General features: G+C 44.5%; 3 protein-coding genes and 1 long non-coding RNA gene across 5 annotated transcripts; 1 reads left to right on the forward strand and 3 right to left on the reverse strand.

Annotated features, from left to right (window-relative positions):
• Nucleotides 1–1193: 1193 nt before the first annotated feature.
• MRPL50 (mitochondrial ribosomal protein L50) lies at nucleotides 1194–3077 on the reverse strand. The gene is made up of 2 exons (XM_084834728.1): nucleotides 2960–3077; nucleotides 1194–2212 (listed from the first exon to the last, which is right to left on the reverse strand). The coding sequence occupies exons 1-2, from the start codon at nucleotides 3046–3048 to the stop codon at nucleotides 1822–1824; spliced, it is 480 nt and encodes a 159-aa protein (XP_084690854.1). The 5' UTR covers nucleotides 3049–3077; the 3' UTR covers nucleotides 1194–1821.
• Nucleotides 3078–4577: 1500 nt separating this feature from the next.
• ALDOB (aldolase, fructose-bisphosphate B) lies at nucleotides 4578–23977 on the reverse strand. Its single transcript, XM_084834729.1, has 9 exons — nucleotides 23912–23977; nucleotides 13338–13454; nucleotides 12475–12686; nucleotides 11007–11061; nucleotides 10379–10539; nucleotides 10124–10207; nucleotides 8674–8848; nucleotides 7305–7504; nucleotides 4578–7078 (listed from the first exon to the last, which is right to left on the reverse strand). The coding sequence occupies exons 2-9, from the start codon at nucleotides 13447–13449 to the stop codon at nucleotides 6983–6985; spliced, it is 1095 nt and encodes a 364-aa protein (XP_084690855.1). The 5' UTR covers nucleotides 13450–13454; nucleotides 23912–23977; the 3' UTR covers nucleotides 4578–6982.
• Nucleotides 17062–29766, forward strand: LOC146352724 (uncharacterized). Of its 2 annotated transcripts, XR_014787823.1 has the most exons (6): nucleotides 17077–17204; nucleotides 17288–17480; nucleotides 25779–25944; nucleotides 27226–27351; nucleotides 28110–28197; nucleotides 29348–29766. It is a non-coding gene; the product is annotated as an uncharacterized LOC146352724 (long non-coding RNA). The 2 variants fall into 2 exon arrangements; XR_014787822.1 differs by lacking the exon at nucleotides 17288–17480 and having other exon boundaries at nucleotides 17062–17204.
• A 6006-nt stretch (nucleotides 29767–35772) lies between these two features.
• On the reverse strand, nucleotides 35773–58484 carry PGAP4 (post-GPI attachment to proteins GalNAc transferase 4). The gene is made up of 2 exons (XM_084832162.1): nucleotides 58176–58484; nucleotides 35773–38628 (listed from the first exon to the last, which is right to left on the reverse strand). Exon 2 carries the CDS (start codon nucleotides 38503–38505, stop codon nucleotides 37318–37320), a length of 1188 nt encoding a protein of 395 aa, XP_084688288.1. The 5' UTR covers nucleotides 38506–38628; nucleotides 58176–58484; the 3' UTR covers nucleotides 35773–37317.
• Between the last annotated feature and the right edge of the window lie 1584 nt (nucleotides 58485–60068).

Below are 60068 nucleotides of genomic sequence, written 5' to 3' on the forward strand. Positions count from 1 at the left end.
AAATATTTTCTAATGAATGAGCATTAAAGTTACAGATTGCTTTCACAGTACAGTTCAAACATTCCTCATGTGATGGGTGGAGGTGGGGGGACAGTAAGCATTATGAAACACAGTGCTGTTGTTGCTTAACAAATTCTGTAACTAAACATTGATGGGCCACTCACAGTCCCAACTAACTTAAATCGGAGAACACTTTTACAAATAAATGTTTCCACCTGCCTATGGAAAATAGGCAAGGAGGTGGCCAGAGAGATCCATGTTATTTTTATTATTATCATCAAGATTTCAGAGGGTGCAACCTATGGGGATAGTGGGCCGCCTCCGAACTCTGAGACGACTGACTATTCAATGCAGGGCAGGCAGAGCACGGAGGGGATCTTCTCATCCGCACTCTGGCCACCCTGCATTTGCAGCTAGAAGGCTGATCTCGGCTGTCTAGCCAGGGCGCCTCAGAGCAGGGAGGCCAGATGGTGCATAGGAAGCGTCCTAATGGTGCTTCTGCCGTCCCCTCCCCTAGGAATGCCCCCTTTCCCCCTGCTCCACACTGCTCTTATGAGCATGGAGCCGGGGATGAACAGTGCCACCTACAAGGCGGGGGGGGGGGGGGGGGGCGGCAAGTAGATTTTAAGGGAACCTACCTCGGAGTGCTGGCTTCAAGTTCAGTTCCCAGAAAATGAAAAATCCTATGGCCATCTAGAATACATAAGGCTGGCAAGATTTGTTAGCAGCTTATGTACAGTTCACAAAAACATGAAAGAAAAATTTTTAAGCACACAGCCCTGATGAGACCAAAAATCCACTTAGCTCTGGTTTAAAATGTAGGAACCACCCTGCTGGACTGGACCAAAGGACTATATCCAGGGTGGGGAACCTTTGGCTCTCCAGATGATGTTGAACTACAACTCCACCATCCCAGTTCATTGGCCATGCTGGCTGGGGTGATGGGAGTTGGGAGTCTAACAACATCTGGAGGGCACCAGGTTCCCCACCTCTAGCCTATCTAGTCCAGTATGCTGTTTCCCACAGAGGTTTCCCAACCAGATGCCTATGGGAAGTCCACAAGCAAAAAGTGAAGGCAATAGCCCTCTCCCATTATTGTCCCCCCTCCCCCAATACACACACTGCAACAGGCAGTCAAAATTTTCTTCAATGGATACACCACACACAGTAATACCTATATATGTACACCAAGATTGGTTGCTATATTTTTTTTATTTTCTTACAAAAGATTTCCAGTATTTTCTTGAGTTAGCTACACACTAGGTGTGGCAAACAAAAAATATGTTAACAAAAGGGCTTTGCATACACAACTGTTTGAAGTGGAGGTGGGGACATATATTTCTCCATCTTGCTTCCAAATAAGACAAGGTTGCCACTTCAGACAGGAGTCCAGTGTTTAATAGATCCAATAACACACCATGTGGTTTTGACTAGCCCAAATGTTGCCTTAACAGTACTTTATATGGCTGATATTTATGAGCGAGATTCCTTTACATAAGCAAAGGTAGCAGAGTCAGCAAGGGCAGAAAGAAAACGGTGGGGGGAATCAAAGCTCATTCGTGTTCTTGTGTTTCATTTCAGTGGCTACCATTTCCTTCAACAACGACTGGTCCAAAGAAGTGACTGTCCCCCACAAATTAAGAATCTTGAATTACACCCCCTCAGGGAATCCCACAGTGCCACTACCGCTATTTAACATTTGAAGAGGCACTATGAGTACTCTGGAAATCTTGGAAATACAAGTAATATCTGCGCTATTTTGATGCAGTTACATAGGTAAGAGTTCACCATGGTACTTCCATCCTGACTCTCCATAAAGGCTCAGTACTGCCAGCGGATCCTCAAGTTTGGCGGCAGCTCCTGTGTGCTTAACTCATCAAACTTGGAGATGTCTTTCACAGGTATGCTGTAGAAAGCCAAGACATCTCTGGCACTCTTCATTTGATGGAGTTGGGAATTGGGGACAGCATGGCCCAGATCCGCTGCCAGCTGAGCCAACAGGCGATACTTTAGACTGCTGTCTCCCAGCGATGCCTTTTGCCAGTCTGCAGAGACTGAGGATCCAAGGATCTCTCTGACACGAGACTCTAGTTGACTCTGGAGATCTTCTGGAGGAAGGTATTTTTTGCTTCGAAGTGGAGGGCAAACCATAACTGGTTCCTCTTTCACTGAAACAGCTGGATCTACTGTCTCTGGGTCACTTTCCTTCTTCCTATTGGAAGAAATTAGAAGACAACGTTTTTCTATAACATTAAATGTTTATATCCTCTTTTGTATCACCAAGGGGCTTACAATATATTCCTGTCTCTACTGGATCCTCACACCACCCTTATCAAGGACCTTTCTCAGCCTAAGAATATCCAACTGCACAGCTATGAATGTGAAGCCAGAATTTCCACACCCAGTCCCCACACCACTGTAAGTAGGCTTGACCGCCTTCTTTGAACATGCTACGCTTATAGGTTTCCAAAGAACTTAAAGCTTCCCATTGTTAAAGACCCAGTCTGAGCCTTTACACCAGGGGTGGGCAGCTTGTGGCCCTCCAGAGGCTGTCAGACTACAACTCCCATCTGCCCTAGCAAGGGCAGCCAGTGGTGACAGGTGGTGGGAGTTGTAGTCCAGCAACATCTAGAAGGTCACATGGTGCCCACCGCCGACCGTATTCGCACAGGGAAGGAAGTCTGAAAACGAGGAATCCTGAAAGTTGCCTACTGTCACGCATAGACGTTGAGCTGCTGACATGCACTGAGGTTAAGCCAAAAGCAATGAAACAAGCACACAACTGAAGGTGAAAGCCGACAATGCCAGGAGCCTGGAACCTCGTTAACAAAACCGCAGGTTCTCAGGCCTCCCTCCCTCCCCGTCTCTCTCCCCCCCCCTCCTGGCCACGACCCCCCTCTCCATTCCTCCCCCTCCCAAGGCGATGACCCTCCTTCAGCGCCGACCACAGTGATCTTACCTCTGCCCTCCCCAGAACGCCCTGCGCGCAGGGACCCCCAAACTCAGACGACGTCTCCACCCCCTGAGGAGCCCCGTGGAGGCCGCCATCTTGGGACACGCACGGAGAACTCCGCCCCTCGACGGGCAAGGAAGCCGCGCCCATGAGAAGGGCGGAGAACGAATGGGCTTCCCGGAGCATCATGGGATTAGGAGGGAGAGCGGTCCCCCTTCGCTTAGGCTGGCGGGATTTGTAGTTGGTAGGGGGAAGGAGGCAGGCGCGAATCTCTGGTGCGAGATATGATTGGCTTGGCGGGCTTCGGTTACCGTAGCAACCGGAGCGGTCTCTCTGGCTCGCGCGCTCTCTCTCCCCTGCTGTGGAGGAAGAGGACATGGAGCTAGAGAGCGAAAACCAGCCCCGTGCCAGTCCTTATTGCTAATTCTGGAATAAAATTGAATTGGGTTTCCACCCGGACTTGAAATGCAAACTATATAATCCTCACACGACAGAGATGCCAAGCGACGGAGCGGTGCCGCTCTTTGTCCGTACACAATCACGACCCATGACGACTTCTAATGTTCATCAGACAGTCAGGCTGTGTGCCGCGCTAACCTTTTTCTAGCTCTATGGGATACGAGTCCGGCGCGCGGCGACCTAGAGCCTATAACATTTGATTGACAGTCACAGCGTCTAATTGGACGTGCCTAGTTTGATGGCGACCAATGTCTGGCCGACAGGGGTTGTTCCACTGATATCTGGGAGGAAGACCATCCCCATCATTGGCTCGCCGCTCAAATAGCTTCCAAACGAGGACTGGAAACGGGGGACGCGTGAGCTCTATGGCTAGAAGGAGGGTGGTCGGTGAGTGCTGGTAGACTAGTTATTTAATTTATTGTTTTATTTTCTGTCGGGAAAGACTTTTGCACCGAGTCATTTTGGCTAGTGGTATCCCTGAGTTTTTTGTCCTCCCCTGTGGCGTGCGGCGTGGCTCACTTTTTTGAGCCATCTGTGGAGTAGTTTTATTATTGCTATGCTTTGCCTGAGGGCAGCCCTGGCAAGGAGAGTCTCGCTTACGGTTGGGCATATCGATGGCAGACCCGTTCTTAACAGGGCTGCCCTGCCACAGTTTGATGCTCAAAAATGCTGGCACTTCAAGCTCAGTGCCTTTGAGGATGTGCAGAGTGCTTTTGCCAGTGAGGAGAATGAACTCATCCCCCAGCCAAAGAATCTAAGAGCAAAGTGTCTGAGTGCCTGAAACCTGATGTTTCTTTTTGAAGAGAACCAGCTTCCCTATATAAAAATGAGTAAAAATGAGCCCCCTAAGGACACCGTGCCTGTGTAGAATGCATCTGCCATCCCCCTCCCCGCCGCCCCTCTGCACACACAAACTCCTTCCTTTCTTTAATAAACACATTCAGTAGAAAGTAGGATACCCCACCCAACCCCACTCCCACTGTTCTGACAGAAGGCAGAATAATGAAATTATGGCTGGACAATAACTTCGTTTCAACTTGTCAGTTTCCTCAAATGATCTTGGACTAGCGGGGATATTTAGAATTCCGTTAGCGACTGCAAGCAGAATATAACTTTGTGTGCTCTGCAGAAGTGGATGAGGCAAGGCCTTCTGTGCCAGGCCTTTAGATCAGGGTACTGTTTTTATTTTTCATTGACATTTTATTAAATGTTAAACAGTGCATAAAATATATTTTAAATATTACTTTTTATATAGTATGTTTGCTTGTTGTGTTACAGGCTGCTACGTTTTTAACAGATTTGAATTAAAGCAACCAGTTGCACATGCTGATTAATTTAGGCAGTGGCAGATTTGAAATGTCCACCAGCACATACCAAGGTTAAGCAAAAATAAATAGCTGGGAAACAAAACCATTCCTGTGGCTGTATAATCTGCTAAATTAAGAAAAATTAAGAGGGGTGGGGATCCCACCAGGTATTACTTTTCATATCATGGTCCCGTTGCATGCAGCATTCCAGACACAATGTGTGTGTACATGGTTATGTTTTGCAGCATACTGTTCTTTCTCCTTCTCCGGATATTTATTTATTCTTAACATTTATATACCGCCTTATCTACCAAAACCCCATCAAGGCAATGTACAGCCATTTAACATGTAGAAAATCATGGATTCAGATTATGTTTAAGGCCAATAGCTCACTCCTCTGAGTGATTGTGCCTTAGATGTTATGTTGACAGCAAAATAGATGCAAGTTTACAGATGATGTTTAATTGTGACCACAAATATGGTTTGTTAACGCACAGTAGTGAAAACTCCATGCACATCAGTGAGCGTTCAAATTGAATAGCTCACCGAGATCTTATTTAGCTATCCCACGTGATTTAGTGCCAAACCTTAGAAGGATGCTTTCAGCTCGGTTTTAATCTTGTTACGCTTGCCCAGGAATGCCCCATTGATTTCAATGGGTCTTACTTCTAAGTACTTAGTACTGCAGCCTCTGTTAAAAGTTCCGCCACACATTAGCAGTGCCTATGGCTTTTAGACCTGCACTTGTAACCCTGCCAAGATGAATGGAGCCCACTAACTATGGCTGTATTGTGACCTATCATATACTTGACAGGGTTATTTTTCCAGTCCCAGGCAGGTTTATCAAGCCTCCAATTACGGTGAAGCACCATACATAGCTAGTCAACTGTACCCTGGAAAGAAACTCAAGGCCACTCACAAGTTTAATGGCCATAGGTACGTAGGAAGCAGCCTTATCCTGAGTCAAGCTGTAGGTCCATCTAGCCCAGTGTTGCTGGCAGCGGCTCTCCAGGCAGGGGTTTTTCCTGCCTGGACAGGAGATGCCAGGGATTGAACCTGGAACCTTCTGCATGCAAAGCAGGTGCTCTGCAACATAGCTATGGCCCTTTCCATGCAAGGGAAAACTAGGGGCTGCAGCATGTGGAATAGGGAGTTAATCCTTTCTTTCCCAGCTACAATCCCTTTGAAAATTCCCCCCTGCTAAGAACCCCCCCCCCCCACATCCCATCAGTACCAATGGACACTCTTGGCCCTGGGAAATGAATTCAGGGCTGGGGACCCATGGGCCCAGGCCTAACAACCTGCAAGCCACTGTCTCTCAGCCTAACAGGGGGAATTGTTACCATCAAATAGATAAGCCCCTTTTATGCTGGCCTAGGCTTGTTGGAAGGGTGGATACAAATGGGGTAAGTAAAAAGATAATTCTTAGTTTTGCTTCCTTTAAAAAAAAAAACAATACTGCTGGGGTACTTGGCCCTGAAAACATTGTTGGCAGGATATATAACGATGAGATATTTGTGCTGTTCCTGGCGTAATGTTTTAGGGCCAAAGCTTACATATGCAAAAAGAGGGAAGGGATAATGGCTCATCCATTGGGCCAGTCAAACCATGCTAGCCCCATTTTCATCCACTTTGGGGTCAGGGACCTGCCATGCCTCCCAGCTCACTGCACTTAAGGCTGGCTGGCTCCCTGGGAAAACACACACACACACCCCTCCAAGAACGCTCCAATAAAAGGAATAGTTGAGGATCAAAGACAAATATACCATGAGACAGGAAATGAGTGTCAGCTATACATGTGGGTAACGTTGCATACACATTTAATCTTTCCACGGTGGCAGGAAATGTATTCACAGTTTATGGACTGAAAACATCATGGAATGAAAAAGGTATTTCATGTTGCCTGTTGTTCTATGTTAGCTGGTAATTTTATTCATTGATAACACTGTAGGGGCTGAAGTTATCCAGATCGCCAGTTAGCTATGGAAGCCAGCTAAAAAAAACCAGCAGTCCAAATAAGAGTATTAAAGGCAGTGAGTGAAGGATCTCCAATGTCCATAAAACTGTCCAATTCCTTTGGAATGTGTAGGTGCAGTGACGTTATTTTACCACTGTGCTGAAGGATTACAAGTGTGCAGTGTGGTGCCTATTATCCCAATCCCTTTATTTGCAGCTTCCTCATGGGATGTAGTGGGCAATGTCTTTCCTTTTCGGTCTCCTGCCAGCTGCAAGGAGGGGCAAGCTAGCGGCATGGTTTTGTGAACTAGTATGTGTAACTGGCAGTAAAAAGTGATTCAGTGGCTGCTGTGCTGGTCTTGCCAGAAGTGGTATATTGGCCTTTGCTAGCTAAACCATTAATCTGAAAAAGAAAAGAGAAAGAACAGCTAGTCAGTTTTAGAAAACAAAGAACCGGCAAGAAGCAAAGTACCAAAACAGTGCGTGTGTTCTCCAGTATGGTCTTAACACTGCAGTAGTTTACTACAGCAGCAAAGTACTTAACTTCTGTATCGTTCTCACTGCCAATTCAGTTGAGAACCAAACTTCTCCCGTTCATTTCTGGTTCTTTTGCCAAGACACTGGCTTACCTTTGCCCGTTTGCAGAAGGCCTCTTGGGCAGCCTTCTTGTTCTCAGGTTTGCCACCCCACGCGGCGAGTGCCGAAGCTTGCAGGGCCCGTCCATATGAGAAAGTCAACTTCCAAGGTTTAGGCAGAGGGCACAGATTGATGGCATTGAGGTTGATGGAAGCCTCCTCTTCGCTTTGGCCCCCAGAAAGGAAGCAGATGCCTGCAGTTTGAATCAGAACACAAGATCACAGACCGAAGTGTCAAAGGGATGAGAGAGGGCTGGAGGGACAGCTGGATTGATCATGATGCTGTCTACGTCACAGCGTAGGGCCTAGCCCAACGGGAGGCTCTACCCCGCTAGCTGTCATGCCTTGCATATATTGATGGTAGGGCTGAGTGATTATTTAAAATATTATACCTCTTTCCAAGACACAAGCCTTCTCAAGGCAGTTTATAAGTATAAACCCATAAAACAATAAATAAAAATAAAAATGCAACTAACTAAATCATAAATATTCAATTTCAAGACAGGCTAAAGGTAAAAATATCAGCAAGAGTTAAAACTACAGCTTATAATATATAAACCAGCATCATTAATACAACTAAAAGTGGACCAAAACATACCATTCTTTAAGGCCCATTTAAAAATAATTATAAAGGGAGCCAGGTGCACCAAAGGACATTCCGTAAAGTTGGGGCCACAACAGAAAAGGCCTTGTCTCTTGAGCCCACCAATCTGATGGACTGTAGTGAATCGCCCTTGAGCAGGACCTCTGCAGCTGATCTTAGGGGCTCTGGGCAGGTTAATTTAGGTGCAGGCAGTCCTTCAAATAAGCTGATTTAGGGCTTTAAAGCTGATCACCCGCACTTAAATTGAGCCCATAAATGGACTGGCAACCAGTGTAACTTGTTCAAAATTGGTATTATATGATCTGATCGCCTAGCCTCCACAAGCAGGTGCATTCTGCACTAGCTGAAGTTTCTGAACAGTCAATATCATCTGAAGCACTATATTTTTCAGTGCAGGCTCTTCACCCATCAGCTGACTGGCAGCAAGAAATGTGACATCAAACATTTACTGACAAAACAAATATAATGGCCTTAGAGCGGATCAGAGTGCTGAAATACATCCTTCAATAAAATTTCCCTGAACTAGATGAAACTGAGCCGTGGACATCTGGACGGAGCACTGTAAATGCAGGGGAAGCAGCACACGGTACTGTATAGCAGCCTTTCCCAACATGGTGCCCACCAAATGTTTTGGACTACAAATCCCAGCATTCGTGCCCATTGGCCATGCTGGCTGGGGCTGATGGGAATTGAAGTCCAGCACTCCTGTAGGGCACCAGGTTGAGGAAGGCTGCTAGATAGTAAGGAATGAAAAATTACCAGGCACAGAGGCAGGGACAGTGCGACGGAGAGCTGTAACTGTTGCCATGGCCACCTCTTCGGCGGTGTACTTCTTGGCGCAAGCATGCCCGGCAGTCACCATGTTGGGCTTCAGCAGTGTTCCCTCCAGATAGACATGGTGATCATTCAGGGCCTTGTAAACAGCAGCCAGCACCTGGAACACAATAAGAGGGTTTTTAGTATATGGGGTTTTGTTGTTGTAATTTGCCTTGGGAGGACTCCTGCCCCAAAAGGCAACCTAACAATATTTTAAACGATAAATAAAGTGGAAGTGAAGTACCGACAGTGGAGTCCTAGCCGTGTTTACTCAAAAATAAATCCAGTGGGGCTTACTCCCAGGTAAGTGCTCAGGACTGCATCCTTACATAAGATTGCTTGCTGTATGCATGGTCTTTGCTTCCTTTCATGAGCCCAGGGCTATACAGTATGGCTTAGGCCAGCTACAGAGACACATATTACACTGGAGGAGAGATGAAAATTCTCTCTTGCAGAGGTTCATCTAGCCCCCCAGGGGAGGCCTTTAGCAGGCTGTCAAGACTGCTATCATGGAGGAGAAGGCTATCAAAGTCATGATGGTTATATATTGCCTCCAGCATCAGAGATGCTGTGTGCCAGTTGCTGGGGAATATGGGCGGGAGGGCACTATTGCGCTCATGTCTTTCTGTGGGCTTCCCAGAGGCATCTGGTTGGCTACTGTGGAAACAGGGTACTGGACTAGATGGGCCTTGGGTCTGATCCAGCAGGGCTCTTCTTATGTTCTTATTTTGCCAAACCTTTGAACCAATATGATTGTTGTTGCCCTAGTGTTTTTAACTGGGGTTGGGGGTTGGTGTTTTGTTTTGTTTTTTGCTGCTGCTGCTGTATTTTAATTACAAATTATAGTGTTATCTGTTAGCTGCCTTTGGGGAGAAAGGCAGCCTGTACATTTTCGAACTAACAGATAAAAATCCACCCTCCATGTTTACTCCTTTCACTACAAAAATGGCTTGCGTAGAGCCTCTCGGTTTTGATTCCTATATGCAATATGGTCCTGAAAGGTGAGTAAACTTCCACCTTCCTTGGATTCACCTCTTGGACCCTACCAAGTCTTGCGTTGAAAATGGAAAGTGCATTTTAAACAAGCCCCTCCTAAACCTAGTCTGGCAGAAAGAGGTACTGGCCTGAGAGACAGCAGAGACACTGTTTACATTGCAAGCAAGGACAATTATTTAAATGGCCTTGAGACGTGGAGGAGCAGGGCAATGTGTTTCTAAAATAAATGAAACAAGCAGCATGGGCTTAAACTTCATTGTGCTTGAACTTCCTTCCTTCTGGACAACTTGGGATAGATTTTTGCTAAAGTGCCTTGACGTTTAGAAATGATTTTTCATGGAAGAGTTTATGCTTATTGTGGTGCAGGAACATGGTTCACTTCTGGTAACATTCTTACTTTTTCTGTCACATACTGGCACCGCTGGAGGTCATGGTCTCCATCAGGTAGGATCTCAGGTTCCACAATGGGGACTAGTCCATGCTGAAGATTAAAAGAGAAAGAGAAGATTAAAAGAGAGAGAGAGAGAGAACAAGAGAGAGACACACACTATGTTTGTCATTAGTGAATCATCAAGGAAAGATGGTAACAGGCCCCAGCCCTCTACCACACCCCCAGTCAAACTATTGCAAACACACTGAACCCAGTTTATACCTGTTGGCAGATACTGGCATAGCGTGCCAATGTGTTAGCATTCTCCTGGATGGCAAGAGCAGAAGGAGTTGTATCTGTGATTTTCAGCACAGCACGCCACTTGCCAAAATCAGCTCCATCTTTCTTATACTGGGCACAACGTTCACCAAGGCCATCCAGACCTTTAAGGCAAACATAGAGGAAAAGGTATCTTAATGTATTCTAGAAGCTTTGCATTCCAAGGGTAGGAGGTGGAATTTGAAGTAGTTCTGCAGAAGCTTTAGGCATTTTACTGCTTTATAGAAATGCCTGTCAGTATTGCCTCTGTCCTACACCCCTGCTTCTGGGGCTGGTGACTGTCACCTTCCTTGCTACCCTAAGTTCTTTTTTTCCCTGATTGTGTTTCTACATACTCTAGTTTCCTCACTCCTTGAGTTTTCTGGACTAAAAAAGTCACCTGCCTCCACTGTTCCATTCCCCCCAGTATCAAGGTCTTTCTTTTTACCTCTAGTGCCTGTGTGAAGTTCTCCCCCACAACCTAAAAGACTACAGAAACAGCTATGCTGATTAGCACCATTCTGTGACTGACCCTTCCACTTCAGTCATTAAAATGTTTATGAACATCCTGTGATACCCACAAATAGCTCACCTTGAATGGTGGTTTCTCCATTTGTTCCTGCCAATGGGGCTGTGCCTTTATCCAGCTGTGAATATTTAACACAAGCGTTAGCTGAAGGCTGGCAAAAGGACTATATTGGGAAGACCAAGGTCATTGCATATAAATTGTGGATTGGTTGAACGTTGACCTCACTGATGCATGCTTGATCTATGTGAACTGCATCACTTCAGGTTGGCTGCACATTACCCATGTTCTGCTGTGCAATGGAACCAAACGGCCCCTAGGATGTCAGCACCAAGGCCCCATGTACACAGAGATGGTTTCTGAAGCAATTCTGTTTAAATCCAGATTTTCATGAATTCAGGTTTGCTCCTCCGGCGGCACGCGTAGCCAGTAAAGCAATGTATACATTTGTTTAAAATACCACTTTCACGGGGCAAATGGCATCTGAAACCACATTAATTTAGGGGTGGGTGGGTGGAGTCCCACAAGTAGAACTGAACATCATCAGCTGCGTAGGTGTGGGGCAGCAATTGAGAAGAGGCTTGCTGCCTGCCCCTCTCCTCGCTCCTGTGTTCAGTGAAGTGCAATGGAAGACAGTGAGTTACTTCTGAGTAGACATGTTTAGCCAACACCTCTCCTCATGTCCACCCTTTCTCGGCAGGAATAAGGGACATTGGGGGGCTATCACCTTTAAAAATAAAGTTATGCGGACCTTCGCTGTTCCTTAAGAGCGGAGATTTAAAACAATAGGCTTGCTCCCCACCCCTCTCTTCTCTTGCGTGCTCACTGTAGTTCAGTGGAAGACAATGAGATACTTCTGAGTAGACCCGTTTAGCCAATACCTGTCCTCATGTCCACTCTTTCATGATGCAACGTTCCCTTCTGCCTACCAGTGCTGCTACCCCCAGCCCGTGCCAAAGCCAGTTGAGGTCACACAGACTCCCAAACCACACTGAATCCACCACAATGGGAAAATCCGGCACAAAACGACTCTGCGAAAAAAGAGGCTTTCTGGGTGGAAAACCCTGCGCTTGTTGCGGAGTGGGGGTAACATCATCTGCCACAATTGTCTGTGAGGCGCAGTAGAACCAGAATAAATCCCCCATGTAGATGGGGCCCAAGTCTTCCCATTCCACACGATCCCTGCTTTCATAAGTATCATGTGGCTGCAACCCTTCCTTTGCAATGTCAAAGCTACAGAGGGAGAGTCAGACATAGGGTGCTTCCAGACAGAGAGCTCCTACCACTACCAATCAAAAGCCACTGTGCAGCTGTTCCATCTTTTTCTTCTTAACTGATGTTTTTGTGGTTAGAAAAAAGATGGAAGAAACAGTGGGAAAACACAAGAAAGTTGCAAATGGAAGACATTATCATCTGGACCCTGGTGCAAAATTCTGCAATTGCACAGTAATAACCTCATCTAGATGCATCCATAAGCTGGCTGTTTCTGCTTTTCTACAGTTAACTCTAGAAAAGGATCTTGAAGATGATTTACCTTGATTCCAACCACTATGCCCTTGTCCTTGATGACTGCTGGGAAGAGCTTTCCTGTGTTGTCCTTCTGATAGAGGGTCTCGTGGAAAAAAATGACTCCCCCAATCTGCTGATTGATCGAGGCATCTGAAGAGAAGAGGATATCACGGAAGGCACGGCGATTCTCTTCAGTGTTCTCCACTTTGATGCGCTGCAGCCTATTACCCATAGTACCTATGAAGAGCCATCAAATGTCAGCGATTGTGTTGGTTGCACTTCAGAAGGCACACAATTTATAACAACTTTACCTGACCCCACACACCACACACTTTTATATCAGGTTCAATGAACTCAGCGTGAGAGTATTGGGGGCATATATTCAAGCCTCATGCTCAGTTGTTTCTCCATTTCTAATAGCTGCGGTACATGTTCAGAATGACCAAGTGGTATAGTCCTTCCTGGGCTGTACCACTTCAGATTGCATTGTGGGAATTCATGCTAAAATGCCTTCTCATGTAACAAAAATACTCCCAGCTCATAGAAAACTGACTGACCTCCCAATGTGATAGTTTTCTATGCGCAGATAGTTTTTGATGTGGAGCGTTCAAGTTTGCTATCCCTTGCCTGCAATCCAAAGCGTACAGCCCAGGAAGGGCTGTGCCATGTGATCAGAGCTGAATGTGTAGCTAGCCTCTAAATTTCCTTCTTTGGCTGTGGATGGCAATTCTGAACATAGTTGTCATCCCTACAGTGAATGGAGCATCTTCTTGAATAAATATTGAAATAAGTTGTATTTGGCTTTATTTCCCTCATCATCTCAAAGGGACAGGGTGGGGAGCTTGAGAAGGCATAATAACATATTGATGATCATTCAATAAAACTCACCCACAGATTCATCTGCAGCCAGGATTCCTTTGCCTGAAGCCACGATCTTCTGAGCAATGTCAGAGAGGGCTTTCTTCTGCTCTGGAGAGAGCACTGGAAACTGGTGGGTCATGATGGCTGAAAGCAAAATCACAGTTCCAAACTTTAATAAATTATATCCAATTTTTGAACTATTTGAGGTTTTCTTTTGCATTCCAGCAGCAACAAAATATAATAAGACAATAATAAATATGTAAAAAAAACAACAATGAAGAGGACATATTGTAACACACACACACACACACACACACACAATATAACCAATTTAACAAAAAATAGGGTCTAGACAAATAGTCTTCATGTAGCCAAAATATAAAATGTTCTGTAAATCACGCACCATGTACATCTGGGCAGACTGACTTTAGTCTTGGGCAATTTACTTGCTGCTGCTGCTTTTTCTTAGAATCCCCATCATCCATCAGTGTATTCGAAATGTATAAAGCAAGTATACATACTTATTATTATTTAACAATTAAGGCTTGACTAAATTGTGATCCTGAGTGTGCACTCTTGCTTAGCATAAGTAGTGCCTTGTGGGATTGGACCAAAGTCTGCCTAGTCTAGCATTCTTTGAAAGAATGCCAGAAAACAGCAAATGCCAAGTTCTCTGGGAATTGGCTAAGAGTTCGTGGCTTCCCTTCCATCCCTCCCCAATATAGTATGTGGACATCTGAGAATTAAAAAAACTGAAAAAACATTATAAAGTGATTTCATTCTCATACATTACCTAGCCAAATTACTTCATTGCTCAATAGAGAAATATAATCAGACACACACAAGATAAAATGACAACCAGTATTTACTTGTGTTGGATCCTTGATACGCTAGAATTGGCACTCAAACTTTTCAGCTTGTCCTGCTTTTGAGACGCAAGGTTACAGCTGCAGAGGTGGCTTTTGCTTTCAGTGCCTTATAAGGGTGGATGGTGAAAAGAATGCTTGTTGCTGAGGCGATGAGAAGAGTTTTTTTCCCCTAATTCAAATCGAGTCAACCTGTGCACAGTGGCTTGAAAAAAATTATATTAGAGGCATTAAGCCTTGTGAGGGTGTCTTTTGAGCCATCTTTAGATAGAGGTCTCCACAGCTATGTAGTAGCATTTCTAGTTCCTAGTAAATAACAGTACTTCTGCAGAGGCAGATTTGTGGTTCTGTACATGCCAGGTGGGCATGTACAGAACCACATGCCCACCTGGGGCCCCAATCTAGTCTTCCAGGGTTGCCCCTGCGTCCCACCCACCTCTAAGGATTAGCCTTCTTAAGCCTTAGGAATAAAGCTAAAGGCACAGGGCCAAAAATACCAGCATTTTGTATCTTCAAGGTCTTACTGCCTTTAGCTTTCGGCCCCACCACCACTGGAATCTAGAGAACTTCTCCAAAATGGAATTTGTCCCTCTGGCTGAAAGAGGTTCAGTGCCTCTGCTCTAGGCTATGGAAGCGGGCAACAGCACAATGCTGGAAAGGCAAGCAGAAGCACTGGTCAGACTGGAAGGGGCTTCCTGCGATTTTGCCAATGTCTCAGAAGAACCAAGTACTACCATCAGAAGATGGTACATACTATGGTACATTGTAGATGGCCAGAAGTGAAAGGGTAGAGCAGCCCCTCTCCCTCTTTTCTTCAGTCGAAAGTGGCCACCATGGAAGTTGGTTTCCCTTAAAAAATATATAGTAGAAGAAGAGTTGGACATGGCTGCAGGTAACGTGTAGTCTGGGACTCAGAGTAGGCAGACTGGCCACTGAAAAACTAGACCAAAGTAGTGCACCTATAATTGCAGTCTCAGCAAAGTTCTCTTCCACCATAGATCAGGATGTTCGTTCCTAAGTAACTATCTCTTCTTCCACATAGAACACACTGTGCCCCAGTGATAATAAACCCCTGTGCTAACAAACCCCTTCTCTTGCCTGGCTTGCTTTCCCAGTGTTTGCTAATGCATTTCTCTGGATAGTTTTTAACTCTTTCCTGGGTATTCATGTGCACCTGGGAAGTTTTCGAGCTTATAGGAAATGGGTTAATTTCTGTGTATCCCATGGAGGACAGCTAGATGTGTAATCAGCTAACCATTAATGCCTGATGTTACTATCTGGAATGGAATGGCGAAAGCTTCCCTGCCTTTCTCTGCAATTTCAGGTTCTGGCTAAAGTAACAGTTTATATTCACCTTATATAAGCTGGTACCCTCCAGAGGTGTTGGACAACTCCCACCAATGGCCATGCTGGCTGGAGATGATGGGAGCGGTAGTCCAGCACCTCTGGAGGGCACCAGCTTGGGAAAAGCTAATTTAGATGGTCACATTATTTGACATCAGCTGTTATGACATCAAAAGCTGCAGTGATTCCTAAAATCATGATTGCATTACAGACCACTATTCTGCTTTGCTGGGGGCAGGGGGGAGGTGAGCCGCCACCTTTTCTAGAATAGTAATGTATTGACTGACAAGAGTCTCTGGGACCTGGAGCATGCACAAACCTAGCAAGGCCTACTTGCTACCCAACAGTTCTTCCCTTGTCTCTTCATCTTAACCATTCAGTGCAGCTGCACTGGAATGCAAAAGTCTTTTAGTTTTAAATTATAGTGTTCATAAATGTTTGTTTTGAAGAGGGCCCCCAGCATTTTCCTTTTATTTTTATCAGCTTCTCATATATATACACTAATAGGATCTGATCTGGTGGTGATTAATTAGGAACATTATGTGGTCGTGATGGATCACAATGAAAGCATCACCTCAGGGTGCAACAAAAAAGTCAGTCATGCTAGACGTTATTAGGAAAAGGACTGCAAATCGAATGTGCAGTGTCATTTTTCTCAAACGTAAGCCCAATTTTACTGGGGCAGAAAGTTCCATTGAGATTCTCTGTTGCTCAAGAAGCACACAAATTAAGAAACAGATTGAAATAGGATAGATGTTGTAAAGCAGTAGCTGTGCACCTTGGCTACACAGTGAAGTAGAAGCCCAAATCATCAAACTTGAAAGTAATTGTTCAGGTTAAAGGTCCATTTAAGTCTAAAATCAGTTCAGGATATAAAAGTACTAGGAGTTAACTGGGGTACATCATTCTTGTCTGGAAGCACACCAAGCCTATGGTCATTCAAGAAGGGTTTTGATCCCAATGAAAAGCTTGTCCAAAAAGCATATCCAAATGTGGGCCATGTATTGAGTCCCAAGTTCTACATCTGCAAGAGGCGCAAAAGTGCAGGCTTTTGTAGATTCTCACCCTAATGGCACAGAGTGCTTCTCTGCATCAGATCTTAAGTTCCCAAACTGCAACCTAACTGGCAACTAGCACCAGCCATTCTTCTATGCTTCTCATATTACTCCAGTTGATCCCTAGTGTGCAGCATCAGAGATAGATTACCTCTGAATATGGAGGATCTGTTTCATGGACTAACAAAAGGACAGGGTGGCTCAGGTGTTCCCCTCCTCCTTTGAAAACAGCTGTGTTCAAAGCACGAATAGTTAGTAGCAAGCTGGCATTTCCGTTTACTTGGGATTAACACCACTGTTATTCTAGAAATACGTTTCAGCCATTCATTTCATGGAGCTTTACAGATTACAAGGAGGGAAGCATTTAGATCATTTTAGGCTCTGAACTTAATGGTCTTATGGAGATCTCTCTGCAATCCTATGTGTGTGTAGATGGAAAAGAAGTCCTACAACTCCCAGCATGCTCCAGACAGCCATGGCTGGGGCATGCTGGGTGTGTAGGACTTTTCTGTCTACACATACATAGGACTGCACTCTACGTTGTTAATCTCTCCAGTCTTATTGCCCCTGCCCACAACAGCATTTAGGAGATGAACAAGTGCTACCTGCTGATTATGTCCATTTTTAAAGTAAGTAATACTTTCCAAACATAAAAGGTTCAAAACTAGAAAGGCATTATAGTTTCACGGAACTTTTTTTTTTTTTTTGGCAGAATTTAAGAGACGTCAGTGGCATTTTAAGCAAACAAGGCTGTTTGCCTAATTCAGTCCCTGGCAGAGATACAACAGGACATCGACACGAATTGTCAACAGTACTGGAATTTAGCCATTTTTCTCTTCGTTTAGGGCAGAGGAGCAACAAAAAGAAAGAAATAGAACGAAATCTCCACTGACATCAGCACAAAGGTTGCCTTCTGTTAATATTACAACAGATTGTGGACCAAAGTGCAGGGGTTTGGGGGAATAAGAGAGGGAAATAGGGACAATGTGAAAATGGTTGGCACATTGTTCCTTTTAGGTCACCTTAAAAAGTGGTGGTGTGATGGCAGTGGCGTGATTTGTGTGTTAAAACACACACACACACACACACACACTTCTGTTCTTCCCCATCCCATTTTTTTGTACTGCTCAGCCTAATAAAGAGTTCTGAAGAACTCCAAAGTGTGCACAAGCTTTTGCAGCATTTTGGTTGGCCCTGATACAGCAGGGGTTCCCAACCTTTGTGGGCCTGAGGGCTGCATGTGATGCTGGCTTGGGGGTCAGGGGCCACATGGACACCCCAGCGATCCTGACAGAAATGTCTCTTTCCTTGCTGCTAGCAGCTATGGGGAAAGAGTGATCCGCATGAGGATTATTAGGGGAGCCGGAGGAGAAAACCATCCCTCCCCCAGTGATCATCATACAGAAAGCTTTCTACTCCTTCTCCCAGAGATCCTCCTACAGACTGCTGTTTCCTCACTGACAGAGTGATCTGTATCTCTGGTAGCAACAGTGCAATGGATGGGAAATTGGTGGGGGGAGGGGATTTGGTGGCAGGCGGGGAGGGTCAGGGAACCCAGAGCTGTAGGCTGTGCACCCCTGTAATAAAGGTATTGTGCACTTGAGTGGGCTTGGGTGAAGGTGGGGAGTTCGAACGAAGGTGCAGTTCTGCGACTGCACAGTGTGAGGAACAGTAAATAGTCCAAATTGTCCATGCTTATTAATCTGGAATAATTATTAACGGCCAATGCTTCATGTAAATTCCAGGGCCGAAAGCAAAGGCAGCAGGGCCAAAGGCAAAAGGGGCCAGGCCAAAAATTCCAGTTTATTTTGGCTGAAAGCTCTTATTGCCAGGATCTACGCCTTCCCCAAGCTTTGAGAATGGGGAGAAAACTGCACAAAAGGTCAGGAAACCATCCACAAATTGGTGGTTGGGAGAAATGGGTGACTAGGAGAAGGGACATGGCCACCTGGAGAATGTGGAGGGCTGGATTGGGAGCCCAGGAGGGCCAGATTTGGCCTAGGCCTGAGGTTCTGCACCTGCTGAGGGGGTTGAGTGTAATGAGGGCAGGAACTGACATTGCTTAATGTCTTAATATCCCTCATTGCAAGGATTCCTCACATCTGGGATTGTTTTAAGGAGCAGTCTTCCAGCATTCTCCATTTCAACTCATGCGTGAAGCAACCTGAGGCCTATAGACTGCTTATCAGTTGTCCTGTCACCTGATGAAAGGGTGCAGCTCATAATAAATAACTGACCCCATGAGCTTTTTAATCTTCATAGTGCTTTATTCTGTAGCCTTGAAGAAAAAGTGTTTGCCTACTAAACATGCTGGATTAAGTCTTCTTGTAAGGGAACCAAGGGCCATTTTGCACATTACATAGAAGAAAATCCAGGTTTCTTATTGAGTATATACTAAGTGGGAGCTGTAGCCATTTGCAATGTACCTGTATAATACACAGTTGCAAATAAGTTTGTTGAAAGGAAAAATTTTGAATGAGTATTTGACTGCATGGGGGAAGAGAGCCCCCCAAATGGTGTGTGTGCATGCGTGTGTGTGTGTGTGTAGTGGGTGAGAGACTGTTTTGAGGAAAAGGAGGCAGAGTGTGGTATATAGCAGGGTTCCCCAACCCCTGGGGCACGGACTGGTACCGGTCCGTGGCCTGTTAGGAACCAGGCCATAGGGGTGTGCGAAACCCCCTTACCTTGGGTCCGCAGGGGGCGGGGGGAGGCGATCCATCACTCCTCCCCGGAATCCTTGCCGGCCCTGGCCAGCTCCACTCAACAGCGAGTCCGCAGAGCTGCCAGCCGGCTCCAGCCACTGGCGGACTTCCGGCCACTGGGATGCAAATGGCGTCCATTACACAGACACCATTACGTCCCAGTGGCCAGAAGTCCGCCAGCAAAACCATCCCCTCCCGGTCCGTGGAAAAATGGTCTTCCATGAAACCAGTCCCTGGTGCCAAAAAGGTTGGGGACCGCTGGTATATAGGCACGGTTAGGGATTAATCGTTTGTGCCGCAAGAAATGTGCAGTGTAAGACAGCAGAGGGGCCCCTTCTATGCGTCACTGGGCAATGACAGATTCTCCCTGGTACTACAGAGGCTGAAAGATAGGGCAAAAGCACTGGCCTTGGAAGGCCCAAAACGTACCAAAATATCTGATCACTTTGGACAACTCTTTCAGGGAGGGAAGCCCGCACATTGATAACTGAATTATGAAGGTGGAATAAAGGGCTTAATGCACTTTGGAATGTCCCTTTTCATTTCGGCATTAATATGTACCGCTTATGCAACGTTGCACTGGAGAAACCCTGCAACAAAGGGTTTGGAAAGGGGTCCTAAAATGGCAAGTTGGGTAGAGTTCCAGAGTTTTACTGTCCTACTTGCTTTGCACAAGTAAGATATTGCATTATTTGCTGCTGCCGCTACCACTGCTAAAGGTGTGTGTGTGTGTGTGAGAGAGAGAGAGACAGAGAGACAGAGACAGAGACACTAGACTTGGGAAAGGCTAAATAAATAAAGAATATTTTAATTTATAATGCTATATCAGGACTCATACTGATGTTTCACCTACCCTTCTCTGCAATGTCCAAGTTGTGTGCATGGATGTGCATGTTGGAATTTTTTTTCTCAGCACCTGCAGTTTGAAGTGGTACAGTCTTGGAAATGTTTACTTGCTTTCCTTAGTTTATTTTTCCTACCCTTCACATCTGCATCCTTTGCTGCTTCTGTGTACCACACAGATATTTTTTAGAGAGATCTCTAAAATTGTGTGCAAAATGAAAGTGCGTGGGCATCATTTCAGATTTCAGTGTTGGGGAAAATTCTCGGCAGCTTCTGCAGCTCTTACTCTTGGATACATTCCGTGTTAAAATACATCCCAAAGCAGCATATTTTGAGACCTATTGTTGAAAATGTTTTTTTTTAAGTGCTGCATAACTCTGGGATTGTTATCAACCTAAAAAAACAACAAGTTATCAACAGCATTTTTAAAGCGAAAAGACTTGTGCCTTCAGTGTGTGCAGCTAATTCATAGGCCATAAACAAAAGTCAGTCCATGTATAGAAACTTGTGCTCCTAAGGAATAGTCGCATGTGGTTTGAAAGAGTGATGGATGGAAAGACCCCCTACCCTTCCTAAATAGCACTCCTGACAGTTAACCTCTAAAGCTTGACAAAGAGCAGCCCGCTAGAATACTGTAGGTTAGGGAAGATGGTAGGAGAGGAAGTTGCGTACTTGCGAAAGGCTTCTCAGGCCAGTTTGTACTGTAGTAAGCCACTTGGCTGGGAGCCTGTTTTAATAGCTGGGGAATGTGGCATACTTTAGAGCAACCCTACTGAACAGCTGTAGCAGGAGGAGGGTCAGGGTGTAATTTTCTAGGAATGCACACAACCCGTTACTCACCGAACAGAGCCCAACAGCTAAGAATAGCAGTCCACTTGAGGTTCAGTAAACCTTCTTTTTGGTAGATTTCCTGGCACTTCAAAAATATGCTACAGCACATGGCTGGTTGCCAGTTTGGCTGGGTGGGCCAATGGTTGTACAGGCCCGGCATGTGTATGCATATAGTAAGATCCGAGAACTTTCTGTGTGTATACACAGGGATAAATAGGATTTGTTTTCCCAATAGATTTTGCAACCCTTGACTCTAATAAAGCAGGGGTAGGCGGAAGGTAGATCTGGATCTGCTGGTAAATCTCTGGATGATTTACAGTAGACAGCCAAGTATTGCCAACTCCCAATTGTTTTGCAATAGCAACAACAAAATGACCTGCCTCCTCCGCCATCCTGAATTCCACTGCCAAAACGTAGAAAGCTTGGGGCAGCCAGGATTTTTGTGTAGAAGGACTCTAGGCTCAGTTCAGTTCTGGTATTCAAAACTAATTCCTGGCCTTTTGCACCTGACTGTGGTGGATCTTGGGGTTCTAGGAAAAAATTAAGTACAGCCATAAAGCATAAAGGGCAGGCTTGCATGCCCCAAAGAATGGATAGGGTACCTCAGAATCCTGTCTTGTATTGCAGAAGCTTTTAGGCTTCACCTCACAGGGCCCTTCTGATGTTTTCTTCTTCCTTTAGATAAAAGTATTCACCTGGGGGAAGTGGGGTTGGTTTGGGGGGCACAACACTGGGGGATGGGGGGGTTCACCTTTCCATTCCATTCCATACTGTTTCTCCAACAGAAATCACCTCCAATAAAAAGCTGCTATTACCGACTGAGGGGAAAGACAAGTGCAACATTACAGGGCACATGTCATCTCCCGCTCCACAGCTAATAGCAACTCAGCTAATAGCAGACAATTTAAATCACAGAAGAAGCACAGTGGGAAGCGGTTAGCCCCACCCCAGGACTATGGCCCCAATCCAAAATGGACCCCCCTCCCCATGTGCAAATAAAGCTACCAGGAGACCTGATCATGGATTTACCACGTGACCTCTAGTTTGCAGCAAAATTCTGGGCCGTTGTGCTGCTTCTAGGGCTCCCAGCTCCTTGCATGATTGAAGTGTATGCCCCACAACCCTCAGCAATGAGGCAGGGGATTCTGGGCTGCATGCACAATTTGTGTCGGGAGACAGCTCCTCCATTCTGTCTAGGAGAGCTGAATCCTTTGAATGAGCTTTGGCAACAGGAAAGCTCCTCTCTCTACGGGATATGAACATATCCCATAGAGAGTGCAGCTAGGTAATTTTAGGCACTGGACTTTATGATCTTATGGGGGCCTCCCTTTAGACAGCCTTTAGCTGTGAAGCACACAACTAATATTTAACTTCCTCCCCCTCCACCATTGCCATTCCATGCTTTCCAACTGCTTCAGTATTCCTGATATGTCAGAGCAAAAAAAGCAAAACAAAAACTTTGCCAGCCCTGATATTTTAAAAAAATTAAAAAATAATTCTGTGAGCATGTGGAATTTTGCATTTTAAACTCACTTATAGCACCATCATGACTACAGGAATAAACTGGAGTTGGCTTCTGGTTCAAATAATAAAAGGAGCACCTGTAACCATGTACAAGCCCAGTGGGCTGCCTCCCAACTCGAAAATATTTTTTAAAGGAAGGAAGCTGTGGTGAACAGAGTCAGCCCCAGTGGGCCCTAGCTTGCCCACGTTGGCCCAGGTGCTGACTGTTTCCAATGCCCTATCATCTTCCACTCTCTGGCTGGTCCTTGAGGATCCAGCCCTAGGTGCACCACTGCTTCCTATAGGAAAACTGTTTCAGACACACTCAAGGGATCAAGAGAAGGGTGGGTGTGTTCAGGGCTTAGTATGGCCCTGGGCTGCTGATTACAAAGAATAGCAAAAAAGTAAGGCAGCAGGACTATCAAAGGCCTTTGTATTTCTGTAACTAATGATAATAGCTCACAGTTACTAGAGCAATTGGTTCTCTCTTACTGGACCCCAGTTTGTGGGCAAAAAAACCCTTTCTGCAGTCTCTGTTAAAGATAACAAGCTGGTATTGAAATTTACACAAGTCAGGCGATGGAAATGCACTCCATGGAAGCATGCCCACAGAGTCCAATTCCCTCTCTCTTAGCATCCTTTAAGCCAGAAGTGGAGAACCTGTGCTCTCCATATGCAGTTGGACTCCAACTCCCATCAGCCCCAGCCAACGTGGCCACTGATCAGGGATTATAGAAATTGTAGTCCAGAAATATCTGGAGGGCCACAGGTTCCCCACCCCTGCTTTAAGCGGTGAAGGGTCATCCCCTCTATTTTTGTGCAAGCCTTGTGCCTAAAAGGAGGGTGGGGAAAGAAAGGGTCGCTGCTGATAGCAGAAACCCCCTTTTCATATCCTAACCCACCACCACTTAGGCACAGTGGGTGCCTGTACATGGACACAGCACTTTGCTAAAGAGGACATAATAGAATTCTTCTCTTGGAGGAATTTAGTCCTAGATATTAGGAATCATGCTAAAAACCAACAAGCACTTTATTGGTAGTGGACTGGGCATCATTCATACTAACAGTGGGGAAAATGTGATTGAATTAGTTGTTTAAACAGTCAATATCAAGGCTATACGAATATTTCTGAGAAGTCCTCTGAAAAAAAGTCATTTGTTAAGAAGGAAAGATAGGTTAACACCAACAAAAGCTACAAAGTTTCTTTACGCTGACTTATAGCAACATAATGCAGCATATCAGCACTATCATGTATAGTTGGAAATTCCATTGAGTTGCGTGGGCTTACTCCCAAAGGAAGCTTTCATAGGATTACAGGGGGTTTCCACAGTTGGTAGAAGGGAAACATACAAACATCCAGTACACAAGTTTCTCACACACCCACTCACGCAAGCGCATAGATACACACACTTTCTCTCTGCTCTTTTCAGAACACACATTAATTCAATGCCACATACCGTTTGGGTAGATTGTCTCGGCCTCTACCAGATGTTCCTGTTGGTGAGGTGGCTGCAGTCAAACAGGTCAAATTCTGCAACGCTGAAACATTTTATACCTTTGCGTGTAATGTTACTAGTTAACTTCCCCCTTTTTTTTCTCTTCCTCCTCTTCAAGCTGGTTGGAGAGGTGTAAAATGCTCAGCAGCTCTGATTGGCTGCTGAAATGTGACAGTGCTCAGCCAATAAGATGTGCCTCTCTCCCCCTCCCCCTGCCCCCCCCCGTATATGTACATACACAGTCTTCCTACCTATGTACTGACATGTAATATATGATGTAATACACATGCAAGACAAAAAACAGAGTTTTTGCAACAAGGCTGTCACCACAATCCTATACATGCCTACTCAGAAGTAAGGCCCCTTGAATTCAATGGCCATGTATTCCCAGGTAAGTGTGCATAGGATTGCAGCATGAATGTTACAAAATGCTACCTGCCTACATGCTTATATGCAAGTCATTACAAAAAGCTCTTCACTGTAGGAATTAGCATGCAACATATCTGTGGGGTTGCTAGTTTTATTTTATTTAGGGTTTATTTTTGCTGTCCTTTGTTATTTAGGTCACTATTAGTTTTGGGAGCCTCTGTAATCTGTCCTGTAGAAAAGGCAGAGTTCTAGGAAGTCAATAAGAAACTCCGACAATGTTTTACAAGTTCTGTTTGGAGTTTTGCAGGCATTAGTTCAAGTATACATGGAAATGGTTTGGGGGGAATCCTGTCCTTCCAATATGTATCTGTGTGTACTCCTAGGGCTATGTTAAGTACAGTGCCATTTCTTATTTATTTCATTTATATACCATCCAATAGTTGAAGCTCTTTAGGCAGTTCACAAAAACTAAACTAAAAACTAAATTTTAAATGGGTTTTGTTTGTGTATTCTCAGGACATAACATGTACTCTACATATTCTTGAAACCACTTAGCTTTTCTGTGTATTTCCCCTCCCCATTCAAATTTGATTCTTTCTAAGTGCAGAGAAAGGCATCTTGTGCATGCTCAGAGCCATTAAAAAAAAAACATTGTAAAAATAAACATTTCCAACCCTATTGTGTCTTGTGACATTTACACGTGTGTTTTCATTGCACATTTAATCAGCTTCCTAGTGCATGTACATCTAATGAAATATATCCATGTGCTGGGAATATGCAATTTGCTCACACTGGATGGGGAAAAGACCTTTGAATCACTCCCAGTAGTCACATAAAAGCTGCATTCATTGCACGAGAAAAAGCCATGTATTTCTGCCTGACTCCCCTGCACTCCAAGTCGCTCCCCGTGTCTGTGTCTGTTTGCGATTGACTGGACGCTTGGAGCCCAGGGATTTTGTTCAGCCAGCATAGTCTCAGATGCAGCACTTTGGTGGCCTTGAACACTAGACCTTATTTTCATTCAGAGATGCAATGTTTGCTAGGACACAGTTCTCTCCCTACATGATCCAAGAGGCAGGCAGGATCTTTAGCCCTCATGCAAACAACAGCTGGCTTCTAGAGACATGGAAAGAACCAGCATTACTTGTCAGTAACATTTTTCCTCCTCATGTACCATTAAATCGAACTGTTGCCCGGAGGATTTTGCCCTGTATGAGTGATTACTAACAACCATTTAACAGCTGTTTAGCACCAACATTGTGCTAGAAGCAGCTAAATATATCCGTATTGTTTATTTCCCCCTCCCCCTCCCCCTCCCCCTCCCCAATTTTATACATGGTCAAAATACTCATAGGTATAAATAAAAACCAAAGACAATCTGAGCACAAGCCTGCGAAGGCAGAGGGAGGCAAAGAAGACCTCAGGGCCTGCTCCAGCTCATCTTTTCCCTCCCTCACAGGGCCATCTACCACAGTTTGCCCTGTGGGAAAGATTCCAGCAGAGAAAGAGGGAGGATAACACCAAACACCTGCTCCTGTTCCAGATGGATTTTCCCTCCTCCACCACCCCAGGGCCATTTAGCACCAGCTGTCCTGCGGGAAGAATCCTGATGGCTTTTTATACTTGTCAGTATTGTTTATTGTGATTTTATTAATATATTTTGATCTTACTTGTAAGCCACCTTGGAAGAATTTGTATCCAGAAAGATGGGCTATAAATAATTGCAATAAATAAATTAAAACACAACCAACCATTTTGAACCCTATCCATTTCAGTGGGAAACATTTTAGCAAGTGTTTTGTGCTCCTCTTGAAACTGATGGAAAGGTAACATGCTTAGTTATGGCTGTGTTGTGCCATCTATACTTTCATGCAATGCCAACTTCAGGTTTCTGAGGGTCCTTGGGCAAGTCACCCTCAGTGAGCCCCCTCCCTCAGCAAGTCTTCCTTCTTGCTGCTATTGCCCTTCTTTCTCATCATTTAGAACGTGGTGGCCTACCTAATTAAAGGCAGCCGTCGGTGAGACCACATCACTCCAGTGCTGAAGGAGTTGCACGAGTTACCAGTTGTTTTCTGGGCCCAATTCAAGGTGTTGGCATTGACCTTTAAAACTCTATCTGGTTCCGGCCCAGTCTATCTTAAGGAGCGCCTCCAGGAACACCAGGGATGCCACTCAATGAGATGGGCCTCAGAAGGCCTTCAGTCTGTCCCATCTGCCAGGACAGCTAGGCTGGTGAGGACTAGGAAGAGGGCCTTTTCTGTGGTGGCCCCCACTCTGTGGAATTCCCTCCCTAGTGACCTCTGCCATGCCCCCTCCTTGGTGAGCTTCCACCAGGCTTTGAAAACCTGGCTGTTCAGGTGGGCATTTGGGGTGGGTTAGGGTTTTTTAGAGCAATGTTGTTTTGTTCAGTTGATTATGTAAATTTGTTGTATTTCATGTTGTTATTTGTACTGTACGCCACCTAGAGTGGCTGGGTAGCCGGCCAGATGGGTGGCTAATAAATCTAATAAATAAATAAATAAAATAAATCATTGCTGCCCCTTGCTTGCTTGACTGGCAGACAGCCAATGAGCAAGGTGGCCATGGCATCTACTGCTCCTCTTTCTCACCACCACTATGGTCTGGGCCAGACCAAGAGGCAGGTGAACAAGCAGGTTGCCATGGTGAAGAGGGGGAGCAAGTCCAGGGGGCTCTTGTCAGTGGGCTCCTGCTGGGGTGTGGGCCCTTGACCATGCCTCCCTTGATGTCAGCCCTGCTTTCATTTATAATTAAAATGCAAAATGCTTGAAGGGTGTGTGTGTGTCTGTCTGCTGACTCACAAGCAAGACCCCTAATCCATGAATGTGACTTGAAATTATGATTGAGAAAATATTTTCCAATATGCTTTTATCCACATAAATCTCTAGGTAAAGCAGTGTATTTGCCACACTTCTACAGGACTACAGAAAATCTGCAGAATGTGGGACTGGCTACAGAATCTCAGCCTTCATTTTAAAACCAAGCAACGATTGCAAAGATACATATGCAAGTGTGTGAGTAATGTCTGCTGAAACCTCAGAAGCCAGAGAGGTGGCAGTATAAGATTTCCAATGACTGGGAGTGGGACCAGTAGTCCTGCATGGTTCCAATCCTTGCCCTTTTCCATGACTAGTACAGCTAGAATACATGGTGCACATTTCCTCATGTGCATAATACATATTGGTTGCAGTGTTGAGTTTTTTTTCTGGGTGCAGAATTTGCATTGTGTGGGGACAAAATTTTAAGTTCTTTCCTGGGGTGTGTTTCCACCGGTGATTTACTCCAGCCTGGCTACACGTTGAGGTCGCACAGTTTACATGACGTTGTGGCCATCCAGTAGGCGTCCCTGAGTTTATTGAGGAAAAACCAGTTCTTCTGAGACTGGTTATCGTCCGACTTTTCCTCTTTACTTCTTCTCGGTTACGGTCCTGTTGGGGTGTGTTCCATCACCTGCACTTGAGTTGGTATCATAGTCCTGCCCATGTGTGTGTGGGGGGTGTTGCTCACCTGCCCGTGACCTCACTGACCCAACCCTTTCCCTCCCTGTTTTCTGGAAGCTTCAACGCTGTTTTGGAACAGGATGCCAAGGGACCAACTTTAAAAAAAAAAAAAAACATTGAAAATTAGCACAAGATCACTAGTGCATATAAGTGTGCTATTGCAGGCAAGCAAATGCTCCCACTACAGCCTGAAAATAAGTTTTATGTCAGGTCACTTCCCCAGAACTACACATGGGGAGGATCCATGGCTAATATTCTTTTGTGTCTTTCAGTCCCCTTTCGCAAGCTTCACAGTTCAGCTTTCGTATTACACGCCAAGGCGCTATCTCATTATAACACCATTGCACAGATCTTTCATCAGTATGTATACCCTCTATGTCAGTATCTCGCTATCACTGTATCACAAAATAGTGCTAACACAGTTGTGCGATTGCGTGATAGCACATTAGTTCAGGGGTGCCTGCTGACTCCTGTTGTAGTCAAAGAGGCTTGTCCCCCAAAATGCAGTATCACGCATTTGCACTATCGCACGATAGTGCATTTATTCAGGGGTGCCTGCTAATGCGGTAGCCTGGTAATTAGAGAGAAAGGGAAAAAATGGGTGGAATGGGGCATTGATCTGGGAAGTCTACTCAGAAGTAAATCCTGTTGTGGTTAATGAGGCTTGTTCCCAAGATTGCCATTTTGTGGAGTAGAGCCTGGAGGGGGGAGCTTCTCCTATTGGTTGAGCAGCCCCTGCCAGTCTGGTGACATTCACCTCCAGTCTCCCCACCCCAGCCAGAAGTATGTTTCTGTCAGCGATGTATAATGGTGCAGTGCAGTCCTTTGTGGAGCCATGCACAGAACCATGCTGATTTCATGAAAACTCCGGTATTCCTTTGTTTGCTTCGCCCTTCTGTTTTTGTGGAAACACGGCCCTGGTACACACAGTTTTACTATTGGGCACACACTGCAGTTACTGCTTTAAAGAATCTATATGCTGCTGCCAAAAAAATAAAAAGGCATACTTTAAGAAAATATATATATGTTGTTCTCATAAATTGTAGAGAGCCAGAGCGGTGTAGTGATTAGAGAGTTGGACTGAGACTCAAGGGATTTGGGTTCTAGTCGCTATTTGGCCACTGGGTGACTTTGGGCCAGTCACTGATTTTCAGGCTAATCTACCTCACAGGGTTGTTGTGAGGATAACATAGAGAGGAGGAGGATCACGTAAGCCACTTTGGGCTCCTTGCAAGAGGGGAAAAGGAAGGGAATGCCTTTATCACTGCATTTATTTATCAATGCAGTGATAGACAGACAGACAGACAGACAGATTTAACTGAGCAATGCGCTGCCTTACCCTTTCAAAGGCATGCAGTGTCCTGAATGTTCTGGGGTGTGCTATTCATTTCTTGTGTTTTGACATTAAAGAATTTCTGGAGAAGATGGGAAGATCAGATTTCTGGAGAACCCAAGACATGAGGGAAATAAATTTTACAGAATGTCTCTTAACTCTCACAAACTCCCCCAGGTTGGTATGTTCCCTGAGTGACAATTCTGGCTTCACGCTCCTGAACTGAACCACGACAACCCAGCAGGAATTAAAAATCACAGTGCGAACCTTTGAACAGCCAGAAGAAAAGAATGTCATCTGTCTTTCAACTTCCCACAGCGAGTGTTTATGAAGCCTTGAATTGCCTTCATAAGGGAGAACCACACGCTAGGACAAAGTTATTCCACCTATTGTACAACATCTAAATGTGCAGCCAAGACATAATTCACCAAATGCAGGCGGGGGGGGGGGGCAGGGGGATGTGATGCCCTAAGTGGTAGAACAAGACATACCTGAAAAGGTGGTGTTGAGTGTTAAATTGTTCCAACATTGTGTACAGAGTTGTGCATCCTTGCAAGCACGCTATCCTTGCAGATGAATTTGAATAAATTAATTGTAAAGAACTGACTGATCATTTGCTGAATAATAATTTGCAGTCCAGTTCTTTGGGCTGCTGCACGGAGCCTGCGGTGCTCATAGGATGAATAGCTGCTAGGAAACTCTTTGGAGAAACACTGTAGCTCAGCGGTAGAATGTATGCTGTGTATGCAAAACCTCCTAGGTTCAGTCCCTGGTATCTTCCTACAGAATTGAGAAAGACATGTTTGATATGCTGGAGACATGCCTCCAGTCATTGCAGATGAGCCTTCTCCAACATGGGGCCCTCTAAATGTCTTCCATCAGTCCCACCCAGCACAGCCAATGGTTTAGGATTATGGGAGTTGTAGTGCCTCTGATACTGGAGGTAGTATATAGCCATCATGACTAATAGCCATTGATAGTCTTATCCTCCATGAATTTGCTTAATCCCCTTTTAAAGTCATCAAAATTGGTGGCCATCACTATGTCTTGTGCTAGCAAATGCTACCACTACTTGTGATAGTGAAACTTTAACCATGTGTAACTATTTGCAGAAAACAACCACACTGGTTGACTCTGATATTGATGTAAAACAAGATTTGCTGGAGAAAGAAACACAGCTGTTGCCTTGCAAGGTTTCCAGGATATATTCCAGGACATGCTGGGAAAAACAAATGCAGTCTACACCTCACCCCATCAATTTTCCATTCAGGGACATTCTTTGTGTTTTCATTCCAAGAAGGCTAGTATCTCACTACAGAGGCATTAACTTTCCTGCAATCTCCTGCTGAGAACAGAAGTCATGGGAGACATTGTTCTTTTCAAGGCTGCAGATTGAAATGGCAAGCTGGATCATCAACCACTAAGTAAATTTTCTTCAAATAAGCTGGCTCACCTCAGAACGAAATTTGCTTCTGTTTGTCCTTCAGTACCTGATACCTCATTTGTCTGTCATTGCTCCTCTTCGGTAGTTTGGTTACTGCACTCCCTCCTAGCCTAGTCAATGTCCACACAAAACTTTCACTGTATCCTGGAGGGCTCACACCTACCTTAGCAACTATCTGTGCTTCACTGGAAGGCCCAACTTACTATTGGGGGGTGGGGGAGGATGGATTATGCATGCTTGTTTGTGGCATGCACATGAAAATGAAGTGTTAGCTGACCACAGAAAGAGTGTGTCTGGTCTGTTAGGATTAAAGTATACTCTAGTTTACTATTAATGCGAACCTTTCTGCTTTTCCTCTGTCTCCACACACATTGTCTCTTTCCTGTCACATCACTGTGTTCTGTTGTCTATTGCAAAGCCATTTTGAAGTCCATCAACTGATAGTTCTGTTAATTAATAATTATGAATGCTCCTTGTTAATATGGTCTCCTTTCCTTATTCCCAACTGCCAGCTCCATCGCAGACCTTTGAGAGAGGCAGAGAACTATTACAAGCACAATTTGAATGTGGCAAGATTCAGTAACTTTGTTCTGCTTCCCAACGTAGCATTTAATAAAGCTGCATTGTGCTGTTATATTTTAGATTTTACCCTGTGAGATCTATAGTTTCAGATATATTTATTCATAAGGGCTTGGATTTTGTTTAAAGTTTTCTGCAAGAGCATGCATGGCGCTAAGAATGTAAACAGGAATTTTGATAAGACTTTAATTTTGACTACTTTTATATGACCAGTTCAGGAAAGTTTGACCTTTGCCTGCCTCTTCATGTTGGTTTCTGCTTTCCTAACTACTCACATCAAGTAATCTTCAGATAGATGATTAAATTAATTGGACAAAATACTGAAATAGCAAATCCCTCCCACCCCGGTCTCTCATGCTCTCTCCCCACTTGGAACTAGTTCGTTCTACAATCTCTCCTCATTTGCTCATTCAGGACAAGACATTTAGGGTGCAATCCTATGCCGGTTTAGACAGAAGAAAGGCCTACAACTACCAGTATGCTGGGAGTTGTAGGCCTTTTCTGTCTAAACCGGCATAGGATTGCACCCTTAGAGATTGAAGATTGTGTGTTTATCTGTCAAATAACTCACAGGCAACCCTCATTGTGGGGTCCATTGCAAATTTGACAAAGAATCAGCTGCTCTAAAAGTATGAAGGCTTGGAAATCCACTGAACAGGAGTACAAGCGGTCACAGCAAATGGGGGTCCTGGACCTTCCAGAATTGTATGGAATAATTCTTTAGCCTTTGCAGTCCTAGGGCCCAGGGCTGTCCTTCCGTAAACCCTGTAACATAGGACCCCCTTTGAATTTGTTACCCCTATGTCTTTTTGTCTAGTTTTACCAGATGCAAAAGAGGTAAACTCCTTAATAGTTACATGGAAGGATTTATTTTATACTCATCTAAGAAACCCTGTGCCTGCTGACATTCCTTCAATATTGTTATTGAAGGTACAGGGGGCTTGTCCTGGTTTGCATCTGGTCATCATTGGTCTCTCTTTAAGATTTACTCTTTCTCTAAGTGCCATCAGTGCCAATAAAAATGGCACTGATGAGTCCACTGCACTGAACCACCTTAGGTTGGGGTGCTACCCACTTGGCAGTCCCACATGTTTAAGGCTAGTGTTGAAGAGAAAGGATTTTGTGCCCTGAACATTTTCTCAGCCTTCAGTGTTATAACAGGAACAGCTGTATCTACCAAAAAAAAGTCCCTTCTTCTATAAAGTTATTAGAGCAGGTGCTAGTGTCTGTGAGTGAGTGTGTGTGTGTGTGTGGGGGGGGTCCGTCAATGGCTGTACTCCCTTGAGGGCAGTCTGTTGGGACCCCCATACCAGTGGCGGGCAGGCCAGAGCTTAAAGTGGGCATGGTCCCTCGTTTTCTATCTCAGCCTTCCAGATGTTTTGGACTACAATGCCCAGGATTCCTGTCCATTGTCATGCTGGCTGGGGCTGATGGGAGTTGAAGTCCAAGACATCTAGAGAGCACTGGGTTAGGGAAGGCTGTTCTCTCTTTCTGCCACCTCCTTCCTCCCCCCGCCCCACAGGTGCCAGGATGGACAGATAACTCTTGCCCGAAGTCAGAACAGATTAGTTGCTGAGGGCATCCTCCCTTCCATTGTTCTGTCAGTTTGGGCTCTTCCCTTCTCCCCCACCAGCTCCCCTCACCTGTATGAGGGCCAGATGTGGTCCTAGGGGTGCAGGTAGCCCACTCATGTATTAAAGGTACTGGAACCCTCTCACCTGTTAGATCTTGCCATCCAACCAATGAAAGAAGGCACAACGCTAAAAACAAGGAACAAGGTGGACAGTTTCTTCCAGTAGGTGGCAGTCATGGGGCCCTTTTGGCATTCATCATCCACCATTAAATCCCTACAGAAGAAGAGGGGTGTTTCTATCACAAGGAAAAGTGCTTCAGAGGTGTTGAAGAAGACTGTATATCAGCCTTCCCCAACCTGGGTCCTTCCAGCTGTTTTGACTACAACTCCCATCATCCCTGCCCATTGGCCCTGCCAGCTGAGGCTGATGGACGCTGAAGGCCAAAACATCGGAAGGGACTCAGGCAGGGGCAGGATGTTGTAAGGTGACAGTATGGAAAGCAGAACCAGGTCCTGTGCCTTTAAGAGCTGTGTAGAAAAGGGAATGTCTGCAGGTGCAGCTCATCATGCAGGGATGAGAAAACCAGCACCTGTTGCAACTCCTTTTTCTGAACAACTCCTTTTTTCTCTTAAAGACACAGTGCGTTTTAAAAGAAATGCTGAGGGAGGCTGGATAAAGGGGAATCTACACAATTCTAGGAATAAGAACAGTGACACAATCTGTTCTCAAATTACTTTGTTGTGAAAATAATTAGATTTTAAAAACCTCCAACTATTAAAAACACAAGATTTCTGTTTTCCTTTGCATCTGATCACCCAAGGAGATAGCTGACCAGCTGTCAGCTGGTTAGACTTCAGAATGGGGCTAATTTGCCTTGGTAAGTACCAGGTGGAACATTTGAGATTATCATCAACTTCTGTTATTTTATCTGAAGCATCATCTTCTGAGATCACCTTCTCCCTGGACTTCCAAAGGACTGGGTTTGATTCAGAAGGTGCATCCCCTTCTCTAGCTGATAATGATCATCATGTGAAAGAAGCTTATTTGTTTTTACATTCAAGCAGCCTCTCTGAGTCTGAGGCTGAGCTGACACTACTGTTCAATACAACAGCAACCCCGTGTGGCCAGTAGCGAATTTCCCAGATGAAAATAAACTGGTTCTGTGGAACAGAAAATGGGGACTGTAAAATTGTATCTTTGGTTGCAGTCAGTTGCAGTTAATTAATAAGCCTATTTCATTTTGAGATGGGGTTCAGATAATCAAGAGAAATTATGTACACACACACACATAATCTCAGTAATCATCTTTGTTTTCAGGTTAAATCCCTAAAATCCAAACATTTGATGCAAATGTCTGCAGAAAGCAAAAAGTTATCCCCTTTCACTTGCAAGCAGGTGATGTTTGCAAACTGCCTAGCTCAAAAGAAAAATGCATTTAGAAATGAACTTCCTTTTTCAGTTGTCTGTTTACATAGATCAGAACTGGACAACCTCAGGCCAAATTTGGCTGCCCTGGGGTCCCAAACCGGCCCTTTGGGTTCCCCTTTCCATTTGGTGGTGGCCCAGCTTTTGCATGGTTTGTTCTCCTAAGGCTTAGTGACCAGCAGTAAGAGCTTTTAAGCTAAAAGATGCTGCTTTCTTTGCCCCACCCTCATTGTTTTTGGCCCCACCAACCACTGGAATGCAGCCCTCCAAGAACTTCTCCAAAATTGAATTCAGCCCTCAGACTGAAAGAGGTTCCCCACCTCTGATATAGATCCGGGGGGGGGGGGGGCAACCTGTAGCTTTTCAGATGGTTTGGCCTACAACTCCCATCAGCTCTAGGTAGCGTAGCCAATGGTGAGGGATCATGGGAGCTGTAGGCCCAAACATTGGGAGGGCCACAAATTGCTCATCCTGATACAGATGCAAGCCCTGAGGCCACCATGCAGCTAGGGTTTGCCAGCTGCAAGTTGGACCTTAAACACACCAGTCAAGCAGGAGGTGAGGTAGCTGCAGCCACTCCCATCCAGTTCCCTCCCGATTCCTTTGCACAGGCTGGCTACTGCAGTTAGAGGAAAGGCAGGTAGCAGAAGAAATGAGGAGGGCAGGAACAGCCGCACCTACCTCCTCTCCTACTTGATAGGTGTGTTTAAAAGATCGAATTGTGCAGGTTCCAGCCTGGCACCTTGAATTCCATCTGCTGTAGACACGGTGTCGTATGGCAGTGCTTCATGTACATGTGGGGAGGCCAGATGCCTCTTAGCACACGTGTTGGTATGATAGCACTTGCCATTTACATGGCTCATTTCACGCATTCAGAGCACTTCACATTCCATTATCTAATCCACGGCTGGGGAACAAGTAGCCCTCCAGAGACTGTTGAACTACAACCCCTATCCGTCCCCGCCTGTAATGGTCAGGGATGATGGGTGTTGTCGTTCAACAACAGCTGGAGGGCCACTGGTTCCCCAGCGCTGATCTAGTCATCTTTGCACCAGCCCTATAAGGTAGGCCAATAGTGGGGTGCTGAATTAGGAGTCTGAGCTAGTCTCACCCCACTTCCCTTTATCATTTAAATCAGGGGTGCAGAACTTCAGGGCTGTGGGCCAAATCCCTCGGCGGGTCTCAAGGGGGCCACATCATCTTCCCCAGTCCAATTCTATGGCAGTTTCCTGGCTTTTGTGCAGTCCTACCCCCCCCAAGGTTAAAATGCCCCTCCCAAGGCTTTTAAGCTAAATGTGCTGATGTTTTTTAACCCACCCCATTTGCCTTTGGTCCTGTCCACCACTGGAATAGGGCCCCCGAGAGCTTCTCTGCAATGGCATTTAGCCCTCAGGCTGAAAGAGGTTCTGCACCCCTAGTGTAAATAGTCTCCAAGGAATCTTCCTCACATTTCTAAGAAATAGAACTACACCTCCAGTAGCTGTGAACAGCCCATAAACTGTTCCCCTTTTCTAAAGTGAAGAGACTGCGACAGCAAAAACACCACAAATACATATCCTTTCATCCAAGGCTCAGATAGAGAAGGAGGATTTATTTTTTTAAATACATTCTTTCATTACAGAGGAGCTCCCACTGAAGGAAAACAAAGTTGAAAAAAAAATGCTTGAGATTCTTTTCTCCAAGAAAGAAAAAAGCCAGAAGAAAAAATAAGACCACTCTTCACGTGGATTATCAGAGCGCAAGGGAAACATGAAAATGCTTCTCAGAAGCTGTGTGCATCATCTGGATAAGGCACTCGTACTTCTTGTTAAGAAGCCCATCAAGGAGAAGTACAATGGAAGTCAGAATGACTAGCACCTGGGGTGGGAAATGCAGGAGTGAGAGAAAAGTAGGAACACTCCCATTTCCATTTGTACGCTGGAGCACTTACACTTCTGAAAGTGCTCACCTTCTAAGCAGTATTTTTAATGACCCTTCATTAAGATCCAAGGAAAGCAAGTGATTGACTTGGGTGGGCAACAGAAGGAAAACACCTCCAGAGGTTCTCATCTTGAGGAAAGCATATCATGGTGTTCAAAGGGATACAGCAAGAACAGAAAAATCAGCTGACCTTTCCAGATCTTCTAGGACACCACCATGGCTAATTTGGTCTCCTTGCCAATGTGAAGGCATTCCACATGAAGGGAACCTTTGCCATTTGAATCAAGCTATCTCTGAAGGGCATTCTAAATTGACGCGTTCCCATGAGGGGACTGTACCACATCAGCCAAAGGACACAAACTGGCCCCTTGTGAAAGCAAGGTAGTAGATACTGCTACTGATAGAGAAGTTTGATAAAAAAAACAGATGTTAGAACAATGAATTAACCCACCCCTCTTCCCTGAAAATGAATGACTGTCTTTGATATAGGTTAAGGCAGTGATAAAACATGTTATCTTTTAAAAACCACAACTAGTACCTCTCAATGAAGGGGCTACCTCTCTTAAAACAGTTTGTCACATAAGCATTATATGTGTATGTGTGTGTGTGTATGTATGTATATATGTATGTGTGTATATATATATACACACACACACACACACATACATACATACACACACACACACACACACACACATCTATACATTTAAGCACCACTTTAAACCACTTAGGGCACAATCCTATGCATCTTTATGGAGAAAAATGTCCTATAACTCCCAGCATGCCCCAGCCAGCCATGCTGACTGGGGCATGCTGGGAGTGTAGGGCATTTTTTTCTTTCTAAACCTGCACAGGAGCGCACCCTTAAAAAACTGAACTTATTAACTCTTTTTCTTAATTTGTAAGAGAGATAACTTAGAGCTACAAGAGATGAAAAGAAGCTCCATGTGATTCTCTGTTCCTGGAATGTACCATTTCAGATTACAGGCATGGTCTTTAGTGTCTTTTTGCTCTCCACACATATCCTACATATCCCCAACCTACAGAAAGTTACCATTAGAGAGAAAAGCCTCCTCTAAAACCTTCTTCCTGATCCACTAATTCTGTGTTGACTATATTCTCTGTGGACCATTCAAATATTCAGCCCGCAGAAGTGGTACAGCCAGCCTAGCGATGGACAACACGCTTCTGTTCGGCTCTTTCAGTCAAAGTAGCTTTGGGTTGTCATTCAACCTGAGACTAGAAAACATCCCCACGTGCCTGACGAGATTGGGTTCCACCACGAATGCCCGCTCGCCCTTAGTGCGCAATAGGGAGTAAAGGGCGGTATCTTTGGCAAAGCCTGGGCGGCAGTGCAGGTCCTTCAGGTAACTCAAGATGCGGCGGGCAGAGGGAGCAGAGAAGAGCATGGCTGGGGTGCAGCACTCTGTCACAGGCATGACGTTATAGAACGGAGGGGCCAAGCGGCGAAGCTCCAAAAAGTAATGGCGCCCCACGAGTTCTACCAGCAGCATGCTGTACAGGGCAAAAAACAGCACGAGGGGCCAGCTAAGGACAGAGCGACTGGATGCCCAGGCATAAACAGAACTCAAGAGCGACCCCCAAAACATGCCTATTCCAAACCACTCTAGGATCCTCATGGGCTCTGGGTTGATATAATTCTGCAGTCGCTCAGGATGGTAGAGTTTCACATAAAGGGCATCCCGGAGGTGGGGCCTGGAGAAACGCACTCGCATCAAGTGGTGCAGTACTGGAAAGATCTCCTCTTCCGGGACAGCATCGTCCTCCACCAGCAGCACATACTCCGGGTTGTAAGCCTGGAGCGATTTCTCAAGACAGTAGGTGTAATCCCGCTTCTCTTTTTCAAAGCGGTTCAGTGAGAGCTCCACATTTTTCAGGCCACCATAGCGGTTCACCACTGCAAAGAAGTTGGCTAACAGCTTGACATCCCAGTGGCTGCCAGGGTCTGTTTCCACATTGCAGAGCAAGACCCGGTGGTGCTGGCAAAGGGAGCCACATTCCTGGAGAAGGCGGTGGAAATGGGATGCCACCTGAAGGACGTAGTGGAACTCCGGGCGCCTCTGCACTGTGATGATGGTAATCAGCAACCATGGCTGCAAGGCCTCCCCGGTCAACTTCTCAGAGGAATTTGGGGTCTGCAGCCGCTCAAAGTAATGGAGGGCACTCCGGCCATCCTCTCGGTTCTGCTTCAGGAAATCTTGACTCATTGGGTTCAGGTACCAGCGTCGCACGTAGAAGTAAGAATGAAGGAGCTGCTGGCAAGTCAATGGGGCTAGCACACCAAACGTCACAACTGTCAAGACAAGAAATGGTGCAAACGGGCTGGACCCACGACACAGCCTCCCCCAAGGCTGCAGTCCCCGTGGGAGCATGGCTGCCACATTCAGAGGCTGGCAGTCCTTAGGCTCATGTCTTCAGGTTAGTCGTTCAGCCCATTGTTTCTTTTGGTAAAGTTACTTCAGGTAGGATAACTTCTCAAACCCCTAGATTCAAATCTGCAAAGAAAGAAAGGGGGCAGGGCAGAGAAACCATTATGGATATCTATAAGACTATCACATATCTGAAAGAAGTAACTAAGAACATAAGCACAGTTGTGCTGGATCAGACCAAGGGTCCATCTAGTCCAGCATTCTATTCACACAGTGGCCAACGAGCTGTAAACCTTGGGATTCCCTAAGCCTGCTGTTGATACCTCTCTCTTGTGCATGGAAGGTGCCATTTTGCCTGCGTAAGGATCCACACTTGGAAAATAAGTTTGCTATTGATACATAGGATGTTTGCATGTGAACACCTGTATACTGTCTTTTATAGAGAGCAAAAACAACACACTCAACTAGTGCAACCCTATTGATCTCCTTATTACGTTTTTATCCTCCTCTGGAGCTCAGGACGCCACATATAACCCCCCCACGCACGCATGCGCGCGCACACACACACACACACACACACACATTTTATCCTCAAAATTACCCTGTGAGGTAGGTTAGACTGAGCAGCAGCAGCAGCAGGGTCACCCAATGAGTAAGTAAAAACACAAACTGAGTAAAGCAATGTAAAGCTGCCAGCTCTCTTAAAAGTTGTCTCACTGAAAAGTAGCAAGTGTTTTCAAACTCAAATTTGCAAGCTCACTCCAGTTCAGTCGATCATTATCTCTGCTAGCAATGTCCTCCAATACAATTTTACTCCTGTTTGAAGCTATATGTCCACCCCCACCCCCTTCCTCTAAATAAGGCCAGTTATCTGTATTATCTTGGTCTTTCCTACCTCAAAATATTTTACAATACCCATGCTATTTTCATGTTTTGTGTTAGCCTTCTGCAAAAAAACAAAAATGCAAGACCATATTTTCTCTCAGGTATTTAGTGACTGAAGAACATAAGACAGAAGTTGCTGGCTATTTACCTGCTGTTTTATGTACTTTTAAATAAGGAGTATATTAATATATTTTGCTCACATCAGTCAGACAGAGACAGAACATGGCCAGGGGTGGAAAGAAAAGAGCTGGCAAGTTTCCAGGTTTTAAAGGAGAACCTAGATAAAATGGCCATTATGGAAACCTGGTAGAACGGGGAGAATCAGTGAGATATGGTTATCTGGATATAAACTCGACAGGAAGGACAGGGAACGGCGTACTGGAGGAGGTGTTGCTCTGAATATCAAAGAAGCATAGTGTTGAGCAGACCAGAACACCTAAAAGCGGCACACTCTTCCACAGAAGCGCTGTAGGTGACAATACTGGGCTCCAAAACTAATTTAGTGCTAGGAACGTGCTATTGTCCTCCAGACCAGAGTACTCAGGGTGACCTTGAGATGGAAAACTAAATCAGGGAGGCCTCTAAATGAGGAAGTGTTGTAATAATGGGTGGCTTCAATTACCCCAACATTGACTGGATGAATGCATCTTCCAGTTACAACAAAGAGGTTAAATTTCTTGATTCCCTAAATCTCTGTGCCCTAGAACAGTTGGTCCTGGAACCGACCAGAGGGGAGGCAACCCTGGATTTAATCCTAAATGGTGTTGCCCAGGACTTAGCACAGGATGTAAATGTTGTTGAACCAATTGGAAACAGTGACCACAATGCGATCAGATTTAATGTATATTTCAGTGGAAAATTCCCAAGAAAGTCCAACACAGTCACATTTGACTTTGAAAGAGGAAACTTATCTACAATGAGGGAACTGGTGAAAAGGGAGATGAAAGGGGGAGTCAAGAGATTAAATCCCTTCAAAATGCTTGGAGGTTACTCAAAACCACAATAATAGCTCAGCTAAAATGTATACTACAGGTTAAAAAAGGTAGCACCAAGTTCAAGAGGTCACCAACATGGCTAACAAACAGTGTCAAGGAAGCTACTTCTTCACACAGCGCATAGTTAAACTATGGAATTCCCTATCACAAAGATCTAGTGATGGCCACCAACTTGGATGGCTTTAAAAGTAGGTTAAACAAATTCATGGAGAAGGAGGCTATCAGTGGCTACTAGTCCTGATGGCTATGTGCTACCTCCAGTACCAGAGGCAGTATGCCTAAGTGCACCAGTTGCTAGGGAACATGGGTGGGCAGGTGCTGTTGCACTCATGTCCTGCTTGTGGGTTTCTCACGGGAAGTTGGTTGGCCACTGTGTGAACAGAATGCTGGTCTAGATGGATCCTTGGTCTGATCTGGCACGGCTCTTCTTATGTTCCTAGAATTGGAAGAAACAAAATAAAAGATGGCAGGGCTTAGCCTTCCCCAACCTCCATATGTTGCCCTCCATATGTTTTGGACTACAATTGACCATAATTCCCTATCGGCTATGCTGTCTGGGGTGGATGGAAGTTGAGGTCCACCACATCTGGAGGGCATTAGCTTGGAGAAGGATGGCTCAATATATGGTCTAGGACAGGAGTGGGTAGAAGTGGGATATCCAGATATTAAGATTTCAGCTCCTAGAAGCCCCTACTAGCACAGCCAATAGTCAGGAATGCTGGGAGTTGAAGTCCAAAACATCTGGAGATGTCTTTTGCTCACCCCTGGTCTAGGTGTTGCATATTTGGCCGTCACTGAGTGTTTTCATCTGATAATTCCAGTATTTAGGAAGCTTTTGGCTGCCAGTTAACTATCTATAGGTGATTAATATACTTCAGACAAAGCATATGCCAAAATTTGTTCTTGATAAGATTCAGTTTTGGTTTTGTACTAACAAGAATTAAAAGGGAAAATATTTTGATCATTTAATTTTTTAAAATTTAAAATATATGTTCTCAAAGCATAACGTCCAAATCTAACTTGCATAAAATAACATTTAAAAATTTGTTGTTAAACAGAGCATTGCTCAAGTTGAGCTTAGGGTACAATCCTGTGCATGTTTAAACAGAAAAAAAGTCTTACAACTCACAGTATTTCTCAGCCAGCCATCACTTGTTCTGTAAACAAGTTTATTCAGAATTGGTCACTCTTCATAATGTACCGGAATTCTAAGTTCATGAATGGTTCGAGCCCTTATGTTAAGCTTGAAATGTTATAACTGTCTCTCTTTTTTCCTCTCTTGTTTTATCTTGTGATTTGTGAAAATAATAAAAATGGGAAAAAATAAAACATAAAACTAAAAAAAATGACCTCACAACTAATATTATCTACTGTCTCATAAATTAGGGTTCACAGTCTTAGGGTGCAATCCTATGCATGTTTAGACAGAGAAAAGGCCTACCACTCCCAGCATGCCCCAGCCAGCCCTTAATTATCTTATTGTTACTAATGATTCCTAAAATATTAAAAAATACAGAAAAGGCTTACACATACACATTTTCAGGCTATATAAAATCCATCCTTGATACTCCTTTCTCAAAATTTGCTAATTAAATCTAAATCTATAATTTCTTCTAAACATTTGTATCAAGGTTTTTGTTGAATATACCTTACACAATATTTTTGTTCATTAACTGATAAGCGAAAACTTATGCCAGTTACCTGAAATTAATTGTAAACCTGCTTGTATCTTTGTGTGTCTTCCGTTTAATACAATTACTATTTTTTAGCTAAGGAACAATCCTATGGCCCCTAGACAGCACCTGGGGGACATAGGGTATTTCAGATTCCTGGATCTGAAGCCAGAAACAGTGCTTCAACCTCGGACCCAGGAGTCTGAGCTCCCCGCCCCCTTCCCCTCACAGCCGGCATGGAGTGAACCGCGCCCACTGCCTCTACAGGCTTGAAAGGGCATGCTGGTGGGCGGGAACAAAAAGGGGGGCATGCCGGTGGGCAGGGAGGGGAGGAGACTGGGGATGTGGAGATACGAGCTATCCCCAGTCATCCCAAGCCTTGCTCCCTCCCGCTCCCTGAAGCCTCCGCTAGACAGGGGAAAACACCCATCTAACTAAAATGCAGAATGGGAGGAGCGGGTTTGGAGGCTTACGAATACCCGGGATGGTTCCTAGAGGATTGCACCCCTATTTATATTTTAAAATTCTTAATTATTTATCATTAAATACCTGGCATTTGCATTTCATAACAGGAATCCTATATTGTTTTAAGTTACATGGATTAGCCTTCCCAGCAATTTCAGTAAAGCAAAACCAGCTGTTTCTTAAAAACCTGGGACACCTTCTTCTGCTGGGAATGGCTAATGCAGACTTTGTTTTTTGTTTTAAAGCAGTATCTAAATTTGGTACATTTTCTTCAGGAATCTTGTAGCACCTGCTTTTGTGTGTGTATGTGTTTACTATATACCCATAGTAAAAGATTCATAAGGCATCTTGTTAGAAAGATTCCACAACCCAATCACATTAGTACAAAGATAAAAAAAAAAAAGGCAAGTAGTTTAGGGAGCAATCCCAGCGGGCTAGTCAGCCACCTCTGAAGTCGGAGGCAGCTGACTATCCTGTGCAGGGCAGGTGGAGCATAGATGGAATCCTCTCCTCTGCACTCCACCCGCCCTGCTTTTGTGGCTAGACAGCTGATTTTGGCTGTTTAGCCAGGGCACGTTTGAGTGGGACGGGGGGAGGCTGCGCTGCGCATAGCAAGCTGCATAAGCGGTTTCTGCAGTCTCCTCCCCTTCCCTGGGAATGCCCCTTATTCACCCACTCCCTGCTCCATTTCCAAGCACAGAAACCGGCAAGAAACGTGTCGCCTTCAAGGCGAAGGGAGAGGGTAGAGGGAGCACGGTTCCTGGCAACCATGGTTGGAGCGCGGGCTCCGACCTTGGTTTCCGGGAACCGAGAAATCCTGTGGCCCTCTAGACACCATCTAGTGGATGCGGATTGCTCTCTTAGACTGCAGTTTTATTAAGTCACCTTGACAATGTTTTAATATGATTAATATCAGTTTTCCTGTTTTGATAGGAGACTCCACTTATCATGGGATCAGTTTTCTCATATATATATATATATATATATATATATGTATTTCCATTACAAATTAGACCATTCTCATTCTTGATTCTTATTTCTAGACCAGACTCATTCTTGATTTGAGATTATTTATCAATACACAGGCTCTTTGTTCAGGATCCAAATTAACCATCATATGTATATGTCCTTCTTTCATAGGATAAGCTTGCCATCTTATATTTTTTCTAAGTTTCATAGCTTTTGTTTGTAGCCACTAAGTAAGAAGGTTTTCTTTTAAATCACATCTGGGTATATCCATTTTTTTTTTTTTTAGCATTTCAGTGTTCCAGTTGGAACCCATTCTGGATCAGGGTTCGCATTATACACCTGTATCTTAGAGTCTGCCATTTCTTTATTCTAAAAGGACAGATGAAAATCTCTGCAGACAATCACATATTTGTGTTCATTTATAGCATTTCTTTGCTGGTGACCTGTAATTTTCCCTTTCCTAGGTTAGTTATTGTTTCATTCTACAAATGTATATGATCTAAAAGAATTTGCTTTCATCTTTTTGCAAAAATATGCTAATCAAAATACTTCATTTTTGTCTTCTATTGATATATGAAAAACATGTTGTTTTTTAATATTTTACTTTTGTTTATTTCAAAACAGAAGGATCATGATGGCTATATACTACCTCCAGTCACAGAAGTAGTATACCTCTATATACCTGTTGCTGGGGAATATGAGCGTAAAGATACTATTGCAGTCATATTTTGCTATGGACTTCCTATAAGCATTTGGTTGATCGCTATAGGAACATCATGTTGAACTAAATTGGCCTTTAGTTTGATCAAAGAATACCTCTGCTTATGTTCTTACTATCTTCTTGTGAATTTACCTCCTTGTACATTTCCAGTGTTTATGATTAATCTCATAATTAGAATATTATCAAAAGTTATGTACAAACTAATAAAGCAATAACTCAAAAACATTCTGACTTACATTAGCACTACTTGAAACACACATTGCTATAAAATGCCACACTGGAAATGAAGCTTCTCTTAGCTGGAATCTTCTATATAAGTATATATCCTTTGTGTAGATCAGAAGTTTACTTTCCGTTGTTCTTTAATATATTCTGACATGTGATGAGAACAAAATTATTTGAGTTTCTTTAAGTGAGCCAAGCTTCTTACAAACGTAGGAATTGCAACTGTATTCTTGGTATCTTTAAATCTATCACTTCCATTGGAGATGTGGCTTTAAAAACATTTAATACTTTTAGGGCGCAATCCTATCAGGATAGGGTGCTGCCTCTGAACTTGGAGGCAACCACCTATCCAATGCAGGGCAGGAGAAGCGCAGAGGGAATCATCCCCTGAGCTTCAGCCGCCCTGCATTTGTGGCTAGGCAGCTGATTTCGGCTGTCTAGCCACAGAAAGGCGGAGTGGTGGGGGGGGGGGCAATGCCGGCCGATGCATAGGAAGCATCGGAATGTCACTTCTGCCCGCCCCAGCACCCCCCCAGGAATGCCCCGTTTTTGCCGCTCCATGTTCCTCTTCCAAGCACAGAGCCATTCTGCGCTGCCTATGAGGCAGTGTGGCAGGCGGTGGAGGTTGGTTCTCAGGGAACTGACCTCAGAGCGCAGGTTCAGAATCCTATGGCCATCTAGCCGCTGACTAGCGGCCATAGGATTGCGTCCTTAATGTGGCTTTTAAAACATTTTGTTGTGACAAAAGAGGATTGATAAATGGCTATGTGGCATGTGCTGCTTTTGGTCAGTATAATATAGGAACTATTGGACTTGGCTTCTGTCAAGAAGTAAGATAGTTTCACACATTTTAAGGTTACAGGTATCGTTGTAGAATTTTACCCTCCCGCTGGGCTCTCAGTCACAGACCAGAGACATGAGTTGAGCGGATGGCTTTATTACAAAATCACCAAGGTGTGGTACAGTCAAAATGGCTCCGACTGGACCCCAAGAAAACTATCTACATGGCTTAAATACAACGAATGACAAGGCACAACTTTGGCTAGCACTGATTGTATACAGAACACTACAGAGGCAGGGGCCTATTTCCACGAGTGATTTACTCCAAACTGGCTGTGTGTGGGGGTCATTAGGGATACATGACGTCATGGCCATGCAGCAGCCACCCTGGAGTTTATTGTGGAAAAGCCAGATTTCCTGAGACTGCTTATAGTCCGATTCTTTTCCTTAAGTCGGGTTCTCCCCAGTACAGTCTCCCCAATCCATGCATTTAACTCGGGTATGCTAGCCCTGCCCAGGAGTGTGCATTTCACCATGACCCCAGTCAAAGGGTGTTTCCTGTGTATTTACCAACCCTGCACAAACCAATTAGTGTCTCCTCAGAAGTAACTCCCATTGTGCTGAGTGAGGCTTGCCCTCTGGGTGCCCATATCAGTACTTACAGAGAACCCCCTCAATTGACATGGCACTTGTTAAAACTGCTTAAAAAGCAGTTTAAAGCCCAATTCCCTAATTGCAGTAAAGCGTGATGTCAAGGCTCCAATTCTCCTTTCTGTGGTTTATTGCCTTAGGAAGAAACTACTTCGACCCTTTGTTATAGAGATCCTGTGTGTTAAAATGGGGGCTGGTTTCTGATCTTTGTGTTCTCCCTCCACCCTTTCCCAGCACAATCTTATGTGTGTCTACTTGGAAGTAACTCCCATTGTGCTCAATGAGGCTTGCTCCTGAAATGCAGGGAAAAGGAGAAAGGGGGGGGGGAGAGGGGAGGAAGCCTCTCTTACTGGTTGAGCAGCCCCTGCCACCCACATGATGTTTACCCCAACCCTCACCAGGAAGTATGTTCTGTGAAGCAATTTTTACTGGTGTGGAGAACCTGCTTGTGGAGCCCTGCATGGACCAAAGAGCAGCAAAGCTGATTCCTCTAAAAAAAAATCCAGTACCCCTCCATTAACTTCTCCTTGGTTGTCGTGGAAACACGTCCCTGCAGGACAAGTTGTTTAATAATTTATTTATTATTTATTTTAAAATATTTCTTGGCCGCCTTTCAGGGCAGAAGCCCTCCCAAGGTGGCTTACAACAATAAAATACATAAAAACAGTTAAAATATTAAAAGTGATAAAAACATAAAAACAATAAAAACAATGATTATGTTAACAGCAGCAACAGCAACAGCAGCAGTCATATCAATAGACGGCCAAGGTAAAATAATATGCTTTCAAGGCTTTCTTAAAAGTCTGCAGTGATGGAGCATGGCGGACCTCCGATGGCAGCTTGATCCAAAACTTCTGATTGTTTTGCTATGTGGCAGTTACAAACCAATGAGCTTCGGTTGTCAGTGTGGTAGGCAGTTCTTACTGTTCTGGTTTTATCTGGCTTTTCAGATGGCACTGAAGCTAGGGCACGAATATTTCCCCTTTCCCTTAAATTGCTTTTTACCCAGACTCTCAGTCTGCATGGTTTGTTCACTTTCACTTTGTTGCATGCATAACGTGAACGCAACACTTTGCATTAATCAGATTAATGGCTGTTAGAATTTTCTTCCACAGTATGTAGTCCTTGCTGTACATGCCACATTGCTGTTCTGTCATTTCTTTGCAAAACAAATATCCATAATCTGGATAGATGCATACATTTATGCAGTTAGTCATTTTTGTTGTCCACTTTCTACATCTACTATAACAGATGAAGTGATTAAGGCCCATATGTTTTTTGTATTTTTCAGAAGTCTTATATTAACCAGATTTCAAACAAATACACACACACACACACACGTATATACATATTAGATATATGCATCTGCAAGCTGAATGTTACTTTCCATCTAATGGTAATGCTAGGCTGGGCCTTTAATAATAAAAAATATTCTTTGAACTTTACACAAAACTTTGCAATGTGTTGCAGCACTCATTTTCATCAGATGCTTTTCATTCTAGTTGTATATTAGTTGCATTACTCATATTTCAAAGCATCTCACCTTGCATTCATAACATACATTGCATAACCTGTGTGTCTTTTAAGGCAGGGGTGGGCAGAAAGTAGATGTCCAGATGTTTTGGGCTTCAGCTCCCAGCATTCCTTACCATTGCCCATACCAGCAGGGGGGCTGGAGCCCCAAATATCTGGAGATCTACCTTCTGCCCATGCCTATGTTAAGGTTAATAAATCATATTTCATATCAACGGCAGAGATTATGTGATTTTTTTTACTCTATAAATACCTTTCTCCAGATTTTTATCATTTATATCTAATTGTTCAGCTCCTTCTTTATTCTCTTGAGTTTAGTCTCTGTTGCTCAGAACCGCAAAGCATCTTTCCATTCTTTTTTTGAGTGCTGCTTGTGTTTAAATCTTCCAAAGCTCTGCTGAAAACTCCGGCTGCTAAATTATCAATTACTTGTTTACAGCGCCTTTACTATATGGTCACAAGAATATTTTTTTCTCTTCTTGTTATATTGTGATCCATTTTCTTAAACATACCCATTATAGTTTTACCCAAACTCATGCATCAAATAGTATGTTTCATATGTTTTTGCCTAACTATTTCCTTAACTGTGCACCAGAGTCCTTTGATTCTTCTTAGAAAAACCCGTTCTTCCACGTGTTCCAGTCCCATATTTTAAACTTCAATCTTTTAGGAGGCTGCTTTTGCCTCCCCATTCAGTCTGTCTGTATTGTAGCATTAAGTTCTTTATTAGAGTTCTTTTGGTCTGGTAACTGTTCTAAACAAGCATGTTCTCATTAACATTAGACAGTATTTTTCACAGAAGTCACATATAAACAGAACTTTAAACACAACTCCTTTTGCTTCATCATACCAAAATGGAGATAAATATCCTTAAACTACCCAGTCATTTCATCTCTGAGGCATACTTTGATCATGTTAGCAAGCTGTTCCATTCCTCCATTGCTTTACAAATTGGTTTCCAATGTGTTGCCCCGGCCGTGGGCGTTGAACTCTTAGGTTAGAGGTGCCAAGATAGTGATAAATCAGACTCCAAGGTTTACTTACACCTTGGAATCTGATTTATCACTATCTTGGCATCTCTAACCTAAGAGTTCCACAGCCGGGGCGACACATCCAGACACAAAACCGACACAAAAATTTAATAATAAAACCTAAGTCTATCAGTTTTTCGACATGGGCATCAAACTTCTTGATGTGTATATCTTACATTATACTTTTTCTCATTAACTGAGAAGCAAAAACCTGTATGCGCCTTTGTGTGTCTTCCTTTTAATACAATTACTACTGTTTACTCATTCATATTTTCATATTCTTAATTATTTATCATTAAACATTTTGCATTTGTATTTCATAATAAGACAATCTATATTATTTTAAGAGATGTGGGTTAGATTTCCTAGCAATTCTAATAAAGCAAAACCAGCTATTTCATAAAAATCTGAGACATGGGACAACCTTCCCCAACGTGGTGCCCCTGACATGTCAATGGTCTCCATTTCCCATCAGCCCCAGCCAGCATGATCAATGGTTGGGGAGGATGGGAGTTGTAATCCAACATTGTAGAGGTCACCAGGTCGAGCACACCTGGTTTAGGAACACTGCTGAACCTAAGCTGGTTTGGACCTGATCAGTAAATGGGAGACCAGTGTAAGACTAAGATATTTAGGGTTTTTGTTTCATTTTTAATTACAGAAGATAAAAAGGGACAGTGTAGCTATCTAGATATTCTGGATCAAGAATGAAAGGAGGCCACTGTGAGACAAGGAGCTTAAACGCCCCATTTTATTTAACTATTACGATGCTAAATGAGTTTATGGTGGTCATCATGGGGGATGGGGCATTGGTGAGTACATACTATTCATCCATCCACAATGGATTGCATCCCTAAGGCTGTCTTCACAAGCGATTCAGTGCGAAGTTAGAGCAGTCTGAGTTCCTTTGCAACAGATGATGTTGTCATCAATCCACTGCCAACCAGTCACTTCCTCTTGAAAAGCTGCATTCTCTGAAACTCCTTTTACTCCGACTTTTTTACTGAAAGCGGCTCCCTGGAGGTTTTACCACAGTGTGCCATCCCCCCCCGCCCCCGCACACACACATTAAATTCTGGGCATGCCTCTGTGACCTGGCAGTGACGTGGTTAGTGGGTGGGACACCCCATTGCCTCTTATTTTCCCAGTGGAAGTAGTTTTCCCCATTGAGAAAATCCCCAGGACTGCAGTAGTGGGGTACTCATTTACCTTAGGTAACCTGGTTTTAATCTTTAACACCCCCCCTTTCTGTGCATGTTTACTCAAAAGTAAGAAATAAATCTCTCTCCCCTGCAGTGAAAGAGTTAAAGGCTAACTTTAGTAACTCGCCCTACCTCTGTTGCTCTCTTAAATCACTACTGCCAAGTTGTGCTTCTTTGAGGTCCTATAGTTTGATGTAAACTCATTTTTCTGTTGTTATGTAAAGGGCCTTCTCCTCTTTATCTTTATTGCTTTATTGCAGTCTCGATCTTTTGGGTTTAGAGGAGCTTCTTATTGCGAGCAGGGAGAAGGAGAAGGGGGGGCTTGGAAGCAATAGGCAAAAGCGCACATGTGGGGAAAAATGGGTGGGAGCCGTAACTCTGCAGCAGATTGCTGGGATGTGGTGAAATTGGGGTGGGGAGCCCTCAGATGCTGCACTGGAGAACTGGGGATTTTGGTTCCTTCAGGGAAATCTGCACACACAGGGAAAATTAGTTGCTCTCCATTCATAACGTAGTAGTAGCAGGGAGCCTGGACAGGGGCGGGAAACAAGCCTCTCTCATTGGTTGAGCTGCCCCTGCCAGTCTGATGACATTCAGTTCTACTCCCCCAACCTCACCCAGAAGTATGTTCCTTTCAAGCGCTGAAAACCGGACTTTAAAGTACCTTACACTCGGCTTATCTTGCTTCATGAGTTCCTGATGGACCAAAGCTGATTCCATGAAAACCCGGGTAATACTCCAACACGCTTCTCATTCTGTTGTCATGAGGATCCCCCCTATGCTTATTTTGGACCTGGGCCCTCCCACGTTCCAGGCAAATAAGGGTAACTTCTCCCCCACCCCCTTTTTCATCTTCTGAAGTGGAGATGCAAGCACAGGGAGCTTCTGCCTGCTACTGCCTCCAGTTGCGTTATATTCATGACTTCCTGGGGAGACAACACAGGAGGATCAGAGGGGAGATGCTGGAAGTCGGAGGGCTCTGTGGGGTCTGTGTGTGCATGTGCATGCAATTTGTATTCAGTATTTTTTGTTTTCCTGCCACTTTTGAGAAAAGTGGGTAGAGAAAAACCTTTGTACCATTTGTCTTATGGGGCATTATTCTGCTCTCAATCTTACACTGCAGGTTTATTTATTTATTCATTTATTTGATTTCTATACTGCCCAGTAGCCGAAGCTCTCTGGGCGGTTCACAAAAATTAAAACCACAGAGTGCAGCATAAAACAATAAAAATATGAAAGCTTAAAACCACACTATAACAGGACAACTAGAATAAAACCTAGCAGCAATGCAGAGATTTAAAATACAGATTTAGTTGGTGCACAGCCTTGCATGAATGTAGACGGGATTCCCAGTCCTGACACTGTGACCAGGATGCTGATTAATCTTGCCACTCGTGTCCCTCCAGCACTGCTCCTCCTCTCCAACACACTTAAAAATGTAATCCTATACATGTCTACTTGGAAGTAGGTCCCACTGTGCTCACTCGGTCTTACTTCCAGACAAGTATGGTTTAGGGCACAATCCTATGCATGTTTAGACAGAAATAAATCCTACAACTCCAGCATCCCCACAACCCCAGCCAAGTTAGCTAGAGGGATTCTGGGAATTGTAGGACTTTTTATTTCTAAACATGCATAGGTTTGCACCCTTAGGCTTCCTCTAGATTTGCACACATGTGCCGCCTCCTGCAGTTGCCTCAGTTCCTTGCACAAGGGATGGGACATCTGGTAGTACCAGCATTATTGCACCAGGACAAGGCCACTTAGCTTGCCATTCTGTCCAACTCACGCCACTCCCTGATTTTAGACAGGATATGATTTGGTCCTTACAACCCCCATATATGTTGTTTACTCTGTAGTAAGCTCAGGTGAATTCAGTAGGATTTATTTTCTAGCATATGCACTCCTATGCACACTTATCTGTCAGTAAGCCAGATAGAACATAGAAAGATTTATGAATAAATAGGTTTACACTTTTAGACATCTTAGCTCACTATGATACCCATTTAAGAGTTTTGAATTAACTATTCCTCCACCTGGGGAAAAATGACAAGTAGGACTCTATAACTTTGCAAAGTGGAGATCTTGTGGCATTAAAAGTAGTTACAGAGGTGATGTGGGGCAAAGGAGAAGGGGGGGGGGTGTCAAATACCAGCTGATCTCCACTCTTCCTCCTCCTGCTTTGGAAGGCTGCCAGACACATCCCCAAATGGATGTTTTGATTGCCAGAGGTCTCTTATTATAGGGCCAAAGCTGTTAAGGGTCAGTTGGCTGAATCACAGTCCTCCATTACAAGTAGAAATGGGGCAGGGGAAATAGGTTCTATGGCTTACACTGAGAAAACAAATCAACAGACCAATTTGAAACTTGGCAGTGTAGGAGAGGTAGGTTTGGGGATAATCTGTGCCAATTTTGAAGTAGAAGGGCAAGAAATTGCATACTTTTTGGAGTTTAAAGTTTCACAGGAGCCCAGCACCAGGTATTGTCTGTTTCTTTTCCCTAGACTTGCATGGGCTACACTTTGTAGTAACATTTCTACATTTGTACAGCGTCTCTTGGAAAACAGTTTGTCACTTTAGGTAAGGGAAAAGATGTAGTGGAAACCATGGGACCTGGCACGTACTACCCCACAGGGTTTCTGGTAGGGAAAGTGGGGTTACATTTGGAAGTACCACTGGGAGCTGGGTTCATAAACACAGTAGTGGATGGAGGAGAAAGTTGCTGACCCCAAACTAGCATACCTCCAGCCCACCAGGACCCCCACTCCTAGAAAGCAGTTGGGGAATAAGTAGTGAGCCACTTATAAAACAAGAACTAAGATTTATTTAACAGGGAAGGGAAAGGGCAGGGGGAATGACAAATGAGTATGTGCAGAGTATGGGAAACAAACAGAATGAACTTGAACTCTTTACTTGATAGGTGTAACTCAGACTTGGTGGGATGACTCTCATGACTGGTATACAGCAATTGAAGGATATAACTTGTTCAAAAAGAACAGGAGGAACAGAAAGGGAGGCGGGGTTGCACTAAATGTTAAAAATACATATCTCTGCACAGAAATACAGGAGGATGAGCTTGGTAGCCCCATCGAGAGCACCTGAGTTAAAATAAATGGAGCAAAGAATAAAAGGAACATGGTGGTCAGAGTCTACTACCGGCCACCCAATCAAGGAGAAGATGAGGATGAAACGTTTGAAAACCAAATAGCCAATGTTTCAAGGAAGCATGATGTAGCAGTAATGGGGGACTTCAATTTCCCCGATATTTGTTGGGAGACAAATTCTGCAAAACATGGTCCCTCCAGGAAATTCCTGACTTGTGTGACGGATAACTTCCTCCAAAGAAAGTAGAGGAAGGAACTAGAGGATCGGCTATCCTTGACTTGATCCTAACCAACAGAGATGACTTAGTGGATTAAGTAGCAGTTACAGGAACTCTGCAGGAAAGCGACCATGAGTTCTTGATTCTAAAGGAAGCAAAAGCCGAGTGTAGCCAAACATGTATCCTGGATTGTAGGGAAGCCGATTTTAATAAACTCAGAACAATGATCAGTAAGGTCCCATGGCAAGCGACTAACAAGAAAAGGAGTCCAAGATAGGTGGGAGTTTTAAAAAAAGAAATTCTCAAGGCACAATTACAAACAATTCCAACAAGAAGAAAAGGTGGAAGACAACAGAAGAAGCCAATGTGGCTTCACAAAAAGCTTAGAGATGAACTGAAAACAAAAAAGCACACATATAGGAAGCGGAAGGAAAGACAAGCAACAAAGGAAGCGTACAGGCAGGTAGCACAGAATTGCAGGGATGGCATCAGGAAGGCTAAAGCTGAAAATGAGCTGAGGTTAGCGAGGGATACAAAAAGGCTTTCTTCAGATACGAGTATAGTAAAAGACAGAGGAAATAAATGGTGGTTCAGCTATTAAATAAGGATGGCAAAATGATGACAAAGAAAAGGCAGAGGTGCTCAATTCCTACTTTGGCTCAGTCTTCTCCCAAAAGAGGGTCTATGACCCCCCCGGCAAAGGTGAAGTATAGGCTGAAGGGGCAGGATTTCAGCTTGAGATCGATAGGCATATGGTCAAGGAGCACCTAATTACTTTGAATGAGTTCAAATCTCCAGGGCCAGATGAACTGCATCCTAGAGTAATAAAGGAACTGGCAGAAGAGCTCTCAGAACCACTGTCTATTATCTTTGAGAAATCATGGAGGACGGGTGAAGTGCCAGATGACTGGAGGAGGGCTAATGTTGTCCCTATCTTCCAAAAGGAGGAACCTGGGAACTACAGACCAGTCAGTCTGACATCAATCCCTGGGAAAATTCTGGAGCAGATGATAAAGCAATCAGTCTGTAAGCACCTTGAAAACAATGCCGTGATTACTCGAAGCCAACATGGATTTGTCAAGAACAAATCCTACCAGACAACTCTGATCTCATTTTTGGATCAGGTCACCTCCCTTGTGGACTGTGGGAATGCTGTGGACATATTATACCTCGACTTCAGCAAAGCTTTTGACAAAGTGCCCCATGATATCCTGGTGAGCAAACTAGCTCAAAGTGGGCTAGATGAAACAATCATCTGGATCCACAAAGTGGGCTAGATGAAACTATCATCTGGATCCACAGTTGGCTACAGAATTGGACTCAAAGAGTGCTTATTAATGGGGGGAGAGGTAATGAGCGGGATACCGCAGGGCTCAGTCCTGGGCCCAGTGCTCTTCAACATTTTTATTAATGACTTGGAGGAGGAGGTGCAGGGAATGCTGATCAGATTTGCAGATGACACAAAATTGGGTGGGATAGCTAATACCTTGGAAGACAGAAACAAAATTCAAATGAGCTTGATAGACTGGAGCGCTGGGCTGAAAACAACAGAATGAAATTTAAAAGGGATAAATGCCAAGTTCTGCATCTAGGAAAAAGAAACCAAATGCACAGTTACAAGATGGGGGATACGTGGCTCAACAACACTACAAGTGAGAAGGATCTTGGAATTGTCAATCACAAGCTGAATATGAGCCAACAATGTGATGTGGCTGCAAAAAAAGCAAATGCTATTTTGGGCTGCATTAATAGAAGCACAGCTTCCAAATCCAGGGAAGTACTAGTTCCCCTCTACTCAGCACTGGTTAGGCCTCATCTTGAGTACTGTGTCCAGTTCTGGGCACCGCACTTTAAGAAGGATGCAGACAAACTGGAGAGGGTTCAGAGGAGGGCAACGAAGATGATCAGGGGACTGGAAACAAAGCCCTATGAAGAGAGGCTGAAAGAACTGGGCATGTTTAGCCTTGAGAAGAGAAGTCTGAGGGGAGATAGGATAGCGCTCTTCAAGTACTTGAAAGGTTGTCACAGAGAGGAAGGCCAGGATCTCTTCTCGATCATCCCAGAGTGCAGGACACGGAATAATGGGCTCAAGTTACAGGAAGCCAGATTCCGGCTGAACGTCAGGAAAAACCTCCTGACTGTTAGAGCAATACGACAATGGAACCAATGACCTAGGGAGGTGGTGGGCTCTCCCACACTGGAGGCATTCAAGATGAGGCTAGACAGCCATCTGTCAGGGATGCTCTGACTTGGATTTCTGCATTGAGCAGGGGGTTGGACTTGATGGTCTTATAGGCTCCTTCCAACCCTACTGTTCTATGATTCTATGAATAAACAATTTAAAATAAGTTTCTAAACAAGAAAATGGAAAGAAGGGAATCTAGGAGTTAAACAGCCCACAAAAGAAATTATTTCTTAAAACCTGTCTGTAGCTGTGCAGTCCAGGACTCAGAAGTAACACTAGGCCTCCATTACTGACAGTTGTTTATAGAGCCATGGCTGTCTGGTAACTGGGGGAAGGGCAGAATGCTGCTGCTGCTCTCTTTCCTCAGCCTCCTCAGGACCTATCTTTTCTGTCTCTGTTTTTCCCTCATCACAGTTTCTCTGTCTCCTTTTCTCTCCTCACAGTCACCTCAGAACCAATTTGGGGTACTATTTGGGGGTATCTTTCAAATAAAACTGGCTTCTTGAAAGCAGCTATGATTCATGTCTACTATCGTAAATGGTCCAGGCATCTAGTATTGTAGGCACAGCCCTCTCAAAATGTAATGAAGTTCGATAAACAAAAAGCTTTTTGGTTTAACATGTTGTGTTAAGGGCTTTCCATGTTCACTCAAGCTCCAAAATTCCAGGAAATTACAACTGTTAAGGGCCATGCCCTTAACAGACATGTTAGTTAGGCAAATGGATATGGTATTCTGTGCTGCGGCTAGTTCCAGTTTCACTACTTTCTTGGAGCTGGTTTGCTGTCACTGGCAGAGTGGTGGACCTAAGTCCCAGATTTGTCTGTTAGCTGGAAAAGACACATTTTATTTATTTATTTATTACATTTATATCCCACCCTTTTTCCTCCTTAAGGAACCCAAGGTGGCGTACATTATCCTCCTCCTCTCCATTTTATCCTCAGAACAACCATGTGAGGTAGGTTGGGCTGAGAGTCTATGACTGGCCCAAAGTCACCTAGTGAGCTTCCATGGCCGAGTGGGGTCTAGTACCCCGATCTCTCGGCTCCCAGTCCAACACTCTAGCCACTACACCACACTGGCTGTCATGAAGGTCATTCAGTCTACCCTCTGCTCATTGCAGGATAAGCCATAACGAAAGCATTCCTCCTTCCTCCTGTACATGCCCCACACAGACTTTTGGCCAGTTTTGTAATCCTGAAACAAATCCTGTATAGTAGGTTAAAATTTCCTCATAGTGCAGAATCAGCAAATGAACTGAGCCAGAGGGAGAGAGAAAGAGTGCCTTACTTTTAAATACTTTTTGAGTTTATGGCACAGGAAGAATTCAAACTTTGGATTTCATATGTTACTGAACTGCATCATATAACTACATGCAAACTTAGTCAAATGGAAGCCATATGTAAGGACTGAGGTTAGGACAGAGTGGCTGTCCGTAATACTGCAGTGTTAATTTGTGTCACTGGCCACTTAGACAACCACCCAGCTCCATAGTAATGAGGAAACTGGAACTAACCACAGCATTGGACACCATACCATGTGCATACTGCCTAAGTAACATGTCTGTTAAAGGTGTAGTCCTTAACAGCCGTAATTTCACAACATTTTGGAGCTTAAGTGCACAAGGAAAGCCGTTAACGCAACATGTTAAACTGAAAGGTGTTCCGTTTATTGAATTTTAAAGGCGCGCCTCCTATTTTATTTTTATTTATACAATTTATAGGCTGCCCTCTAACTGAAGTTCTCTGGGAGGCTTGCAGGGATTAAAACAAAATGACAATAAGACAACAACAAAAAGCACCATTATAAAAACAACAAATCACTTTAAAACAGAGAACAGAGGAAACGAAACTTTGCAGCAACAAATTTAAGATGGAGGACAGAGTGAAAAGGTATCTATGGAGCTAACACATTATAAAGCCACCACATTGTTTAAAAGGTCTGGGAAAATAAAAAGACGTACTTGTCTAGCATCACAAAGATATTAAAACAGGTAGAAGGTGGACTTCCCTGAGAAGTGCATTCCACATCCGTCAGGCTACTAACTGAAAAGGTGCTTTTTTGGGTCTCATAGCCATCTGTTGTACCTCACTAGATGGGGGTACTCAGACGACAAAGTCAGGGTTCAGGCATGTACGTGTGGGAAGAGGCTATCTTACCGAACTCCCAAACTGTAAAGGGCCCTATACCATGGCAGGACTCATGGCGAATGCACTGCCCTTTGGGGAGAGAGAAAGAAACCTGAACAAAATGCATCCCTTCTTCTGGAATGGAGTAAAATTCCCTTGAAGCATTCGTTTTATTTTGATCCGACAGAGCTCAACTGATGGGTTTTTATAGAAAGTATGGCTTCCTGGGCTGTGTGTGTGTGTGTATGTGTGTGTAAGATGCATATATTTTGCATCTTAAACAGATGCACTTTTGAAAGATGGGCAGGTTTCTTCAAGAAAATGTTATTAAGTTGCCCCTTCCCATTCCGAACATTAGATATCGGTTCCAGTGTGTGTGTGTGTGTGCGTGTGTTTTTTCTCCCCAGGGAAGAACCAGCGCCAAACCACCATTTGACTCCACGGAGCCTGTCCCTTATGCCTTCACGAATTCCAGCCCCCTTTTAAGGGCCTTTTTTGAACTGAGAAGCTCCGCTATCTTACGCCTCCAGTCTCTCCCCTCTTCTTGCTTCCCCGGTGGAGTCTCCGGCACATAAAGCTAACCCGATTTCACCCAACCCGCCCCCAACCCCCACTCCGAAGTCTCACAAATGGCCACTGCAACAACGCCGGGGGATGCTTCGGGGGGATCAAGCAATCGTGAGCTGCGGGGGGCATCAGGAGGCCCACAACAGGGCAGCGGGGGCACATGCGGGGAGCCCCACGAAGAGCTTGGGAGCGCCTTGATGGTTACAATCCCCCCCCCATACATGCATCTCCTTAGAAACGCATCCCCCCCCCCCAAGAAACGGCCACAGGAAAGATTCCTGTCTTTTCACAGCAAGGTCCGGAAAGAAGACAACCGCCAAAGCAGATAGATCTTTTCACGTACCGGAAAATCCCCAGCCAGACCCGATGAGAAGAAAGCGAGCAGCCGGTTCAACGGGGACGGGGGCAGGCTGCAGGCGATCCTTCGGCTCCCATCCGGAACAGATCCGGCACAGCACCAGTTTGGCGTGCGCGTGCAAGCCAGACGCGCCTCTCCCCGTTCCTGATCAGCGCTGCCTTGGAGAGACCGCCGCTGCCATCCGCCGCTGAGGCATCAGTTTGGGCGGCTGCTCCCACCGTTCCGCTTTTTGCTTGTTGCGCTCGCCTCGTCCGCGCCTGCGGCGGGACTCGGGTCGCCTCCTGCCTTTTTCTCTCGCAGGCAAACGAGGGTGGGATTAAAGGGGATGAGCACTGGACATGTGACTACGGTAGCCAGAGAGTCGCAGAAAGGAAACCCCAAATCGACGACAACCAGTTGCCTGCGCTAAAAAATTGGGGCCCCTCTTCCCCCCCTCCCCGCAAAAGCCGGCACGCATGCCCGTCGGGAACTTCTTTGAGGACTAGTGGCGTGGTGACGGGGAGGAAGTTGTTCGGGTTCGTACTGGATTAGCAACTTAATCATTTTTTAAAAAATAAACTTTTGATTCACTATTTATTTATTTCGATTTATTATAAACCTGCCCCACCAAAAGGCGCACACACCAGGTAACTAAAGCTAAGGACAGCCAAGCCACAGCACAGCAAACCAGCAGCCTGTAGCCTTACCGATGTTGTTGGATTACAGTTCCCATCATCAGTGACCACAGGCCATGCTGGCTGGGGCTCATGGGAGTTGGTCTAACAATATCTGGAGGACCACAGATGCAGCAAAATATAACATTTCTTCAAATTAAAATGCCATCGCACACTTTCTAGCACCCTCGCCCAACCTGGTGCCCTCAACTACACGTCTCATAAACTCTAGCTAGTATAATCATTGGATGTTATATGAATCTCGAAGCCCAGTCCAGAAAATTAATTGTTCGGTGTTCCTGATGGACTTGGGCTTTGGTAAATTTGTAATGGGCAGAGCAACAGTCAACAAGAATGTTTCTCTTTATGCCCTTGTAATCATAGAGATGTAATGTATGGCTGTGAGAGCTGGACTATAAGGAAGGCTGAGCGCCGAAGAATTGATGCTTTCGAACTGTGGTGCTGGAGAAGACTTATGAGTCCCCTGGACTGCAAGGAGGTCAAATCAGTCAATCCTAAAGGAAATCAACCCTGACTGCTCATTGGAAGGACAGATACTGAAGCTGAAGCTCCAATATTTTGGCCACCTAATGCGAAGAGAAAAGTCACTGGAATGACTTTCCCCTGATGCTGGGAAAGATTGAAGGCAAAAGGAGAAGGGGATGGCAGAGGATGAGATGGCTAGATAGCATCACCGATGCAATGAATATGGACTTGAGCACACTCCAGGAGACAGCAGAGGAAAGGAAGGCCTGGCGTGCTATGGTCCATGGGGTCACGAAGAGTCGGACACGACTGAACAACAATCATAGAGATTAAAAAATCCTGGAAATTTGGTAGCCGTGTGTGGTGGTGGTGGTGGTGTACTCCCAAACAAAAACATTTTCACCCCTTGGGGAATGTAAGTTTTAGAACAAAATGAAACACACTGAATACTTTTCTCTGTTGTAAAATTACTTTAGGCTGCAATCCTATACCTGCAAACCTGGTAGTAAACCCCATTGAACTCAATGGGACTTACTTCTGGATAGATATGTATAAGATTGCACTGTTAAATATGTAAAATGCAACATGTATAACTAAGCACATAAAATTGTACCAATTGCTATATTTATTTAAAGCATAAATGCTTTAGTTTTATTTAAATAAAAACTACATATATATTCAGTGTTAGAGATGGAGCAGCAAGTTACTGCATTTTAAATCTCCCAAACATATCTTGGAT

This window comes from Heloderma suspectum, chromosome 2 (assembly GCF_057233095.1).
Source record: "Heloderma suspectum isolate Gila_16-S chromosome 2, 16-S_ref, whole genome shotgun sequence".
Classification (NCBI taxonomy): Eukaryota; Metazoa; Chordata; class Lepidosauria; order Squamata; family Helodermatidae; genus Heloderma; species Heloderma suspectum.

Bases quoted from the DNA above. Each gene is read 5' to 3' on its own strand.
- MRPL50 (XM_084834728.1), bottom strand. From the start codon at position 3,048: ATGGCGGCCTCCACGGGGCTCCTCAGGGGGTGGAGACGTCGTCTGAGT. The intron at 2,213-2,959 runs GTAAGATCACTG...TTCTTCCAATAG, and splicing joins GCGTTCTGGGGAGGGCAGAG to GAAGAAGGAAAGTGACCCAG.
- ALDOB (XM_084834729.1), bottom strand. From the start codon at position 13,449: ATGACCCACCAGTTTCCAGTGCTCTCTCCAGAGCAGAAGAAAGCCCTC. The intron at 12,687-13,337 runs GTGAGTTTTATT...GGCTCTTCATAG, and splicing joins GGCTGCAGATGAATCTGTGG to GTACTATGGGTAATAGGCTG. The intron at 10,540-11,006 runs GTGAGCTATTTG...TTTGCCTTAAAG, and splicing joins TGGAGAAACCACCATTCAAG to GTCTGGATGGCCTTGGTGAA.
- PGAP4 (XM_084832162.1), bottom strand. From the start codon at position 38,505: ATGCTCCCACGGGGACTGCAGCCTTGGGGGAGGCTGTGTCGTGGGTCC.